At 35.9% G+C, this 72,089-nt stretch overlaps 1 protein-coding gene across 2 annotated transcripts; it reads right to left on the reverse strand.

Annotated features, from left to right (window-relative positions):
- Positions 1 to 14,506: 14,506 nt before the first annotated feature.
- On the reverse strand, positions 14,507 to 55,662 carry LOC131044738 (uncharacterized). 2 transcript variants are annotated; one of them, XM_057978139.2, is made up of 4 exons: positions 55,210 to 55,661; positions 17,367 to 17,495; positions 15,251 to 15,435; positions 14,507 to 15,122 (listed from the first exon to the last, which is right to left on the reverse strand). In XM_057978139.2, the coding sequence occupies exons 1-4, from the start codon at positions 55,498 to 55,500 to the stop codon at positions 14,732 to 14,734; spliced, it is 996 nt and encodes a 331-aa protein (XP_057834122.2). In that variant the 5' UTR covers positions 55,501 to 55,661; the 3' UTR covers positions 14,507 to 14,731. The 2 variants fall into 2 exon arrangements, with proteins under 2 accessions (XP_057834122.2, XP_057834123.2); XM_057978140.2 differs by having other exon boundaries at positions 14,627 to 15,122; positions 15,255 to 15,435; positions 55,210 to 55,662.
- Positions 55,663 to 72,089: the final 16,427 nt, after the last annotated feature.

Genomic DNA, 72,089 nt, shown 5'->3' on the forward strand with positions numbered 1-72,089 from the left:
ATAATTTGAGTAGACATTTGTTCCTTAGAACTTTTGCATATTAATTTCAAGACTAACTCACTAATTGTTTTAGGTGGTGGACCAAGACCATATGTTTAGTGTGCAAATTATAATATTACATATTAAAATTTCTCACAATACTAACAAATTTGAACATAATTTTAGCAACAAGTGGTTTGTTGCTAGTTACTTTTAACATGCTAAGGCGTACATTTCTCAAATGATCCTTAAATCTTATATTAACTATTGGAATTTCACCTTGAAAATTATCATATGACTATGTTTAGATTAAGTTTAATCAATATTAGAAATGAGGCTCATAGTTTATTGATTCCACTCTTAGTTTCAATACATCTCTAGTATTAGAGGACACCATTTTATTATCATGTTAAAATATCAATCGCACCTTGCTTCATTACTTAATATAATACTGGACATTGGGAGTCTACCATCAAATTCCCAACACATAATAATTAGACTAGATCATCAATGTTTGCTCTTTTTTTACTACTTTTTTAAAAGTGTTAATATTGACTCCTTAAACTTGACTTGTTGTAGATTTTTTTAAAATCTTGTCATAGTTTTATAGACTAAAGTAATTGTGATTTTCTATTGTTCTCGCTTACTACTTCGGTACAAGAAGACATACCACAACCTCAATAGAATTAAATATTATTTCTTTCATTTTTCATCCTTTTTATAAGAATGTCTAAAAAAATTAATATTTCTTACATTTTTAATATATTTATTAATTGCAATATATATATTTGTTCTTACTAGAAATGCCACCCTTCAAACCTTGTATGAAATTTCACTCAATTTTTTTTTGCATTCAAATGATCAAATTCGATTCATATGGTGTAAAAATAGCATTCATTTTTTTGGGTTTGAAAGCTCCACGCAAATATTTAATAAAAAGTGGTATGCAAACCAAGCCCAAACATCACACACCCGGTTCTAATGTACCTATTTCAACAAGGGCTTGTAACTTAAAATAACAAAGGTTTGTTTTTAAACAAAGGGTCATTGTTTATCAACCAACAAGGATGTAGGCCAATATCACATTTACTAGTATCTAAGTCATATTTTTATAAGAACTATTTCATGTTGGGTCTTTAATCCAAAGTGTTAGTTTTTAATGTAGTGCATTACAACAATTGTAAGAACTCTTAATTTAGGTGGTTTAGGTTCCTGAGGGAGTTGTAGTTGTAATAGGTGATTATCAGTTGAAAGGCCTTTAAAGTGTGATTGTAAACTCTAGCCATTAAAACCATTGGAGCCTACATAATAGATTGTTTTTCTAATTGTCATCCGGTCAATGTTTTTCCCTGCATAAATTATAATCCTTTCGACATTTAATTTCTAACAAGTCATATCAAAACAATGGAAATGGAAGGCGGGTGAATAGATTTGTAAGTTTACATCCAACCAGTGGGGTGAACTCACAAAGTTGGTTCCCACTTTTTGGTACGTCCTAATTTTTGCTGAAATCGTACATTTTTTAGAAAATATAATGATTTAACCTTTAAGAGGTCCCATTTTAAGTAATTAATTGAAGAGAGTTAAATCAAAAGCTCTTAGATCAAAATTTCTTGGATAGAACATCTCTACTTCTAAATCATACTTGCAATGAAGTCTCCTTTGCATCTATCAAATGTTGATAAAAAACCAATTTTACATTAACTTTTGGGAGGTCAAATTAATTCATTAAAAAGTTTTTTTTTTAAGTATTTAGTCCTTATTATAAGCTTTCCAAATAGTATAAATTTTAATATATTTAATTTCATTAATATATTTTTATTTTATTTCTTATGAATGTAGGTTTTTCACCGAACATGAACTTCTTTGATCAATGCATTGGGAAAAATAGTAAACTAATTCAAAAAAATTCTGAAAAATATCTATGCACTAGGTATTGATGTTTTCTTTCTAACAAAAAAAAAGAAAATTGAATTTTGATATATATAGAGCAAGTTATGTGTTCAAACGTACACCTATATCTAAATTATAATTAGTCGAACTTCAAAACTTAATAAAATGAAAAATATTCAACATATCACTATCAAACCAACTGCATGCCCTGGGTATTGATGTTACAAACCAAAATTCAAAAGAATTAAGTTTTTATCATTTATAGAAAAAAAATTATGCGTTTCGGGATACACATCACTCTTAAAAAATGTTGTTTGCTGTAAAAAAATTACTTTTTGAGGGAGATGGGAAAATCAATAAAATTTTATTCAAACAAATTTGAAAAAAATATATTTAGAATCTACAAACAAGATGTTAAAAATCACTAGTTTATATCATCTTCAAATTCTTAACGGTTTAAAAGTTATAGGTGTCAGAAAGTGAAGGTTTTTTTCAAAATATTCATATAAGTGTCAAAGTTGGTCAAAAAGTGGGAACCAGTATTGTGAGCTCACCCAGTGAGCAGAAACATTAATTCCTTGACCTCTTTTTTTTGTTTGTGTTGCTTGTCATTAAGTTATGTTTGTGTTTTATTTTTATTTTTCAAAAAAAATTATAACAATTTTGAATTATTTTGTAATTTATTGATATCAAGGACATGAATCAAAATTGTACAAATAATACACCTCTTTCAACAAGAGTCAAGGATTAAGGGGTATCCATTCCACCAAAGTTGCTCTAGCCCAATTTTGGTCTCATCCCTTAAAACATCGTAGACCTTGCACTCAACAAGACTTGATTCTTGGTGGGCTTAAAACTTCACCAATAGACCAAGGCCCAATAAACACTTTGTAAGTCTTTATTTTTATTTTGACATGTCTCAAAAGATAGCTTTAAAAGCAAGCCTATACTTTAATATCTCAACATGATGCATAGAAGAGTTCGTAGGAAGCTTCTCCACTAGAACTTTAAGTCAATTTTACAAGGTTAAAAGTTCAAATCTCATCAATATCACCTTTTGGTGTAGAAAGTCACATTAGTGTATGGGAGCTTTGGGTTGGGGCTCTTGAATAGAACTCCAAAGTATTAATCTAAAAACATTTTCATATGGGTATATGATTGAGCTTAGCTAACACCTTCATTGGTGCATAATCGATAACCAAAGTTGTCTTGTTTTACAATATAAAAAAAGGGTGGTTCTTAGTTTGAACATAGTGATTAATTCTTTGTATTCTATGGTTGCAACATCTCCCATACTCTAATGTACACCACTTGTTGATGTTGTTGATTCCCCTAAGAACATTTTTTATTCACGGGGTTGCAAGGATCAAGTTTTCTAAGTGATTATGAGGACCCACTCATCTTGAGTTTGTTGCTAGCTCCAATATCAAGTTATTGGTTTAGACCAATGATGTTGTGTTGCATAGACTTCCCACATCTTGGTTGATAGGGGAAAGTGTGTGCTTAATCAACCTTTGAGTGACGTACAAGATGACAAAGGAAGTTGCAATTTAACAATTGTTTGAAAACAAGAAAGATATAGTTGGGCATTAGGGATATCTCTCATACTACATATAGGATTTGTAGGAGATGATGGTCAATGTGGTTGTGCATTAAACATGTGTTCCATACTACATGCATAGATATAAAGATCAAAGGCTAATGTTGAGAGAGGTAAGATTGCATTAAAATGGTCATGTTATGTAGCATCAAGAGATTGCAAAGGAGCCAATAACACAAGACACAAGCACTGTTGACCCAAATTGATCAATCCCAAAGTACATTTTGTTTTATGGCAAGTTGCAACGATTTTATCAAATGACTAGTGTGTTGATTGCTCATGTTGATATCTTTCATTCCTTTGGACCAAGGTGATTTAGTGGATCTATGATCAAAAGTATTAGTTTCTAATATAATACAGGAAAATGATTGTTATTTACTTCGATACAGGCGATTAAGTGCATACATTCAAGGGTAACTAGAAGGATTTCATGGTTGGATTCTAAGCATCAACTATTGAAACCATTAAATTCTACATCATAGATTTTTTTTGTATGCAATTCAATCAATCTTCCTTCTACATAATATGTATTCCTTCCTAGGCTTGATTTTGAACATTTCACAACTTTTAACCTAACAAGAAATTTTTCATTTTGCAAAAGTTATGCCATTATCAAGTAGATTTTGTGTGTGGTTCCTAATGTTGCAATATAAAAAGGCAAAGGTCAATGTGTTCCTTTAGGTCTCAACCTTGAGCAACATCCTTGCTCTAGTATATGCTATATATGACCACATTTGTATAGACAAAGGGACTTTTCCTAACTTTATCTAGGTGAAGTTTTGATCTTTTAAAGTCTATTGACTTGTACATCTATGAATTTCTTTGTAACATAAAGGAATAGTATGTGACAAGCAACTTCAAAGTCTCCCTTATATAGGGATTAATAATAAAGGTTAAAGACATGACCTCAATTAGTAAAGTCAGTGATAGAAAAGGTACATGTTGAGTCACCCCTAAATTAGTGACCTTGTCAAACTTAACTTTGCTAGGATCTTGCATTGTGATCCAAGGCTACCAAGGGTGGGTGGCAATTCTGGTACTCCTTGGGTTTGTGTATTTTTCCTTAATCAAGTTGGGCATAGATTGCAATGACCATGTAGAGACATCAGACCTATGTAAGGTATAAAAGTGGGCCTCTGGGTTTCAAGTTCTTATTAAGGCCATGGAAAAAAGGTTGTTTCCAAGATTGGTTGCTCAACTCCATTTTGGAAAAAGGAAAAGAGTTGGTTACTAGGTTCAATTGATCCTCAAGGCCTCACATTCCAAATAATGCAACAACACAACTAGCTATCTTGTCAAACTAAGGGTTGAAGAAGTCAATCTCACTTCCAATCTCCTCTTGACTTAGAAGAGATTGATCACAAGGAAGGAAGAGTGTCTTATGTCATTGTTCAACTCTCACCTTTCATGACACATATTGTTTGATGGGACCTTTTTCGTTTTGGTCTACATTCACAATAATGCCACCACATCATTATGGTACGAGAATTGATGGTTGGCATGTCAAGCGTTAAAAGGTTTGACATCTAATTAATGTTCCTTTTAGCACTCCTTGCCTTCATAACTCTTTTTGTTACCAAGTTTTCATGTTATCTCATCACAATTTCTCTTGTTCTCTTTTGGCTTTCCATCCCCCTCTATCATGCTCGTGCTAGTGAATATTTTGGTAGTGCAATGACAAATTCTTCTAAGTGAATGGTTACCCTTTATGAGTTGCACTAGGTGTTTGATAGCTTTGACTCTCAATGTCTCAATTTCCATGATAGGATGTTTCCTTTTAAAGGGTGGAGTTCAAGAAAACGGGGGTGAATCTCTAACAAATTTTCTTTACTTGTTTTGACAATGAAGAAAGAAAAAAAATCTTTGAATTCTCATTTATCATCAAAGAACGAAAATATTGATGCTTCAAAAATGTGGTTCCACAAGGTCCAAACACCCTCCTAGTGTCTTAAATGCTTGTGGTTGAAGAGAAATTAGAAATCTTGAAGGTTATATCAATAGAAATGTTGAGTTTATTAACTGAGAACGTGGGAATAGGATCACTAAACATGCTTACTCTTGCACGCTCTCCCTTTTTAGGTAAAAAGAAACAACTTCTTATAGCTTTATTAAAGAGGATGACCCTTTGACACAATATATGAAGCTCAATGTCGACACAACATGAATTGCTACTCAAATTAGAGTTCTCTTATGATGCCTATGGAAGGCCCAACAACCACCCCTCAAGGCCTCAAGGTGAGTGTTATCTTAAAAAAAAATGAGTGGTTATGGTCAATCTTATTTATGATGTTATGATTTCACGACCTTAATTCAATTCTTACCCTAGTGTCTTTATTCTTTAGTTGGAAGTAGCAAGAGTTGTTTTTTCCAATTGATTTTTCTCTAGTCAATTATGTTGTAGCTTCCCTAGTAGTTATGCCATTTTTTTAATGAAAAATTTATAATAAAGTTTGTAATAGTGGGATTCAAACTCTATATCTTTCCATTTTAATCCATGAGGCGTGAAGGGCCACACAACACCCATTTGCATAACTAAAAAACACAACAATCATAAAAAATAATTTAGCAAATTTAGTTGGTCCAAAAGAACCTTAGATATTTATTAACAACTAAGGAAAGCTAATAAAAATAATGATGACTATGACAAAGCAACTAAATAAGCAAATCAAGAAGCATTCCCTAGGTACATATCTCAAATGTAAAACTCTCAATTTTGGGAACCATCTTGTGGTTGGCAAGGCAAGGGTAAAATGTTCCAACAATGATGATGAGAAAACAACTAAATAAACAAATCAATTAGCATTCCCTACAAGAATGTCCCAAACATAGAACTCTCACTTTTAGGAATAAAGACATTCTGTAGGTGGCAAGACAAGGGCAAAATGTCACTCATCCATCCCCCTTGACAACACCCATATAGGAGCCCATCCCCAAAATAGTTAAGCAAAGGATGCTCCTAGGGACATTCTCCTCTAAGGGAATGTCTAGGGGCATCTTGTCATCAACAAGGTCGCTAAAGGATGTGTAGATGTTCCTCAATCAACCCAAAGATGATAAGACATCTTTAAATCTTACCCAAATATAATAATTAAATAAAAATTAAACCTAAAACCTTAACCCCAAACCTAAAAAGGAGAGCCTCCCATATTAAAATAAATAAAAATCAAAAAAGAAAACTTACAAATATTCTAGCTCATGTTCTATTGCAATCGCCAAAAAGAAGAAGGAAGAGGAAGTCCCTTGCAAACTGTCAAAAGAAAAATGACATTTAACATATTAAAAAAAAGGTGCATGTGCCATGAAAGTCCATGTGGATTCAAATGCTATAATTTGGGCTTGGCAGCATTGTCCCTTGACCTCTCTAGGCGCTGCTGCCCCAAAACCTAGCTCGTTTTGAAAAACAAAAAATAAAGATTGTTTATGGTTGTGCCAAATTAAATTCCAAGAGATTGAATTCTATTTATACTTTTGGTTTGCCATGTCAATTGCAATCCCAGGTAATGCTACTATGGTTATAGTCACGTGATGTAAAAAGCATATATAATTATCTTAGTGAAGATGATTGAATTTGACATGTACATTGGCACTACAACTTCTTGTGGATCTCTTTGTCAAATTCTATTCTCTAGTGAATCCCTTACAATGGCAGCAACTTCTTGTGGATCTCTTTGTCAAATTCTATTCTCTAGTGAATCCTTGCCTACGAACATGATAATACCCCTAGCTAACATTATAAAATAACCCATTCAAAATGCATTTTGCATTGGTTATTTACCTTTATTCAGATGGTGAATGGGCACAAGTTTTATCGGCTTTGAAAACAACAATTGCAAAATCAATGCATTTGCTCAGATTGTTTACAGCATGGTTGACATTGAGACATTGCACAATGCGAAAGATGGTCCAACAAATTCTAACAGTGGAATCTTGGCCCACAGTACAATTTCCACTCAAGTTAAGGGTGAAGACACATTAAGATTCATTGCCTCTGATTCAAAATGTCATACAATAGTACAACTTTGTATGAATTTCATTTTCTTTTACTCATTGTTTACATAAATGATAAATTTCAGCTTCTTTTACTATTTTTTAAAATCAACTTCTCCAATATTCATTTTATATATTATTGTAATAGTTGTCCTCTCCTCTCCCCTCCCCATCGTCAAATTTTGCGAAAAGATTTGTCATCTGTTAGTGTTGGAAATAAGCCACACCCAGACCGACGATGGACTGGTCCAAGAGGGGCTAGTAGCTCAGTGGTAGAGCACTCCAGCAGCGTATGGAAGGTCCTAGGTTCGAGTCCTAGCTGGTCCATGTCTCAAAATGGTATCAGAGCCAGGTCCAAGCTAGGAGCCCCAAGCACACGAGAGGTGTGGCCTAAGGGGGGGTGTTGGTGTTGGAAATAAGCCACACTTGGACCGACGATGGACTGGTCTAAGAGGGGCCAGTAGCTCAATGGTAGAGCACTCCAGCAGCGTATGGAAGGTCCTAGGTTCGAGTCCTAGTTGGTCCATGTCTCAACACCATCTCTGAAACTAGTCCCCCTTGTCCTGGAGACTCCATGGAACACTAGAATCAATAAAAAGGTGGTATTGTATGTTATTTTTTTGGTATGCTCGATTAACCATGGGCAATAACTCTTATTGCCCTCCCAACCATAGACGATATATTCATCTCCCCCGAGCACTCTAATTTTTATTGATCTGCATATTTTGTTATATTATCCTTTGAATGAGATCACACATCTCATTATGTATATGTGAGAGGTGTCTATACACCAAGGGTCGCCACTCTTCCAAGTGGCACCAATCATTAAATTATTAGTATAATATAATAATTATTATATTATCATATAATATAATAATTATACATTATAATTATAATATAATTATATTATCACATAATAATATAATTATATTATCACATAATAATATGATTATATTATCTCATAATAATAATATAAATATAATCACAACCTTTGTGATATCAATGCTGGCTTGTGGATTCCGACCACAGCTACAATAAAATCAACACTCCCTCTTAGCTAGGGAGGAATCCTTCTCGATATTTATATTTAATGAAGCACTTCTTCATTAGGTCAGCCCAAACAAGGATTCGACTTTAGCTATAAACATTAACACTCCCTCTTAGCTAGGGAGGAATTGATAGGGAGGATAGTGTTGGGTGGTTGTTAAGCGGCTAGTATGTTTGCTTGGCAAAAGTTCCTTACTGTTTTCAAAGGTGTAAACCCCAAGGTCAAAGTGCAAATAGCTCAAAGGCAGTCTAACAACTCACCATGCTCCACTTCCCTATGTCAAACTCTCCTTGGTTACTCAAGGGCTTCAATCCCATAATCACTCTGGCTTGGTAAACTAACTCCTTATTCACCCTCTTGGCATTCATTCCTCTATCCCTGACCTGCTCCCTGACTGCACAAGGTCTCCTTTTATTGGTTTACACATTGATATCAAGTTTTGCTCCCAATGGTGTCTTTTGTCTTCTACGTTTTGAGATGTAGAAGTCCTCCACAAGTGCTAAAACTAAGTTTTTGGAGTCTACCACACAAAAAGTGTTAAATTCATGTGAGGACAACTTGTTTCAACTAGTATTGATGACTTTTGTGTTTTACATCCACCATTTGTGTACCCGATTTGACAAAAACTCAATTTTGAGGCCTAAAAAGGCTACAAGGAATTAGCCCTCCTTTTGGGGTTTTGTGCTCACCCTGCTCAAGCAATGGACTTCCAGACTAAAAGCATCACATATATGGATACCCTTTTGGGAGTTCTTGAAGATTTTCTGAGTTTTAGGGTTCCTTAAGCCTTCTCCATGACTGTCCCAAAAATGGGTGCAAAAAGAGGGTTTGCAAGGGTTTTAGTGGCAAATAATGACTAACAATTTGGAGACCTTCAAAATGGACCAAACAAACTTGGTACTACCATATTACTTGCTAAATAGGCCATGAAAAGACAGGTTTCACACCTTCCAAAGGTTAGGAAATAAAATTTACAAAAATTGCTCATAAGGCATATGCAACGTTGACAACTTTTCCCATAACTGCTGTCTACAAGCACATCTTTAGTATGAAAGCAATTACATTTCCAAACATGAGAACATGTCCATTATAAAAGACACATCAATATCACATTAGCCCTGCACAAAGACCATTAGGCAATTACAAACAAAGGTTTGTTCACTGTCAAGTCATTCATGACTGCACTTTTCTCTTTTCACTATTTTTTCCACTTTGGACCTGCACTTTACAATGTCAAAACTCTTATTTGAAGGTCTGTTTGTGCTTTCTTAGCACTGCTCTGCCTTCTTCATGCTTGATGTCCTTCATACCTGCCACTTGGAGAGGAGAATTTCATGTGCAATTTCAACAAACATGTAAAAATCAGTCATAGTTGATTGTGGCAGCAAATTTGCATTCCCAATCTTGCCTCAAAGATCATTGATTGATCTTGGCAACTCCAAACTCATAGATGACATAAAGAACACTCCTTGTGCTTGTTTGCAAGCAATTAGAAGGAGGTACAACAACCTTACAAGCTCCAATACATGATGGAGAGTAGGCTAATGAAAGAAAATAGACTCTAAAATAGTGAGTCACTGTCTTTTACAATATTTTCCAAGCTAAACATGAAAACATTCTCCTCTTGGCTTAGAAAGCCTCTTGCCTTGGCATGCAAACTTCTTCATCAAGGCAAGTCTATTCAACTTTTAAATGCACTTGCTATAGTAGAGCAAAGCATTAAATTCCTTCAAGACCCTAGCCAAATGGCACACTTGCCTAGGGCTTAATGGCCACAAAAACTCCTTACACCTGCATTCTTGAAAACAAAACAAGTGTTTACATAGTCTACAAGTTGACCAACTAGTTCTTGGGAAGCCATGAGCATTTTAGGACTCCAAGAAGCCAAGTTGGTCAAACATCCTTGCCAATTCCTAGACAAGGCAGTGAAACTGTCAAATCAAACTAATTTTGCCACAAACTCAAAACTTGATAAAATCGAATGCCACCAAAGGGAAAAGTTTAAGGAAACATATTAGAAACAGAAAATGCAAGAACAGTACGGCCAAGTACAGTTGGTGTACGGACTGCTGTTCACATGGAGCCAAAAACTAGAGAAAACCAAAAAAAACTAGTGTAAATTTGCAAAATTGCTTCTTCACTTCAAATGATCAACCCTTACAATAGTTAAAACAGGAGATTAAATACCTCTCCAAGTTGGTTAACCTCCTGTACGGACAGGTACATGTCCAAGGGCACTTAATTTTGACATTTTGATGCCTAAATGACAACTTTTGGTGCCTAGAAAATGCAAGCTTGACCACCAAAACTAACCATCACCTCAAAACACTTCTCATACCTAAAACCCAAACAAGAAACATGTCTAAAACCTTTTCAAAACAAAAACCACAAAAAAAACTCATTTTTCCATCATTTTGCTAGGCAACACCAAACTGGCAACTTTGAGCAAAAAGAAGAAAACAAGAAACCAAAACCCCATAATGAGTTCAAAACTCATCAAAACAACCTAGAACAACTTCAAAAACATCCTAAACAACTTTCCAACTTAAAACAACAAAAATCAAACTTGAGATGAAAATGAAGCTGAGAATGAAGCTAGGTGCTCCTGCACCAGGAATCCTTCTTGATATCTGAGTCACATAGTGACATCCACCATGGCTACTCCCAGAGGGTGGATCCATCATGGCTACACCCATGAGTGGAAATACAAATGAACACAACCACCATGGCTACTCCCATGAATGGTGAAAGAATAGATATCACCTCACCGTGACATCAACCATTATTGTGATGATTGACCACAATGGCTACATTCATATGTGGAAAGGAAAGATATCACCTCTTTGTGATATCAACCATCATGGCTTATCCATACATATCACCTCATGTGATATACACCATTATGGCTTATCCATAGATATCACCTCACATGATATCCACCATTATGGCTTATCGATAGATATCACCTCACGAGATATCAACCATTATTGTGAGATCGTCACCTCACAATGATGGTAAGATGCACAAGTGTTCATCATTGTGAGATTGTCACCTCACAATAATATTCACCATGGCTCATCCAAAGGGTAAACACACAAGTACAAGAAAATCATCACGGATTCTCTCACATGATGTTGTCATGGCGTCACACACATGACATCCACCATGGCTCATTCCAGAGGGTGGATCCACCATGGCTCATCCCAGAGGATGGAAATAAGGGTTTTCACCTCAAATCTCTCTCAAAGAGAAATGCATTAACAAGAGCTTATACTTTAAACTTCTCTCTCAAAGAGAAGAATGCATTAGTATATAAATAGATCAATGATGATGAGACTCAATCTTAGCTAGGGCTTCATTCTCCACCATACCAAGCTTATCTCGAAAGTACACAAACTTTATTTTGGAGAGAGGCTTGGTGACTACTCATCAGTACTAATGTATCTCAACTGAATAGCATTCCTTTCCACCATGTTTCTAACATAGTGATACTTGATCTCCACATGCTTTGTTCTGTCATGAAACACAAAATTGATAGAAAGCTTTACACAACTTTGATTATCACAATGGATAATTGTAGGCTCTAAGAATTGCCCAAACAATCCTGCAAGAAGCTTTTGAAGCCACACTGTTTTTCGTGTTCCCACACATGCTGCAATATACTCGACCTTTGTAGAGCTTAGCACCACTGAAGACTGTTTCCTGCTGCATCAAGAAGTCATGGCATAACTCAAACTAAAACAACAACCAGAGGTGTTCTTCCGATCAGTGGCATACCCTGCCCAATCGGAATCAGTATATTTGTTTGATTTCACACACGAACTGACTAAGTGCACTCACATCGGTGTAGACATAGACTTGTAAGCCAACATCCCAAATCTCTTCAAAAATGATGTGACTCCCTTTGAACCTGATATCAACCTTATGACCTCCTTGTCCAAGGTTGCTTCTGAAGCTGAAATGTCAAGCTCCCTCTGAATCTGAAATGTCAGGCTCCCTCTATCTGTTGATTCTTCCTCTTCGAAGAGACATCTCCAACCACCAACTCAATTTCATGGCAGCAACTTGTGATACTTCCTCACAGGATGTATCAAGCTCATCCACCCTTGAATGCAATCTCCATCCTCATCATTAATCAAACTCTTTGTATTTTGTTTATAATTAATATAAACACTTTCTTTGTTTTGACAAGTCATCGAATTAAAACAAATGGCAATCCTTTTGAGAGTCTTCTTATCAAAATGTGGCTTTACACAAGATAGCATCCTTTCATATTTAATTACACTTCCTTGTAATCAAACAAAATACTTCTGAATAAATCGGTTTCTTTCAAGGAATCACACTCTTCCATTTCTGATTTGAATTTTGATTAACATGAACTAATCAAAGTCTTTACATCCTTAATCTTTATCATTGTTCATGAAGTTGCACAAGTAGAATTCCACGATAATCTCCTAATTCAGTGTAGACTCCTTCACTCACTGGTATATTTGTTCTTTTGTACGTCTACCTTCCATAGAGTTCTGAAATAAACTCCAACGTCATATGAAGGAATTTGTATCATACAAGCGATGCCTTGATATAAATCACGTAAATAGCTACTCAAAGCTTGTCTCTATAATCGACTTTGTTGGTCTGCCATGCTTAGTCCATGACGTTGAAAATATATTCTAACTTTCCAATATATGAAGTCGGCAATATCTTCAAACTTATAATTGCTACTTTTAAACTTCTATATCATTGATTCCTTCATTATACAAGGTCGTTGTGATTCAAGCAAGTAATGGAAGACACAGAGAACAACTTATCCATCGAAACCTTACTCCTTCAATGGTTTTTGTCGTTGTTTGTAATATCTTCACCGCTGGCAAATATCTTTGAAAAATGGAGTTGATCATTTGTTTCTAGATCGATGTCACTATCACGTTGCCCAACATATGAACCAATTACGATCCTTAGTTTTATGCTATCTTTATGGATTAGAGATTGCCTTAGCCTTGTTTCACAGATCTATCCTTTTCATAGGGAGATACAAATTTAACTTTCTTCAACTGCTACATATTACAGACATATCAATAGTCGACAATTTTTAGCATATTAATTTTTTACCATATTTTCATCTCTAAAGTGCCTGTTTGTGTATGAACCAATAATATCTCATGGTAATCGCTCCTTAATACTCTTCTTCTCAACAACTTCAAATATTAAACTAATTTCACCTTGCTATTTTTCCTCTTTTGTCAGATGTTGCTACTGTATCAGGGTCTTTCCCAGGTTTTGTACCCGCTTTGATACCATGTTATTTTTCTGGTATGCTCGATTAACCATGGGCAATAACTCTTATTGCCCTCCCAACCATAGACAATATATTCGTCTCCCCCGAGCACTCTAATTTATATTGATCTGCATATTTTGTTATATTATCCTTTGAATGAGATCACACATCTCATTATGTATATGTGAGAGGTGTCTATACACCAAGGGTCGCCACTCTTCCAAGTGGCACCAATTATTACATTATTAATATAATATAATAATTATACAATATAATTATAATATAATTAATTATCATATAATAATAAAGTTATATTATCTCATAATATTAATATAAATATAATCACAACCTTTGTGATATCAATGTCGGCCTGTGGATTCCGACCACAGCTACAATAAAATCAACACTCCCTCTTAGCTAGGGAGGAATCCTTCTCGATATTTATATTTAATAAAGGACTTCTTCATTAGGTCAGCGCAAACAAGGATTCGACTTTAGCTATAAACATCAACACTGTAGATGAGGCTCTTTGGTGCTATGTTACACAGGTTGCAATCTGTAGTTCCAAAATTTGGAAGGCAGCAGTTAATTAACTATACTGCTCCATGGAGAATTGAGGGAATTTGATAAAATAACCACTATATTAATGACTATGAACCTATCACCTATAATGCAAACAGGAGCTGCGCTTATTGGTAGAGGACAAATCTTTGCAAAATGGAGAAATGTGATCTGGATACTCATAGTCTCATTTTCGTACACATTGCTTCTCTAAGAGGTAAGTATAACGGACAAAAGTAGCATTAGTTTAAGTAGCGAATGGAATCACTAGCAGATCTAATACTAAATCGTGAGTGTTCTTGTCAGTAACTGATAATCACATGATCATTGATCATTTGGAACACAAGAAACTACCCCATAACAAAAATTGTTGGAGTATACTTTGGATTTAATCACCTTTTGCATAAGATTCTTCTAATCTACCTCTAAACTTCCTTTTATCCTCATGAATATTATAAAAATCTGCTAGATATTCAAGGGCTTCTAAGTTACATTTACACACTTTCCACAAGGAATCAACTTCCCCATCAGAAACAGTGCCCCACTGCTTACAACTATCAAGGAAGTCCAGAAGTTTGGAATAGAATCCATCATAACTTATCAATATGAATGGAACAGGGTACTTTGACCCAATTCTTTCCAGTTGGAAAAGTGTCAGGATCTCAAAAATCTCATCTAAGCTACCTATACCCCCCGGTAAACCAATAATCGCTGTATGGTCTACAAGATTGTTTCTCATGGCTGCATCAACTAATCCATGCTTTCGTGCTGAAAAGAATCTGCGACACAAAATCAAGACACATCAGCTGATTAGAATATACCACTGGAATAGCAGAAGCATATCAAATAAACTAAGAAGGAGATTAAGAAAAAAATTCTTGGTTTGTTAGCATAAAGAGTGACAAGCCTGCATGTGAGATATGTCTCTGAAGGAAGATAAGGATGAAAGTTGGAGCTTGTCCACTCTCCAGCTTCTTGTGCAATTTTAAGTCCTCCAACTGGTTTCTCTGCCTTTAGTGCGCCCTTGGTAACTGCATCCATCAATCCCGGTCCAGCTCCTGTCCATGAAGTGCACCCTAAAAGATCTGCTGTCTGTCGAAATAGGCCATTTTATTTTAACTTCCATCTAGCTAGCTCATTTAAACATAGCAGTTAAACATGATTTTTCAAAGGACATTAGAAACGACATGCCCTTCATAACATGTTAGGGACAGCTCTTATTCTAAATACAGATAACAGTTACAGGTTATGATTTAATGCCAGAAGGAAGCACATTTTCAAACAAGTTTTTATAGAAAAAGTATTGCTTTGCCCATAAAGCGATAAGTCTGCAATCAGGCTACTTGTAAGCAGACAACTTTTACCTTTTTATTTTTAAAATTATGTCATCTTCATCGTTGTCTACAACTCTAGACACTCAAGGCTATTTGACATTAGCCTCACATCCATAGAGTGTCAAGTACGTGACAAAGAAGAACCCATCCTATATTTTTATCTGTCCCCAAAGGTTAGGCATCATATGCGTACAAAGCTTTGGATTTCCTATTGCCATGTCCTGATCAGTTGAGGATTTATCTCTCTGCATAATGCAGTAGTAGCACTTTTCAAAGGGATGACAAGTGACCAAACTTAAAGCTCCGTGCCATGAAAGAAAAAATGAAGTGCCACAATGTTTTAATTTCTCCATTGAGCATTACACCATTGTTGCTCAATAGTTCCATGCAGATATAAAACTATCTTATATAATAGAGATGATCGCTGGGAAACAAGATTGATATGTAAAATTTGAATGATGCAAAAAACTCACATGGATCGCAAATATTAATCACATGGCTATAGCACAACCTTCGTTCAAGAGTTAATAGAGTCTATTACTTAATGGAATAATGGGACTCGAAGTGATCCTAATTTGAATGGGAAAGGAAGGTTTGGGAATCCCCTCTTGAGAATTATGTGAAAATGAACTTTGATGGGACTTCTAGCAGTAATTCAGGTAGTGCTGGGGCAATTATTAATTGACTTAGGATAATTACTGGCTTCACATTGTTAAAAACAACACATTCTTTACTTTTAGCATCTTTTAAGTGTCCACCACATTCGTACCATGGGTACCTATAAATTGAAAAACCTACCTATATATTTATGATAGGTTAAAGATTTGGCTGAACTATATAAATATAATCTTTAATCTACTTATACTAGACAATATACATGCAATCCAGAGACATTAAATCTTTGTAAATGTATTAAACATGTATATATTTATGATTTTTGTATGTTTTTGTACAGAAATATAAAAAATGTGCCCACCCCCCAAAAAATGTTGCCATAGTATCGCACCTGAAACCCTGTACCCAAACCGGTAACTTAGATTTTAAACATTGAAGAAAGATCTGGATATCAATGAAGAGGTAAGGGGGGTTGATATCTAAAACAAACAGAAGAAGAGAGGAAAAATAGCATGTAGAGACTCGATAAAAAGAAACATACTCAAGAATAGAGTATATAACAGGAAATTATCAGGTCACATACATTTTATGTTAAAAATAGGTTGAAGACAATGAAAAATAAATTCTACATAATAATAGAAATTGGATGCAGTGAATAGTTAAAGAAGATGCTGAGAACAAAATGAGAAATGATCATGTTGGGATGGTTTCCAATGAGTAGAATGCAAATGAGAAGGAAAAACACATTTTCTGAATGTTTGAGCAGCTGACGTCAAGGTCAATGGGAGCTGCTTAGACTATCAGTGTGTTCGGCCTAACCTAGTGTGACAAAATCTGATAAATATGCTGAGAACAAATATTAGCCTTCTCAAATAACTATCCTCCTTACAAAGTTTTTTATATTTAGTGTTTTCATAAATTCTTAAGTTCATGCACACAAACCAATAGTCCATAAAGACATAAAGACCTAAAGTTAATGTTTGTTAATAGAGAGAAAATCACAAAGTTGAAAAACCATCAAGCAATTTTTGCACAATCTATAAACAATGAGGAAAATATTTTACTGTGTTATACCTCTCTTCCAAGCTCCATAGCCTGCAAAAAGTGGGGATGGTCTTCTTTTGTTCTTGAAGAACCGAGGTACACCACTCCTCTTCCAAGTCTATGAACAAGCTGATAGCATTTTTTTATCTCTTCATAAATCTGAAAATATTCAAAAAAAGCATAGCATACTGTTGTTACTATTTAGTATAATTAAATAAGCCAACCATAAGAAGACTAATAATTAACTCGAATGGTTAAGAGGATTAGTTTTGTATTTATTCTACATATTTATAAGTTGGTCGGTACGAAAGAACAAAAAATTTGTATTAACACTGAATTAATATAATGTCCAGAGTGAGGAAAGGATCCATGGGTTAAAATTAAATTGTGCTAATTTCTTGCATATCAACTTTTCAAACCACCAAAGTGCCTTACATAATTATTGGATTGATGTCTTAATCAGATTGTCGTATGATTACTGGATTAGTACCATAATTCATCCAATAAAAAGTCTTGCCACAGTGAGGTATTTAATTGAACTTAGATGAATAAAAGGGAGTAACATAAAAATCGGAACAAAGGCTTATCCAAATGGATTGCTCATAGTTTACAAACTAAGGAGATGATTGTTAGATGGGAATCAATGATCTATCGCTAAGACTTGCATTAACTTAACAAGGCATTATACATGGAAGATTATAGCAAAATTACATACAAACTGACATGATAAAACAGTTTGAACAAAGGCAGCCTTTAGAGGAGGCGACAGATATTCATATATCTCAAATCTCCAAACAGTAGAATCTTTTGTAATGTCCCCTACTTGGAAGCTGTCATGTTTTCAACAATTATCATACATTACTGAATGCATTATCAAGTTATTATGCTTTTTTTCATTTAATTCCATATTTTATAATTCATAGCCCTCTATATTATGATCTAACCTTGTTACTACCTAACCCTAAGGGAGGAAGGGGTAATTATGTTACCAGGGTGCTGAGAAACCAAACTACAACAGGCTCCCTCAAGGATTATGGATGCAGGCCCTTACCCCATCTCGGGACTACTCCCTCAAGGTTTATGGGACACTGATCCTTACCCCATCTCGGGACCACCTAATTGGTTGGAATTAGACTGCCTCTCCCTTAGCAGAAATCTAACCCATCCTCCATAGGCATTAGCAGAAGTAACAGAGATGAGATCAGAAATATGCGAGTTTCTTCTAATATTTAGTTACATGAGAATTCCTTAAAATTATGAGATCTATTACTGACACTACTAATGAATAACCAGATTTCTTTAGGAAAATATTTTATTTTATCTATGCACTTAACCTTATTCTGTGAATTATATTTATCTATTAATACAATAAATCAATATTGTAGACATCAAAGGGATTACCCAGCATACCAGGCTGTATGTCAAATGCTTTATTCAGCAATCAATATATTAACCAGAATATCAATCTCCTTATTCGATGCCCCTTGAATCCCCCCATTCCAATCTCCCTCAAATACTTATGTATTTAAAAAAGAGATGACCTTGTGGAAGGAGGCGTCTATCCAAGGAGATGTGTCCCATTATTTGCTAATAATCAATTTGCTTCTTGAGTAGCCACATAACTAAGCTGACTCCTTAATATGGGTTTTAATATTTGTTTCGATTTCTTTAGCAAATCATTTAAATCACACCCTTCCATGGTAATCGAATGTCTTAGCTTAATTGTGGATTGCTGTTTGTCCATTATTTTATTGTTTGTTAAAAGTTAAAACAACTGGATATAGTAGCTGCTTGTATCTTCTCTTAACAAGGACGGAATACCTAAAGTATTAACATCGCTGCCTTTGTCAATAATATCAGTCCTCCTTATTTGCTGACTTCAGTATTTACTTTTGCAACACTTAGTCGCTGCTTTTTTAACAGTTTCTAATATATTCTATAGTGGTGAATTATGGATAACTAATCATAATGCAATTGTAATGATTACTTCAACCAATAGTTAGTTTCCCTGTCACTTAACTCTTAACATACTAGGAACATTACTGCGAGTATGATGTCATCGATAGGTCTTCTGATTGTCTTCGTAATCCATTGGGGACAATATGGTTGATATAATGATTGTTCTTCCTTAACATGAGAGTCCTCCTTGCTTAATGTAACCATGACTATCAGCTGTGATATATATCTGTAATATATATGACAATTTTCTGATTTATATTGTCTTCTGTGTGGCGGGTCATGACATCTTTGGAGTAATTACAATGTTACAAAATGGCAAGGGACTAAGGACGGCCTCATTGAAAGTTTACACCACAAAACAAAGTGAGACTGCTAACATCTACTTATAGGATAAACTCTTTTGCCATTCTTCAAAATCTACTTGGACATAAGAGATAACCTAAATTAGAGAGGAAATGACATAAGGAGAGGGTGAACAAAAAAGGAAAACACAACAAAAAACTAACAAAAGGAAAGACATACCTACCAAAACCCAAAAATTAGACTCTTCTGTTGTTGTTGTTATTCACAATCAACTTCCAATCTATTGTGGGAGATCACTTCATAAATGCCATAGGCGGAGATTTAATAGTGAAGCATTTGAATAAAAAATTACTGTTCCAATTATGGTGATGGAAATTGCGTTGGAGGTGGTAGAAAGAGATCCTTCAATTTGTTCCATTCCACTTCATCTATCCATTCCACCTCTCATGGTTATGAATGAGATGAGTAGCTTTTTGAAAATGCCCTCATAATAGGTAAATGCTTCATCATAGCTTGCATGTTACCCCTTAGAAATGACATTGGAGTTGTAGTATGCCTTCTACACACTTTTAACAATTTCAATTTTCGCCAATTAATCCACAACTGTATGCCCCTCATCTAGCACTGAGAGGAAACCATTGCCAAAAATATCATTGATTCAATAGACTAAGTCCTTTGGAAGCCAATTCATAGTTTTTGATTCATCATCAATCTATGCATTTGAAAACAACTACTACTCTCCTATGATGAGAGACAATGACAAGACTATCTCAAGATGGAAATCCACCTTGCTTGACCTTGGCATCAGTACCCACTTTTAACCTATGGAAAAAAATGCTCTGCCTCCAAGAGTCTTCTAGCGAGTTTTCTTGGTCTAGCTATCTTCTAAGAAAAATTCCATACAAATCTCTAGATGGCTAGCAACTAGACTAAAGTTGGTTCCTAAATCATTGAGTTAAGGAAGATCTGTATTAAGTTTTAACTATAGCTGCTAGCCATCCTTTCTGAGTACTTATGCCTAGGATTTGAGACTAACCTATTGTTTGATCAATTTGCCTCACTTGGCAGTGAGTTCCTTTTCTCAAACAAGGCCTTCTTAAACACAAGGTGGTCATCGCAGTCCTTCAGTAGCTCTTTCTATAGTTGCTGGTTTTATTGCTCAGATGTTTGATACTTATCTATACCTTATTTAAATAATCATCTTGCCTCACTAAGTTGGCCTTTCAAAGGCCCAAAATCATCACAAACTAAACCATGTCATATTTGAAAGAAGTTAAAATTAGTTGCAAGTCCCCTAGTCCCAAATCCTTTTTCTTTCTCAACTTCGCTACATATCCTAGCAAGCTATAAGTCTTCAGCTTGGGGTCATAAGTAAGCTTGAAATCAAACTTCAGCTCCATCTTCTAGTCTTGAGATGCCCAAGATGTCCACAAATAATCTTAAATATCCTTGGGGATCTCATGGTGCTTCTCTCTAGATATCAATATAAGTGTCGATGTCTTTTTAATAGTCAAGAAACAATGGTTGAACTAGGAGAGATGAGAGGTTTAGTGGCTGGTGTCTCCTTTTCTTCTCCTTGAGTGGCCTTGAGGTTCATGCTACTAGAGAATAGATGGGTGGATGTGAATATGAGCAAATCATTTATTTCTACTTCTAGAAATGGGGTCAAGAAGAATATAAATAGGACTCCAAAACCTAAAAACTCCTTTCCAAAATAGCCAACATCACTAGGGCATTCACTAATGCATAAAACTTATTTTATGTATTATCGACCTAGCCAACGACTTAAAGGAATTAGGTTCTAGAAGGAAAACAAAAAGGTCTAGATAACTCTAAAGGAGTTTTAGAGTATTAGGACACCAAATGAGGACAATATAAGGAAATCTAGGGGGCAGGTGTTTGGCAAAAATGAAAGTACTAAAAAGAATGTGACAAAGGCAATAATAATTACCTACAATACACCTCTCAACAAGTAGCTATGCCAACCCACCCTAATCCCTATTTGGAGTTTTTAATGTGCTTAAAAGTCTTAACAAAATAAAATATTAGTAAGGTCATTTTCAGGGTTATAGTCTCATTTTCTTCTTCTCAAGAGGCCTTGAGCTTCTTGTTGCTAGGGGACTTAGAATGTGTTGGTACTCCAAGCTCATTGCCTACAATTCTAGAGAATTATCCAAGGTTGAATCCTTGGAATGCCAAGCCAAGCATCAAACAAAGTTCATGATCAAACCTTAGGTGGATTTGGGCCATTTGACAAGAGCAAATAATTCTTCTATGTTTTAGGCTTTGCTAGACTAGAGAGAATGTTCCATGAGACTAAAAGATAATAATGAGAAATCATGGAACAATGCCACACAAATGAGCTATACCCTATGCATGAGGATAACCATATAACTTGTCACTAATTACTCTTCATACTAATTGACTAGAATTGCAAGCTAGTATCTCAAAAATAGCAAATAAAACAATCCAAAAAAGAAAGGTTTGAATATAATGATGTTTTCTAAGAAAGAACTCCATAAATATGTCAAATATAGTCTCCTAGGAGCACTTGCACTTTGGTAAGAACACCTAAACTAAACCTAAAATTTTATGAAAGATGTTTTCAGTTCTATAAACTTGGTGGGATGCATACTTAAGATTAATGCCTAATACATTAGTGACAACATCAAAGATTAGCAGACAAAGAACTGCTATAAATTATATGTCAGATGTTGAATATGACTCAAATGAAGCAAGTGAACCAAAGATTGCCTATAGATCCCACTAAACGAAAACAAAGGACTAAAGAAACATCAAATAACAAGAAAATCCTTAGTGGTCCACAAACGATCTAGTGCATCCCTTATATTAGTTTGAATATAGTTTTACATTTAGTGGCCATGCATTTTTCCGAAAAAGGGTCCAGTCTTAACACCAAAGAATAATGCAGAATTAATAAGAGATAAGTAAATGTGACCCTAGAATCACAAAAATAATTGCTCTCAATAATGCTATGCTAACCATGGAGTGCTTCTTCCTACTAGGAAGTTTCACGATTATTAATCCTTTACAACTTTATAGACAACAAACAATTTACATAGACTGCAACCTAAACTATGCAACACTTGACACTTGAGAATATGCACTAGGAAACACTGATAACCAAAAGAGGCAAAAAGATCAGCTAAAAATCCCCCACTTAGAGAAAGGAACTCTAATTTATTGCAAAGGTGAAAAGGCTCACTAGTGTCCCTTCTTTACATTCCATGCATGAGAGCGCTTTCATCTATGGCCCACAACAAACATCTTCAATGTTGATTTGGCATATAGAGTGGCAATCAAGAAAGTTTTAACATCTTGCCCCATGCTCTTCATTGATGGTTGCAGTAGTTTGAAAATATGATAAAACTTATTAATTGATCATTCATAGTTATTGCAATTATCATGATGTTACTTGCATTCCTACAAAAATGGCCTAGATTGCTTCTTACCATGCTTGCATGCAATATCCCCTTACCTGTTTTTCAAATTTTTCAGTTTTCAAACACCACAAAGCACCCATTAGGGTTAGGAAGATAATTAAAACACTACTGAAAGGTAACCCTTCCACTTTCTGATCACCAAGAGCCCAGTGTGGGAAGGTGAGAGCATACGGTGATAAGGGGATCGTTAGCTTCAATAATCCACTGGAAATTACAATGCTGGGCGGCAAGTTGGCCCCTTCCGCTTGTCCAGCGGGTAATATAAATTTTAACAACAATTTGGCGGTGTAACCAGCCAATTACAAATCCAAAATGATTGAAGTAATCAAAAAATCGCTCAACCACTTATTTAGCAGGAGGATTGGAAATAACAATAACTATCTACTCAATCGCTTATTCAACGGGAGGACAGGAGTACAATGAAATAAGATAGGCAGCCAAGCCAGCGTCTTCCACTTATTTAGCGGGTATTATGAAGCACTCCAAAAATAAGATAGTTGTTAGTATTACTAATCAGCTTTACATTACATAGCATGAATTTTCAGATTAAGATATCACTGTCCGACGCTGCAAATGATGTGTTATGCACTCCAAAAGCTCCAATAGACTAACTACTCCCAAAACACACTTCACACTCCAAATTTCAGAATCTGATATGCAAGAACAGCAAGCTGGATAATGCAGATCAAAAACACTAAACCGCATGAATTCACTCCTAACTCAAAACCCAACCAAACAACTTCAAAACACATTCAAATGGACCCTAGACATGAGGTGACAGAGATAGAACAGAGAAATAGCAACAAACATTGCACAAACCAATGACACGCAACCCAAGGCACCTCCCAGCATGGTACGGCTAGGGCAGAAAGTTCGATTTGCAATACAAAAATCAAGAATCCAAATTAAGAGCTGAAAATTGACATGAAGAATCGCCTAGGGCATAAGGAAAGGTTGACGGAATACCCAGAACCATTGGAGATCCACACAGAGACTTATGAATAAAACACACCTACAGCCACACTGAAAACCAGCAACCTGCGACTCACACAAACCACGCCAAAAATTAGAAAACATCAAGCATACATTTCTCAATGAACTCTATCTATTCTCTTGAGTGAAGAATAGTCACATAGCCTCAACTAGAAGCTATCTTTCAAGTGAGAAGCTAAGAATTCAACTTGGAGGTAAGCATTCCTTGAAGCATTCAATCGAAATTCTGGCAGCACTTTGTTGCAATATTCATAGATACCCCAAAATGAGAGCCCAAGGCCTTTATTTATAGCCTCTCACCAAGCCAAATTCAAATTCAACTTCACTCCAAATGGCACCCAAATTCACATGACCTTTCATTTCACCTCCTTGGCATATGGCGCCCAACTCCTATCCACCCTTAGTCGCCATCCTTTTTGATAAATATAAGGCTTATAAAATAACTTTGATATAATTGCATTTTGGCATCCCATTAAGGAGGTTAAATATTTCACCCAAATAGACTTAGGATAAAAAATAATATTTCCCCTCTCCAAGTCGTCCAAGTCTAAATAAAATATGTGTAAGCCTTAATTAATAAAATATACCTTTTTTCAATTACTAACAACTACCAACATTGAGCTTAGGCCAAGGTACTGAACTACATTGCTAAAAATAGCCATCTCAGCTGGAACACAAGAACCTACCAAAAATAGTACTTACTATAAATAGCATACTGCTAAAAATAGTAAGTGTTTCCAAAGTGATTTTGACCACATTTTGAGAAGTCGTCACAACTTACTAAAAATGGTAAGTCTAGACTCTAGAAAAAGTCTTCAGATTGATTTGCATGTTATACTATCGCGAAGCTCTCAAAAAACCCAAGAAAACCTAGAGAAATAAGTTACCTTCGCCTCCACTTACTAAAAATAGTAAGTTTGCCAAACTTCACTGCTTGCTATGCATGTACCATCATTGCGAAGCTTTCCGAAAACCTAGAAGAAATCTAGAACCAAAACTGACAAACTCCAACATGCAAGCCATAAAAAATGTTGAACATCCTCCCAGAGGTAGGAAACCCTAATTGCTGCTTCCGACTAGCCTACAAGTCTCCGGGATATGCTAACGGTCAACTAAGTAGATTACTGCTGAGAAGGGGACATTACAATCTGCCCTCCCCAAGATTGCTTGTCCTCAAGCAACCACAAGTTAGGATGCTACAGAATCTCCTCATTCTCCCAAGTAGCATCCTCCACAGGCAAATTCTTCCACTTCACCAAATACTCTTTGATTGTTCTTCTCCTCAAAGAGCGTTCTCTGGAATCAACACCAACTTTCCTTCCTCATCCAAGGGAGGTAAATCTAAAGAGACCACAACATTGTGTCCAAGTGCCTTCTTGATGCGTGACACATGGAAAACATTGTGCACCTTGCTACTCGCTGGTAGCTCCAACTCGTAAGCCACTGCACCAACTCTCCCGATGACTCTAAACGGCCCATAGAAACGTGGCTTGAGTTTCTCTGCTCCACTCTTCTTGAGAGTAGACTGTCTGAAAGGTTGAAGTCTAAGATAGACCATGTCTCCAACCTCAAATGAACGCCCTACACTATGCTGATCAACATACAACTTATGTTGATTTTGTGCAATCTGGAGGTTATTCTTCAAAGCCTTCAAAATATCTTGACACTGTTGCACCATGTCCTTGGCTTAGGGGCTTTGCTATCACCAAACATCAAATCAGCAAAGCTAGGGGCGTCATATCCATAGAGTGCCATGAAAGGAGACATCCTAATGGATATGTGGTAGGAGGAATTGTAGCAGTACTCCCCTAAATGTAGCCATCTCACCCATGCTTTATGTTGCTCCGAGATATAATCACTGAGATAGCCTTCCAACCACTTGTTCACGATCTCCATTTGCCCATCAGTCTATGGGTGATAACTCATGCTTGGAGTAAGCACTGTACCACACAATCTGAAAACCTCTTGCCAAAAGGTGCTTAGGAACTTGTCCCTATCACTTCCAATGTTCTTTGGCAACCCATGTAGTCTAAACACCTCATGAAAGAACACATCAGCAACTTGAGCTGCTGTAAATGAGCTAGTGAGGCAAAAAAACGAGCAAACTTGGTCAATCTATCCACCACAACATAGATACAGTCTTTGCCATTAGCTCTCGGCAACCCCGTGATGAAGTCCATTGAAATACTTTCCCACTTTTGATTGGGAATAGGCAAGGGTTGCAACAAACCAGCTGGAAGAGTGTGCTCATTTTTGTTCATTTGACAAGTATGACACTCCTTAATATAGCTCAACACTTCATTTTTCAACCCCTTCCACAAGAACCTCTCATGAATCTGCCTATTGGTCTTGAAATAACCTGGATGACCAACAAGAGGAATGTCATGGAAAGTCTGCAAGATCTTCTCCTTGAGCTTAGATTCAGGCAACAAAAAGATTCTCCCCATCAACCACCTTGTACCTTTCATCATGAAAAGTACCCTCAATAATGCTGGTAAACTAATTTTTGGCATAATCAGCAAGCAACAAGTTCTTCCAATCAGCAGTAAGCTCACACAATGAGCTCAAATGGGACCTTCTTGAAAGTGCATCAGCTACAATATTGTTCTTGCCCTTGACATACTCAATGTCGAAATCGTAAGCCTGTAGCTTACTTACCCACTTCTGCTACCTTTCATTCAAATCCTTTTGGTGCATAACGTGTTTGAGACTGTTAAGATCTATCTTGACAACAAATTTGCTCCCCACCAAGTATTGCCTAAACTTGGCCAATGCGTGCATGATTGCAAGCATCTCCTTGTCATAGATAGAATAAGTTCTTTCAACTCTTAATTTTCTACTCTCAAACACAATTGGATGCTTCTCTTGCATCACAACAGCACCAATACCTTCCTAATGCATCACATTGTAGCTCAAAGGGCTTGTTGAAATTTGGTATAGCCAAAATAGGGCATGAGCTAATAATCTCCTTGAACTTGTCAAACACTACTTGTGCCTCTTCTGACCATACAAAAGCTCCTTCTTAATGAGATCCGTGAGGGGGGCAGCCATCTGAGAGTAGCCCTTCACAAACCTCCTGTAGAAGCCACAAAGACCCAAGAACTCCTTCGGATCTGTCAAGTTCTCAAGTGGAGGCCAATCAACTATCACCTTGATCTTCTCAGGATCAACCTTAACTCCTTCTACACTGATGATATGGCCGAGGTAAAGCAACTCCTTCATCCCAAATTCACACTTAAGACTCTTTGGCAAACAATGACTCAGATTCCAGAATGTTGAGTACTTCCTCCAAGTGCTTCAAATGCTCCTTTCTTGACTTACTAAAATGAGGATGTCATCAAAGAAGATAAGCACGAACTTCCTCAACTATTTCTGAAAGATCATGTTCATACAGGATTGGAAGGTAGCAAGAGCATTAGTCAACCCAAAGGGCATGACCAGAAACTCAAAATGCCGAAAGTGGCATCTAAAGGTTGTCTTCTCAATATCAGATTCCCTCATTCTAATTTGATGATAGCCGGACCTGAGATCAATCTTAGAAAAGCAAACAACACCATGTAGCTCATCAATGAGCTCATCAATCCTAGGAATAGGGTACCGATTCTTGATGGGTTTTTTATTGAGAGCTCGGTAATCCATGCACATGCGCATGGTCCCATCCTTCTTCTTCACTAGCACCACTGCTGAAGCAAAAGGGCTCTTACTTGGCCGGATGTATCCCATATCCAAGAGTTCCTTGATAGCTTTCTCCATCTCATCCTTTTGTTTCTTTGGATACCAATATGGAGTTTTGATGACCGGCTTAGCTCCTTCTTCTAGTTTGATGATATGCTTAGTCCCTCTATCAGGAAGTCTCCTAGGGGGTGGACTTTCAAAAATCTTACTCCTCTTAGTGATCAATTCTTGGATATCAGGAGGATGGTGTCTCTTTTCTTCTATTGGGTTGGATGGCATGATCATGTCAGATCAGCCTCTCCATCCTCTTCAATGACATAATTCGAGGGCCTCCATTAGACATCCCTCTTAACACCACTCTCTTCCCTTCGGACAAAAACTTCAACTCCATTGTTTGTAGATTGAGAGTGATCACACCAAGAGATCGCAGCCATTGTATGCCAAGCACTGCATCATCAGTTCCTCCAATGCTAACCACAAAGAAGTCATCCTTGACTTCATAATTTCCCAACTTCAAAGACATGTTAGAGACCATCTGGTTGCAAGAGATGGTAGAACCATCTGCCACCATTACTGTGAATCCTTCAAACTCATCAGTTACAAGGCCTCTCTTCGCAACAATCCTTTCATCTATGAAGTTATGAGTGGCTCTAGTGTCAATAAGAGCAAAAACTTGGTGCTCTCCAAGCACTCCCCAGACTCTAAATGATTCATTTTTATGAAGACTAAATAGTTGAGCCACTACACCCCTATCTTCATGGCCATCTTCAACCTCTTCTGGAACCTCTTAATACTCACTTTCCCCTGTTTCAGTCTGTTGTTCTGAATTTTCAGAATCTGATCCATCAACAAAATAGGCTTCCATACAATGCGCATTGCCCTTTCCATAACACTTGTGACCCGAGGCCCATGGTTCCTTGCAAGAGTAGCACGGATTCTTCCTCTGAAGCTCTCTTCACAGCTCATCATCAATCCTAGAAGGAAACTTCTTGGACTGATTTGGAAATTTATTCTTGTCCTTTCGAAAAGGGAAAGGCTTGGACTGAAATGACTTAGGAGCAGCCAACTCCATACTTCTTGCCTTCTTGATTGCTTCAGCCAAGGTGGGTGTGTCAAAGGCTTTAGCCCAACCTTTCAAGGGTTCTTCTAGTCCTTCAATAAATAGGACCACTAGCCTCTTCTCAGAAATACTGGTAACCATCACAGAAAGTCTTCGAAAATCAGTTATATAATTGTCCAAGGAACCTTGTTGTTTTAGCTGTGCAAGCTCATGGAATTTCACCTCAGGATCCTTAGTGTCAAATCTTTCAATGAGCTTGTTGGTGAGCTCAATATAGGTGTTAATTGAGCTATGGCCAAGGGTGACCAACCCATGATACCACCACTCGTGAGCAGCTCCATCCAAGTGCAAGGTAGCAAACTTGATAGCATCTTCCTCCGGCATTGATCTCAAAGACAAGTAACTGTCCAGTTTTTGAACCCAAGCTCTAGCGGAACACTTATCACTCCCATCAAAGTGGGCTAGAGTCATCTTTTCAAGGGCTTGTTGGTAGTCTCTTGGAGCATGAGGGCAGTTATCATATCTTCTAACTCTCTTCATCTTTTGATTCATGAACTAATCCAAGGTGAGGATATCCCGGATCTCAGTAGGGAGGGAAGCATATTCCATGTAATTATTCCTTATTTCATCAGCTATAGGAATCCCAACTTCAACTTGTGGTGCTTCCTTGGGTATGAAGATAGGTTGCAAAAGTCTAGAGACTAACCCTCCAAGAATTTCGTCATTAGGACCTCCTTGGTTACTCCCTTGATTGCTTCCATTTCCTCCAGGAGTGTTAGAAGTGCTAGCTTCATGGCCATTAGTCGGTTGGTTAGGAGTTCCAACAACATTCTGATTAAGCTTACCCAATAATTGTGACATCATATCCATCATGGCATTAAACTGTCTTTCTGCTCTGGCATCAGGAGCCTCATTCTTTTCTGTCGTTCGCTCTGCCATAGTGTCAACTGCTGATTCTCTGTTTCTGAATACCTCAGAAAAAGTCTCTTCAACCAGCACTGTTGGAATATGATACTATTGTCTCTTCTACTCACTGTTGTGGTAATGGACTTCTTTGTCACTCATGGAGAACTTTGATCAACTGAATGCATAGGCTGGCAAGAAAACCAGCTCTGATACCACTGCAATATCCCCTTACATTTTTTTCAAATTTTTCAGTTTTTAAACACCACAAAGCACCCATTAGGGTTAGAAAGATAATCAAAACACTGCTGAAAGATAACCCTTCCACTTTCTGATCACCAAGAGCCCAGTGTGGGAAGGTGAGAGCATACGGTGATAAGGGGATCGTTAGCTTCAATAATCCACTGGAAATTACAATGTTGGGCGGCAAGCTGGCCCCTTCCGCTTGTCTAGCGGGTAGTAGAAATTTTAACAACAATTTGGTAATGTAACCAGCCAATTACAAATCCAAAATAATTGAAGTAATCAAACAATCACTCAACCACTTATTCAGCGAGAGGACTGGAAATAACAATAACTATCTACTCAACCGCTTATTCGGCAGGAGGACAGGAGTACAATGAAATAAGATAAGCGGCCAAGCCAGCCTCTTCCACTTATTCAGTGGGTATTATGAAACAATCCAGAAATAAGATAGCTGTTAGTACTACTAATCAGCTTTACATTACATAGCATGAATTTTCAGATTAAGATATCACTGTCTGATGCTGCAAATGATGTGTTATGCACTCCAAAAGCTCCAATAGACTAACTACTCCCAAAACACACTTCACACTCCAAATTTCAGAATCTGATATGCAAGAACAGCAAGCTGGATAACGCAGACCAGCAACACTAAACCCCACGAATTCACTCCTAACTCACTCAAAACCCAACCAAACAACTTCAAAACACATTCAAATGGACCCTAGACATGAGGCGACTGAGATAGAACAGAGAAATAGCAACAAACATTGCACAAACCAATGACACGCAACCCAAGGCACCTCCCAGCATGGTACGGCTAGGGCAGAAAGTTCGATTTGCAATACAAAAATCAAGAATCCAAATTAAGAGCTGAAAATTGACATGAAGAATCGCCTAGGGCATAAGGAAAGGTTGACGGAATACCCAGAACCATTGGAGATCCACACAGAGACTTATGAATAAAACACACCTACAGCCACACTGAAAACCAGCAACCTACGACTCACACAATCCACACCAAAAATTAGAAAAAATCAAGCATACATTTCTCAATGAACTCCATCTATTCTCCCGAGTGAAGAATAGTCGCATGGCCTCAACTAGTCGCTATCTTTCAAGCGAGAAGCTAAGCATTCAACTAGGAAGTAAGCATTCCTCGAAGCATTCAATCGAAATTCCGACAGCACTTTGTTGCAATATTCATGGATACCCCAAAATGAGAGACCAAGGCCTTTATTTATAGCCTCTCACCATGCCAAATTCAAATTCAACTTCACTCCAAATGGCACCCAAATTCACATGACCTTTCATTTCACCTCCTTGGCATATGGCGCCCAACTCCTATCCACCCTTAGTCGCCATCCTTTTTGATAAATAAAAGGCTTATAAAATAACATTGATAAAATTGCATTTTGGCATCCCATTAAGGAGGTTAAATATTTCGCCCAAATAGACTTAGGATAAAAAATAATATTTCCCCTCTCCAAGTCGTCCAAGTCTAAATAAAATACATGTAAGCCTTAATCAATAAAATATACGCTTTTTCAATTACTGACAACTGCCAACATTGAGCTCAGGCCAAGGTACTGAACTACATTGCTAAAAATAGCCATCTGAGCTGGAACACAGGAACCTGCCAAAAATAGTACTTACCATAAATACTAAGTTACTGGTTCGGGTTCGGATTCAGGTATGGATTTGTGGATTCGGCAAAAAAAAAATTCTTGGGTACCGGTATGAGTACGGGTTTGTCCGTACATATATACATATATTAATTATAAATTTTTCTATATATACACATATTATATATATGTTCAATATATACAATCCATAAAAAAATAAAATATACAATGTGACTTTCCATACATATATCATAAATGATAAATGATAAATCCATAATTGCCAATGCCAATAAATATTCATATATTGCAAATGTTATCAGTAAACTAATAACTAATATATGTTTTTTGACCCGTGGGCCCCGTTTTTTGGAACCCATGGGCCTGGGTTCACCTGGGTCCTCCTGGGTTCACCCAAGTCCTCCTGGGTTCCACCCAGGTCCTTCCCAGGTGGTCGGACAGGGAACCCGACCACCTGGGAAGGACCCGGGTGGAACCCAAGTCGAACCCAAGCCGGAGCAGGACCGGGCACGAACCAGGACCCAGACCCAAGCCAAAAGGACAAGAACCAGTAACTTAGCATAAATAGCATACTTCTAAAAATAGTAAGTGTTTCCAAAGTAATTTTGACCACATTCTGAGCAGTCGTCGCAACTTACTAAAAATAGTAAGTCCAGAAAACATCTTCAAATTGATTTGCATGTTATACCATCGTGAAGCTCTCAAAAAACCCAAAAAAACCCAAAGAAATAAGCTGCCTTCGCCTCCACTTACTAAAAATAGTAAGTTTGCCAAACTTCGTTGCTTGCTATGCATACACCATCATTGTGAAGCTTTCTGAAAACCCGGAAGGAATCCAAAACCCAAACTGACAAACTCCAACATGCAAGCCATCGAAAATGCTAAAACATCCTCCCAGAGGTAGGAAACCCTAATTGTTGCTTCCAACTAGCCTACAGGTCTCCGAGATAGGCTAACGGTCAACTAAGCTGATTACTGCTAACAAGGGGGCATTACATTGCATTTACTCACTAGCATATCCCATGGCTTCTTCAATCCACCAACAAATGGCACAATCTCCTAACCCCAAAATACAACTCTCTAACATTTTCCTTTAACTCTTGCATCTACCCTTCAATGCTTCTAGAAGAAAAGAGAATGAGTAGTGATTGATGCAAAGGCCCCTAAAAACATATCTAGCAACAATTATTGCTCACAAACTAGAGTCGTAGGCAAAACTTGAACTAGGATGTTCTTAGAAAAAAGGCATAACATGCTTGAATTCTCAAATAAAGCAATGCCAGGATTACCAACAAGGAAGATGAATAGCTCTAAATGAGTCCATGTGGACATAGGCAAGCACTCCTAAAGCCGAAAAACTTTTTCTTATGTCGCAATGCCTCCCATGTGTTGTAATTTCAAGCAATCACTTGAAAAACAACAATGGCCATGAACATGTCTAAAAACCATGGGGGCCCACCTATTCAATCCTTATATCTTTAGAGATCCACACAAAACCTCCACATGGATGGCAAATTATATATATTGCTTTAAAATAAACATGTTGAGGCATCTCAAAACCATGACAAGACCCAACAAACCAATCCTCAATAATTTAGAGATCAATGGATGACTACACCCTAGAGACCATTAGACACAAGCTACCAAGAAATCAACTACACAAGGATCTCTAGCCAAACATGTCATCAATTACTAAAACCAACCGGATGAACACATCACTCATAAAAGACAACACAATCCTAGCAAATGCATACGAGTACATTGACAACCATCTGAATATCCAAATCTTGTAATGAGCACCCATGCTAGTCTCCAAATATGCAAAACGCAAAAAACCAATCCCAAGGTTCCACGTGATCAATGAAAAATAAACCCTACCTAAAGATCAATAGTGTATAAAAGATATCAAGGGCTTCGAATATGTACTTATGGACCCCAACTTTTATTTGCAAATATCCAAAAACCAATAATAACTCACCAAATGGAAAATGCCCACGTCATGTTGCTCACAAAATACTTTACCAACATGGTGGCCCCCGCTCAACATCATTTAGAAACCAATCCAAAGCCTCCACATGGATGTTTGATCACATAAGTACCGACAAATCTATGATGCTTAACACATCTTAAAGCTCAAAAAATATAGTGGTGAGCTTGGCCTACCATCTACAAATATGAAGAGATGAAGCAAAAATTGCCATACACCCACAAAAGGACACAGTTGGATATACATTAACTCACCAACTAGAAAGAATAACCATACGAACTGCCACATAATCTTGGTCCCTTTTCACTTGCAAGCACCACCCAATTAACAAATGGATTAAAAAAATATTCACATTAGAAATCTATTACAGCAACTAAACACTAAACGTTTATGAATTAGATGAGAGGCTAAATGAAACCAGAATCACAATGAATCGGGCTCAATACCATATCGGAACGACAAATTCACAATAAAGCCCCCAAACTTCAAAGCAACATCTAAACCCAAGCTTTTCACTAAACTAGATTTAAATATATATTGGGTTCGGAGGAGTTTTTTCCCTTCTACCAATATCATAAATGCATGCTCTCCTCTGATTGGCAAATGTAAAACTCAAATGAACCCTCTTAATACTAACCTTGGCCACTTTATCATTAAAATACTTGGAGACAAAAAGAATTTCAACTTGATTGGAGGCAAAATTGGATCCAAAATCAAAATTAAACTAGAGTTAAAACACCCTCACATTTGTGCATTCAATGAACCACCTCGACTTCAAAACAAAGGAAATACAAATACAAAATAAGATTTAGTTGAATTATAATACCATGTCAGGTACATTCTCCATTAGAGCACAAATACACCAAAAAGACATATACTTGGTGCAATACAAACTCAACCAAGATTATATAAAAATCAAACATAAAAACATTGTCAAGTCTAACTGTTTACCAAAGCAAACAAACTTCAAACCATGTAATCTTGATGCAAGATACAAATATATCCATTGGTATATCTATTCCATCATATGGAAGCCTTCGAATCCACGCAAACCCACAATAAATGTTGAAGGATGCAAGCCACCAAGAGGACACCACTTGACAAACGTTTATGGTACTTGGGAGCAAAACAAAGCATTAGATAAGGTAACACTTGGAAAACACTCAAAGTATTCCCAAAAAATACATCATTGAAACGAATCAACACAAAATTTAATTGTTCCACAACATTGTTGTCCTCATTTTTGTTTTAAAAAAGTGAAGGACCATTACATGATTTTTTTGTGAAACAATGAAAATTTTACTCTATGGCACGCTTCCCGAGGCATAATTTTGACTAATCCTTGGACTGGCTTAATCCTCAGTCCATCCTCGAACCACATTTCGAATTTCGTTGCATTCTGGATTCATTTGCTATGTCTTTCCTTCAATTTCTAGTTTTTTCTCCCTGACTGCAGGTGGAGAATTTTCCTTGAACTACAAGTTTTAATGATTTCCATTGTTTTGGTCTTTGTAGGGAAATTTTTAGCTTATTACATGTGCACTTTATTGAAAAATAAAAACTTGTAATTTTCTTTTTATTTCCCCTTTGTTGTTTTTGTTGTTTTTTGGCTTTTTTAGTTAAAATAGGGATTTTTAGGTTAAGTTACAAGTAAACTTGTAATTCTTTCCAAAACGCCTACTTTAATGGTTTTTACATGTAATAGGGATTTTAAACCCCTATTACAGGTGTGCAAGTGATTTAAAACTTGTTGTAGGGATTTTATTTCCCCTTTGCAAGTAATTTTAAACTTACATATCTCTCTCAAAAACCCGATTTTGCCTTGAAAATGAAAAAGTGACAATTTTAAACTTGCACTTTGTCTCCAAAAACCTAATTTTGCTTATAAAGTGCGTTTTTGACATTTTAAACTTGCTATTTGGTCAAAAAAACCCGATTTTGCCTAACATGTTGAAAAAGTGAAATTTTAAACTTGTTATATCCTCCAAAAAACCTGATTTTCATTGTTTTATGCATTTCAAACTTGCACTTTGTTCCAAAAAACCCGAATTGCAAGGAAAAACGTTTTTGAGGATTTTTAGCAAAATTTTGTGGAGAATTTGTTGGAGGAGGAAGGCGTTTAAGATTGCTTCCTATTTCCATGCATTTTCAAACACCTTTCACGCCACATGGAGGTTAAGATTGTTGGTTTTTAGCTTTATAACAGCAACCGCGTTTTTTGCCATTTGGAATGCCACGAATCAGCAATGTTATGAATCGTTTTGGCTTGGTATGCTAAGGCGTTGAGGTTAGAAAGAGTCTTGGCCACTTTCCATGCCATTTTCCATGCATTTGACACCACGTTTTTATGCAAGGACGTTTTTCAAAAACGTGGCAAGGGTTTGGGATTGCGGTTTTTTGTTTATTTATCGGATTGTCTTCTTCATTCCAAGATTGATTAATCATCTTGTTGAAGAGGCATTTTCAGATTAGAGCAAGGTAAGATTTCTTTTCTTCTTGTTTCTTTTTTCTTGTTTTCTTGTTTTCTTGTTTTTCTTTTCTAGTTATATATTTTGTAAATATGTTGGTTCTTCCCCAAAAATCGGTTTTGTGAGAGAGATTTTCCCCTTTGTAAAACAATTTTAGAATTGCATTGTTCTTCCCCATTTTCCCTCTTTACTTGTATTTGGGATTTTAAATCCCGATTACAAGTTGGACGAAAATCATTGTTCTTCCCTTACGGATAAAAGATTTAACCATCTTTTGTTTAAATTCCAAGTTTCAAAGATGAAAAAAACCCATTCTTTCAAAATCGGGTTTTTAGAACCGGATTACATGTTGAAAGTTCTTCCCATTTTCTTGAAGATGATCTTCCCAAAATCTTTTCATATTCATTTCCATCATCCGTACATACCATTTCATCCACTCATTTCACACCTTCATTCATTTTCCCCATTTAAAGTCTACCTGCGGTCAGCCATCCAGAACCCGAAATTGGTCCAAAATGCACTCAAAAAACACTTGAAAATGAGTTCTAAAGGTCCAATTACAAGTGCAAACTTGTAGTTACCCATTACACATATGAAGTTGCATGTTTGTTCCCCGCAATTGCAAGTTAATGCTCTTGTTTTCCCCACACATGTAATGCAACTTCCAAAACCCGAAATTCACTTGTGAGCCCATTTTTGCATCAATTTATCTCTTCCCTTGTCAGTCCGGTTTGCACACACGATCTACCAAATCAATGGATTAAGGCATGGGCCTTATTTTGCAAGAATATTTCAAGAATGAAGGATGATACAAAGAAGAGATACGACAACAATTCATGGTTGAGAGCATAGAATGCTTTCAAGACAAAGATGGTCATGACATGAAAAGAGGAAGGCAACCCTTTCCCTCCTGAAAAGATAGTACTACCCCAAGCAAGAAGACAAGGATGCAAGTTCCCGTTCCGGTTCAAGATGTCTTTACCAATCTAGAATACTTCAAGTTCTAGCATCCTGAAGCGACATGAAGATCATCACAGACAAAGGATGATGCAGTTAGAGTCGTGTCTTTAGACACATGGAATAGTTTTAGTTATGCATTTGTAATTTTGTTTTGACAAGTTACATGTAAAAAAATAACTTTGTAATTGCAAGTTAACTCTTTACTTGCACTTTTGTAATTACATGTAAAGCAACTACAAGTTGTGTTCAATTAGGACTATAGTTGGAATAAGTCTTAGTTAGTTATTGAATAAGTCTTGGTGGTTGAGAGAATCTCTCAAGTTAGTTAGGATCCTCCCACTTTTTTCTCAAGGCTCCTCTTCTATAAATACTTGAGGGGTCTATTGTAATATTTATCTTTTGGGAAAGCAAGCAAAAACTCTGTCAAATTTACAGCAAAGAAGTCTTTGAGCTTTCATGTGTGAATTTAAGAATTGAAAGGAATAGAAGAAAATTGCTCAAGCTTTGAGTCTTTGTGCTACATGAGTTTGCATTCTATATTATCTTTCTTGCAAGTGTTCCTTAAAGAGCTTAATCACATATGATTTGCAGTCTTTGTGCTGCAAGTAGTTGAGGTTAATATAGATTAAAATAAATATTTTGTTGAGAAAAGCTGCAAGTCTTTGTGCTTTCACTTGTTCTTAGGAGAATTTAGGAGTAGATTTTGTGAGAAATAGTTGTAAGCCTTTGAGCTTATACTACTTCCCATTCTTTTAAGTAGAAAAGAATAAGATATTTCAGTCTTTGAGCTGTTATAACTTGTCCTTTATAGCATTAGTATAGAAAAGGGTAGATAGGACTTCACATAATCAAGTCTTTGAGCTTGATATTGCTGTCTCGTCCCGAAGGAAGTGACGAAAGTCTTTGCGCTTTCAAGAAACTTCATTTCCTTTCTCTCATTTCATTTGAAAATGATTACTGCTGTTTATATTCAATCGCTATCCTTTTCTGTGAAGAGAAAGGGATATTGTCTTTCTTGAAAGAAGAAAGATTGTTGTCCCATCCTATTTTATTTTCAAAGTTGTAGTTAGATAGGGGGAGTCTTCCCTTAATTAGGAGAGTTTTACTCACACGCTGTGGTTGAAACCACAATTCTGTATATTTCCCCAAGTGTACAAAATTTTCAACCAACAAACATCGACAAACACGACCAATTTTTTAAAACCTTAAATTGGGTTCGAAAACATTACATAGATGGGAATGAGTGAACACTCAACCCAACTACAAATGGAAACCATTACTAAACCCAAGGAAACACAACCAAAGCTAATTTAATGGAAAAATAGATCACAACACCATGATTTAAAAAAGAATAAATAGGATATTTAATTAGTCTCACCTAAGCAGCAAATGATGGCATGTGTGCATCTTGTCTTGAGATACAAAAGTGTCATCACTACTTCTTGAATCCTTGATTGATGGTAATTATTTACTACCTCTATTTAAAGGCCAGCTCTATCTCAATTAGATTGAATTAACTCACCCCTTGTTTGAGAATGATTGAGAGTTAAACAGCTTTAATTGAGTTATATTCCTTCTATCATGCATGTTTTGCTTTAGTTAGATCTATCTATCATGGGTGTTTACCTTCAATTACCTTCCACCTATCATGCATTGCCTTTCTTTATATAGACATACGCTTATTGGTATTTGGAACAAATTTGAACTCTTATTGATTTGAATACAATTTATTCTATTATATTGATTTTTTATTTTTATGCTTTCCTTTCACTCATTTGTATTCTTGGGTGGCTTCACAACCAAATCTTACAAAAATGAAATGGATTCAATATGGATGGAACCCAAAAACAATACGAACACCATCAAACCAAAATAAAACACAAGGCAAAAAAACATCTCAACGAGGCATCTTTATCTTCAATGGCCTTCCATCTCTTGTTATCTTCTTCATCATTAGCATTTCCATCTCCTAGTGCTCTTAGGATGGATTTTCCTTTCATGGTCATAGAAGAAAATTTTTGAGAGGAAGTTGCCTTCCCTTTGTTAGAGACTATTTGATGGGCCTCAATGGTGTGGACTTTAGCATGGCAGTTCTCATGACGGCCTTTTGTTTGCACCAAGGTGGTGCTTATTCAAGCAAAGACCCATTGTGCCAACAATAAACCATCAAACATATGGTCCCTTCTAGGAATTGTCAGTACAAACAATCCTCCTCCTAATGTTCCTCCTAGAAAGTTAAGTAGCTGCAACAATTGGCGAGAAAAACCTTCAATTTGTAGTGAGTGACAAAGATGCTTGTGCTTGCTAGCCAAGAGCATTTTTCTTAGTAAGAGGTGTTGAGGGTTCCTCAAACCCAATCAACAAGTCACTACAAAATTGTGCCTCTTAACAAGCAGCTTCACCCTTGGAATTGTACTCAATAAAAATTATAATTATGATATTATCTCAATACTAAAGGATTGATCCTATTGTTGTGCTTTGCTTACTTTTCTTTTTTCTTCTTCCCTCTATTGTTTGCATGTAGCTCTAGGAGCTTAGTAGGTTTGAAATTGCCTGCCTATTTTCCACTTCTTGGTTTTTTACAAGTTGTGCATAGGATTGATGATTGCTCCATTTCACCTTAATGTGGTAATCCTATTGATGAATTCATCCAACTCCATGTGCCATGCAACACAATAAATACAAGCATTTTGGATCATAGTTCTTTTGATGTTTTCGCATCAAACTCATTAAAGTGATCCAAGACACCCCTAGTGTCAAGACTCTCCTTGTAGAAGAAAGTAACATTACCAAGAGAAATGGGTGTCTAGAAGACTACGGGGTTTTCTCTTTTGGATAAGTAATGTTCCATCAAGGCAAACTGCTTGGCAAACTCCAATGTGAATATCTAAGTTTTGTAAGAAGGCAAGAGGAAGAAACAATGCCATTTTAAACCCACATATGATGATAAAAAAATCTCTTTGCAGACATACCAGTCTCCAAGTTGTGGATCAATATCACCTACCTTGGTAGATTTGAGGCTCTTTGCTGCCTTTGGTTCAAGGGTACAGTTCTCCACAAGGGCCATGCTCTAATTTTCTCCCTATGGCTTTTTCGGAATACTTATTTATTATTTCCTTTAAGTTTTTAGTGTACAATTGCTGATCTGAATTCGATCATGAAAGGATAGCATGTTTAACTTAGCAACTATTCTCGTGGACTAGTCAAATCAACTAAGCATATAACTTGAAAACACTCTCAACCACTCCTAACATGATTAATTTCAGTAAGAATGAAGTAAGCAAGTACATATAGAGGTCTACAAATATTGCAACTGGTTCAAGTCAAACATATTTGAAATAGGTTCGTAAAAAACAGAGCATAAAATTAGGAACAATGTTCTCTATTATCAAACTCAGACACACTCAGAAAAACCAAAGGTTGGCAATTTTGGAAGATTTGCAGCAGCTTTTCAGTTTTCTCTAAATTATGTAGCAACTTTTTTCCCAAACAGGATAAAGAAGAAGAGGAATGGTTTTCCAGTCCTGTGACTTTTTACCTTCTAGGTCTACAAACATTGCAACAGGTTCGAGTCAAACACATTTGAAGTAGGTTCGTAATAAACAGAGCATAAAATTAGGAACAATATTCTCTATTATGGCACTCAGAAAAACAACAAGTTGGCAATTTTCAAAGATTTGCACTTGCAGCAGCTTTTCACTAAAATATGTAGCAACTTCTTCCCAAACAGGATGAAGGAGAAGAGGAATGGTTGCAAAGCGGTGTGTTTTCCAGTTCTGTGACTTTTGACCTTCTTGTTCAAGCCTCTTGTCATTGAAATTAATATATGAACACGCTTAATGGGTCATTGTAAGTCGTCCTTTCATGCAAAGAATGAGAGATTGTTGGTTAAAAAGTGCCCTAGGGGATTGGGTGCAGTAAGATTGTGTTCATTTGCTACATTTGCAAAACAAGTATAAGAATGTTGTTCAGATGTTGATACTTGATAGTGTCATTGAAGGCTTGTTCTGTTGTTGATAGTGTCATCGAAGGCCTCATGAAGGCAGTAACATGTGATATTGCAAAAAGATAACACCAAGAAAAGGAGAAGTCCATACTCTCCTTTAGTTTATCCCACAATGGATTTCCCTCAGTTAATCTCTTGTATTTGTGCTATGTTCTTGCAGTGTTTTCAGTTCATCTTTATTTCAACTAATGCATACATGTAATGTCCCCTTCTCGTTGATGACCTTCCAGTGGTCCATTAGCCTATTCCTGAGACCCGTAGGCTAGGTGGAATGAAGAATGAGGGTCCAACATTGATGAGGCGAGAACTTATAGTAAGTCAGGAGTTGGCCATTTTGGTGATACTGTCCCACTAAGCTCTCCATGCTCTATCACTAGGCACAAAGATCATGTTTTTCGGAGCAGTAGTTCATGACTTACTATTTTTAGTCAGTGGCAGTATGGCATATTTCTATTTCTGGTAGTGGACAGGGTCCTGATCCTGCAGCAATTCAGTGGTCTTCCTGGCTCAGCTTCATCCTGGTTTTGACAATAATCAGTATTGGAGTCATAAGTGACATAATTAAATATTATTTCTTTATCCTAAGGTTTAATATTTAATTATTTTGATTAGTTACTACTGATTTATTGACTTTGGAAATAATGCCTAATATCTCCTAAGTGCTAGGCGAAATTTATGTCTAAGAAGGGGACGTCAAATTATTAATGGAGATATTATTTTATTTCATCTCAAGTGTTTGCTAAGTGAAAATCGTGGTCCTTGCTTTTTGGCGTGAGGTTTGACTTGTGGAATGGCGCCATCCTTGGGGTCCACGTGAGATATAATGAAATGCAAATGGGGAAAGATGAATTTGAAGCATTTGCATTTGAATTTGGTGATGTGAGGTTATAAATAAGAGCCTTGGGCTCCCATTCTAGATATCTTGAAAATTTGCATTGTTATGCTGCTGGATTGGCGTCAGAACTTTGAGGCTTCGGAGTGCGTCTCCCTAGTGCTTCCCGGTTTCGTACTTGAAACATAGTACCTAGCTGTGTGTTGTAATCTACTATATTCTTAGTGTGTATCTTAGTCCTTTTTGGTGTTTGGAGCGATTTTGGAACTTGCTGGTTTGCCTGTGGCTGAAGTGCATTTTTTATCATACCTCTCTGCTGGAGTGATTGACCGTTATGGGTATTGGCTCATTCATCCTTCCTAGTACTGGTGATATACACTATAAGTTTGTGGCATCTTTAGTTGAGCTTTGAATTTATTAGACAAAATCGAAATTTCTTAGCTAGGCGTGGGGTTTTGAAGTGCATTGGGATGCATGCAAAATTAATAAGGGAGTTATGGTAGCTTGTCTTTGGTTGGTTGTCATCGTAGCTAGTCTAGTGTGGGTATGGGACTGATTTTGGGTGATTTGGATATGTATTGAGAGAGTTGTGAGCATTTTAGTGATTCCTTAGGCTGCTGGTTTTGCAATTCTAGCCTGCAGATTTGATGTTAGCAGAATTTCATGTTCTTATTTGGATATTCAGCATTACTCTCTTCTCATATCATCTTATTTTTGTAAGATTAAGTAGTGGTACTACTAACCAATTCTGATTTGTAATTCTCACCCCGCTGAAAAGTGGAAGAGGCTGGCTTGCCGCCTATTATCAAGTAAATTGTAATTTCAGTCCTCCCACTGCATAAGTGGTCGAGTGATGTCTGAGTGTAATGGTCCTCCTACTGCATAAGCGGTTGAGTTGAGATTGTTATGTAATTTCAGTCCTCCCGCTGAAATATTGCGGTTGAGTGATTCGTACCTTTGTGTGTCTCACTCGGCTGGTTCACCGCCAAGTTTCTTGCATTCCCGTTGGATAAGCGGAAGGGGCTGGCTTGCCGCCCAAGCATTGTATTGTTTCCAGTTAATTGAGCTAACGATCCCCTCAACACCGTATGCTCTCACCTTCCCACATGGGCCACTTGGTGATCAAAAAGTGAAAGGGTTGCTTATCCAGCATGTATCAATTTATGCTTTCTAACTTTAACGGGTTATCTGTTCGTTGATGACTATTGTTGGCCTAAAAAACAAAACAAAAAATAACTGGGATATTACAATACAATAGTTCATCTTAGTCACAACAATTAAACAACTATTTTCTAAAGCAAATATTCACAATTTCCTTAAGAAAATCATAAGAGAACAATCAATTCAAAAGATACAATTCATGTCTATAAATCAGAGACAGAATTTCTATACTAATTAACGATCAATTATACTTCATACTAACCAAATGGACAGAAGTACCTTGTTGTGTCTATGTATACAAAAGAAAGGTATTCCATTACACCTTGGTTGGCAAGATAAACAAAACTCTGATTCAAAAATATACATTCAGCTTGGCACCTAACTTATATTATTGTTGAGAACCTGATAGTTTAAACCAATAACAAATCCATATGCATCAATATATGAAACTTATAATAACTAGAGGCTGCATATGCACGAAAGTTTGAAACTGAAATGCCAACAATAGGATTTGTTTTATTACTGTATATTTATTGTCATCCATATAGATAATGCATTTTTTAGGCCATTAACAACCTTGCAACTGCCCTGCTATGAAAAAGACAAAATCTAAATCCACGAATGAAGGGAACAAACTTATATGGCAGGAAAAGAAACACTGATGGGACTTTTATGCAGCTATTTTAAATAATTGACTAATCAAAGATGACTTCATCAAGCCTCATCAGATTTTGTGCTAGTTGAACTAGGGTGATTTGTGTGGATTGGCAAGGTTGGGTTTACCCTGGAGTGTATTCATGAATTAAACGTACAAAATTTGAACAATGCATGTAAGATAAATGAGGAAAAAATCTTCTCGTGGGCTAGCCAAATCAGTCTTTGTCTTGCTCATGATCTGGAAAACAATCTTTTGACCTTTTAGGTTATAAAAAGGTTTGTCTTACAAGCAAAACATACTTTGTGTTTTTTACAAGTCCATTTCCATTGAATAAGAAACTCGGCAATAAAAAAATTCATCACAATTAGAATCTTCAGGATCACAGTAGAAAAAACAATAATGAAGCCATTATAGCCAACGTTAATACAATTTGAATTGGCCTTTCTACTAAAGTGAATGTCACACATTCCTAACAGAAGATGTGGGTTTGTACACTTCATTTAAAGAATTTTTAAGACAAAATGGAAAAACAATCAATTGGAAATGCTCGTAAAGGGAGGTATCATGACCAAATTGGTATCTTATTTGGAGGTGAACTAAAAAATACCAATAACTTTAACCTTTTAATAAAAAATTAAAAATGAAATACCACATATTCAGAAAAAATGGTGAAATAGTTTTGAATAAAAACAGTTGAAAAAATAAGCAATATGCATTATTCTTCCCAAACAAATATCTTAAAGTGTCTACAGCTTCCTCCTCACAAAATTTTCTATTTAGGGTCAAATATGATTGGAGAAAGGGTGGGTAACTGATTCCCTTTTGATGTAAGACAAAACGAATAAGCCCAAACAAACACTACTTAACTCAAACTCACACTAATAACCAAAACAATAAATCGCATTCCAACATAATGACAATTTCATAAAAATCTTGCACCAAATTCTTCATATTGGAAAACTATTACAATTATCATAATGAATGGAATGCACACTCAATGACAAAGATTAAACTCTATTTGCAAAACAACTTCTCTTTATTATGTTCACAAAGGCATTCAGAGTTCTACACTCTTCATTCCTCTTACTTCAGCACACCCTTCTCACTTCACATGGGTCACCGCCTTCTCTCTACTGCTGTGTAGCATACACCCCTCTGTCAATGTGCAGCCCCACCTCCCTGGGCCAGTCCTCACACAATGCAGCCTCACACACTCTTACCCTCTCTGTGCAGCTTTTCCTCCCCCAATTTTGTTCCACACACACCTCCTCTCCAATACTGTACAACCCCTTCTCTTTCAATGCCTTCAAACCTTCTATCCTCACATCTCCGTCATTGCAAACTCCCAGACATCGACATTTCAATTCCAAAACCTCAGACCTTTTCCACAACCCCTTTAGATGTGGTTTTTACTTTTTTTACTCAATGCATTATTAACAGGTATACACACACCTTTGAATACTGACAGTCACAATTATCATCTGACAAATGCATTTCAATACCTTGCTCTACATGTAGGAAGGATGTTAGCAACTGTTGTGGAATTTGGCATTACGCCTACCAAGTGTCTAAAGCCTTCTCTACAAATCCATTTTGCACACATATCACATTTTGTTGAGGCATCCTGTCGAGCAATTAAGGTGTGTTGTCTTTAATTCTACACTTTGCATACAAGTATACCTGGGCAAAAGACTTGTAGATCATCAATAGGTACCTCTTCAATTTATGAAAGTTGATGAGAGAGGCACCAATAAAACCAAAACAAAACCAAAGAAAAACTAAGAAAACAAAAACTAAAAATCTCTTTGGGTGATGCCAATCACCATAAGTCGTGGATGCTCCTGCATCAGACACCCATGGTAGAAAGAAAATGTTTCTTGAGTTGAACTCAAAAACATTTGTAGACCCTTTGGATGCATCTCTCTTCTTTGTCCACCAAAATCCTCCTGTTCATTTCTTTCTGCCCTTTCATCCATACTCCTACTTTATCACTCATAGCATTCAAAGTATCAAATTCGACTTCCCACCAACATAGTCTATTAGAACCAGAATAAACAATTGAATTCATACCTTCTCCTTCAACAAAACAAGTTCCTTCCTTTGTCTCCCTTGCTGGTGTACCTTTTCTCTCTCCTTCCACCTTGTCTCCGTCATGAAAATTCCCTGTGTTAATGCCTGCTGAAAGATGTATCATGGCTGTAATCTGATTTTCTTCACTCAAAACAGTGTTAGTACAACAATCAAGAGACTCAATCTCCTCATTTCCTAACAAGGAATCAAAATCACTGATTAGGGGGCTTTCATATATACTATTCTCAAACAAAGATTCATCAAAAACCCTTTCATTTACCTCCACATCATGTTCCTCAAATTCAGTTTTATCCAAGTTATCTTCTGCTGCAATCATTTTCTCTGTCTCTTCACTTTCATTGTCATCAAAGAAACTAGTAAAATGTGATATTACCTCACATTCTACTGTAACTTTAACCCACCTGAAATCAACTCTTCTCATTCTCTATCAACTACTTCAATATGCATCAACAAATCATCCTTCTCAACTTCTTCTTGATTAGTTTTAGCAAAACAAACATGTTCTTGTTTCATACCATCTATGTCATCTACTAAACAAACCCTTGCATCATTGCATACCTTTTCCATTACTCCTTGCAATGGCTTCAACTTATGTTTCACTCCATCCTTCATCAATGAGTATGTATTAGCATACCCATCGAGCACTGCTCTCCTAACGAATGCCAAGGCCTCCCTAATAAAACATGACAATCATTCATAGGCATACACATTATCTCATCATAATACTTTCCTATATTAAATTTTACCAAGCTTTGTTCGCTAACCAAAACTTTCTTGTCATCTTGTAGCCAAGCTATCCTATACTAATGCGGATGTTTTCTTCTCTCTAGCTGCAATTTACTCACCATCTCTTTAGAAACGAGATTGTTTGTGCTTCCACCATCTATGATAACATTACATACCTTGTCTTGACACTTGCATCTTGTTCTAAACATGTTTTTTCTTTGAACTGATTCACTCAACAAGACTATCTTGGTGAATAGCACTTCTCAATTTTCAACATCCTCTAATTGTGAAGATTCAGCTTCCTCATTGACATTTGCAACTTTTGCTTTGCCTTTAATTCTTCTTTTTATGTTTCCATTTTGTGGACATTTATATGATTTGTGTCCTTTTTCTGCACATTCAAAACAAGTTATCTTGTAGTTTCCTCTTCCAAACCCTCTACCCAATCTTCCTCTTCCTCTAGAATCTTGTTAACAAGGGCATGAATCATCATTCCTCTATTTTTTATTACTACTATGATCTTATTTTTCAGATTTTTCAGATTTGAATCTTCATTCTAATCTTCATATGATCTTCCTTCTATCTTTTCATCACAGCCTCTTCCTCTTTGTTTGTTTTCAAAACTTTTGTTCATTCTTTCTTCTATCTTCAAGGAAAACTAGTCTGCATCTTCCATTGTGTAAACTCTCACCAAAGCCATCTCTTGTTGTATACTTGGCTTCAATCCATTATTGTAACGGGCTACCTTCTCTTTGTTGGCCTCTAAATGACCAATTTGTATCAAAATTCTATGAAACTCTTTTGTACATTCTTTCACCGTTCTTCCTCTTTATCTGAGACTTTGCATCTTCTTTAATAAGTCTAATTCATTGTCTACTAGAATAAATTGCCTTTTCATTTTCTCAAGCATCCAATCCCATTTTGCAATTTTGTCTTTACCTCTTCTTCCTCTTTCTAGCTTCACCTCTTTCCACAAAATAGAGGCATGTCCTTTTAACCTTGTCTTTGCAAATCTCTCTTTATCGGGATCTTCAACTTCTTCAAACTTAGAATACTCCTCCATGTCATTGATCCAATCCACTAGCTCTTCGGGATTCAAATTCCCACTTAATGTAGGAACATCAATTTTTGGTCTCTTTCCTATTCTTGACAATACCCTCACCAAAAGATCATTCACAACTACTATTGCTGTTGCATCTTCTTCACCACTCATATCATTGTCCTTTTCTGTAGCTTCATCCTCTTCACTCTCAGATTCTCTCCTTTGAGCGAAACCTCTTCTAATTTCTTCTTGTAAAGCTTCAACTTGCCTTCTCAAGGCTCTGAAATCTTCACCACAAACAACAGCATTTGGAAGATTTACACCTCCACTTTTAACTCTACCTCTACCCCAACCACGTGGGGCTCCTCTTGCATACATTTTTCTCAATACCCACAAGCTCAATCCTGGTACAAACTGCCTCCTTCCAGCAATTATGCCAGCATGCTCAGAATCTTCTAGCTCTGATACCACTGATGTAAGATGAAACGAATAAGCCCAGACAAACACTACTCAACTCAAACTCACACTAATAGCCAAAATAATAAATTGCATTCCAACATAATAAGAATTTCATAAAGATCTCACACCAAATTCTTCATATCGGAAAAATATTACAATTATCATAATGAATGGAATACACACTCTGTCAATGTCGAAGATTATCATTAAACTCTATTTGCAAAACAACTTCTCTTTATTCCGTTCATAAAGTTGTTTAGAGTTCTACACTCTTCATTCCTCTTACTTCAACACAACCTTCTCACTTCACATGGGTTGCCACCTTCTCTCTATTGCTGCGTACCACACATCCCTCTGTCAATGTGCAACCCCACCTCCCTAGGCTGGTCCTCACATAATGCAGCCACACACACTCTTACCCTCTCTGCACAACTTTTCCTCCCCCAATTTTGTTCCATGCACACCTCTTCTCCCATATCGTGCAGCCCCTTCTCTTTCAATGTCTTCAAACCTTCAATCCTCACATCTTTGCTGTTACAAACTCCCAGCCACCAACTTTTCAATTCCAAAACCTCTAACCTTTTTCCACGACCCCATTAGAGACGGTTTTTACTTTTTTTTCACTCAATGCATTATTAACAAATATACAGACACCTTTGAATATTGACAATCACAATTTTCATCTAGCAAATGCATTTCGATACCTTTCTTTACATGTAGAAAGGATGTTGGCAATGGTTGTGGAATTTGGCATTATGCCTGCCAAGTGTCTAAAAGCCTTCTCTCCAAATCCATTTTGTGCATATATCACATTTCGTTGAGGCATTCTGTCAAAACAATTAAGGTGCGTTGTCTTTAATTCCACATTTTGCATACAAGTATACCCAGAAGACCCGTAGATCATCAATAAGTACCTCTTCAACTTGCAAAAGCTGACAAGAGAGAGGCGCCAACAAAACAAAAGCAAAATTGAAAAACAAAAACTATAAATTTCTTTGGGTGATGTCGATCACCATGAACCATGGATGCTCCTGCATCACCTTTAAACAAATAAAGTTCTAATAGAAATTGCCAAAAGTAATAAAGAATTATATTTACAAGACATCAAATAGTGTTTCTTCATCATATATTTCATTCCCACACATGATCATATGCAAGTATGGAAATAAAATGGAAAGCAAAAATGTTAATTGCTCAGATAAGAACCAGCTCACATTAACTTAGATGTGAAATTAGAAGATGGATGATAGCTAAGAGGAGTGGATAGATGGAAAATGTAGATACCATACTCAAGGAGTGGTAGAGATAGAATGGCATTACATCAAGGAATATGTAGCTTACAAAGATATTTAAATCAACTATATTGAAACACTAAATGTAATACCTTGAGTAATCTCTTTGAAGAAGGAAGGATAACAATGTTGTCCGTATTTTTGTATTCACAAAAATAGACAACCCCTTTAAATTTTTTGTTAAAAATGAAAAATTTATTCTAAGGCACACTTCCCGAGGCAAAATTTTGCTTCACCCTTGGACTGGCTTAATCCTCAGTCCATCCTCGATCCACGTTTCAAATTTCATGGCATTCTAAATTCGTTTGCTATGTTTTTTCTTCAATTTCGGGTTTTTTCTTCTTGACTATAGGTGGAAAATTTTCCTTTGATTGCAAGTTTTATTTTTCTCTTGTTTTAGTGTTGTAGGGAAATTTTAAAACAATTACAAGTGCACTTTATTTTAAACTTATCACTTGTAACTTACTTTTTATTTCCCCCTTGCTTTTTATATATTTTACGTTGTTGTAGGAACTTTTTGGACAAACTACAAGTAAATTTAAAATTATAAGTTTAAAAAAGAACTTGTAATTTCTTTCAAAAGTTCCTGCTTAAGTGATTTTGAGATGTAATAGGGATTTTATTTCCCTATTACATGTTTTAATGTTTTTGGTCACTTGTAAAGGGAATTTTATTTCCCTATGGCAAGTTCTTTTTTTAAGTTAAGTCATTAAAACTTGTAAAGGGGATTTTAATTCCCTATTACAAATTATTTTGACATGTCTTCTTGTTCTTTTCTCTCACAAACCCAATTTTGCCTTGTGAGTGGAAAAGTGAAGCAAAATTAAAACTTGTAAAAGGGTTTCTAAAACCCGACTTCATGTCTTTTGCTTGCATTTTAAACTTGTTCTTTCTTCCCAAGAACCCGACCTGGTATTTCTCCAAGGAGTTCGATTTTTTGAAGAATTTCAAACCAATTTTTGTGGGAGAATGCATTGAATGAAGGGGGCGTGGTGATTCTTATCCCTCTTTTGCTGGTTTATGGGCCACGTATTTCCCTTTTGGCAAGGCGCTTTTGCTAGTTTTGGAGCCATGTTTTTACCTCCTTAGGAGTCGTTTTTGCAACATCAATGGAGGTGTTTTGGTCTCTCTAACCTAAACGTTTTGCTTCCTTGCTTCAACACGTCCCTTTGCTAGGCGTTTGGACTCATTCTTCCTCCTTGGATGTCGTTTTTTATGCTTATGGTTGAAATCCAAGTTTGTTAAAAACGTGGCAAGGGTTTCAACGTTTTGGTTTTGCCTTCTATTTAAGGAGTTGATTGTTTCTTTCAAAGTTATTCCATCTCTTTGGAGGGCATTTTGATCAAGCAAGGTATATTTTGTTTTCAGTTTTGTCTTTATTTTATTTTTGTTGTTTTGAAATTCCTTGATTGATCATGGTAGATGTTTGTTTTGTTCTTGTTTCATTTCGGGTTTGAGAGAGATCTTCCCATTTATATCCAAGACTTGAATGCAATTGAAAATTGCATTGTCTTTCCCTTCACATTTTTCCCTCTTTACTTGCATTCGGGTTTTTAAAATTCGATTGCAGGTAAGATGAAAAAGTGAGTTTTTCCCCTTTGGCTGAAAAGACTTCATCATCTTTTGTCAAAAGTTCAAGTTTCAAAGTTGTAAAAAGCTTGTCTTTCCAATTTCAGGTTTTAAAAACCTGATTACAAGTGAAGGTTTTTCCCATTCCCTTGAGGTTAAAATGAAGATGATCATCCAAAATTCTTTCCATATTCATCCACATTCATTACCCTTGTTCACACATTCCATTCCCATTATCTTTTCCATGTCAAAATTCCATTTTTCTTATTACAAGTATACTTGCATTCGGGTTTTAAAAACCCGATTGCGAATATGTTCTACCCCACTTGCATACTTGTAATACACCTCTCAAGATCCGAAATTGACCAAAAGCCAAGTTTCAAGTGTTCCTACTTATTCACCATTTTCCTCTCATGAGGGATAGGGTTTTTCCCAACTGAAAAGAAGAAATATGTTTCATTCGGTTGATCTTGATGTTCCTTTGACACTTCTAGATCTCTGTCGTAGTACGCCAGGCTCTTGTTCAATGACTGATTTACCGTCATCTTGCTCTCAAAACAAGATGAAATATAAATATGATAAGTACCAAAATGAGATCTCTCCATCCCAAGTTTCCACTCCCATGGAGCACATCAAAGATACGGAAATAGGGCATGTTGACATGTCAGAGTTCGTTAAACGAGTGGAGGATCCCAAGGATAGCAATATGCAGCGCCTGTTGGACAGCCACATTCACCATGCTTCTTCCTTTCCAGTGGCTGCCCTAGAACCTGAGTTTGTTCTTTCTTGTGCCAATCATTTTGACAAAGAGACAAGAACTATCAGGAATGATGATGGGGAAGTGATTATCCGTCTTGACGCGGACACTATTGAGAAGGTTTTCAGAATACCGTCGGTACTTGTGTACATAGAGATCTCCAAAGATAGTGCAGTTGAGTACTATGCTTCAAGAGAAAAAGATTGCAAACGCCATATCAATAGATGGATCAATGAGCCACAGGCTGCTTTTACAAGGTGGGCAAAGTTGTACCGTCGTGATTTCAAGTGGGAAATCAGAGACAAAATCACTCTTCTCAGTAGGATGATGGGTTTGGAACATTCTAATGTTTTTGAACCATGGATGTATAAGTTCATCATGCTCATAAGGCAGTCTCAACACATCTCTTGGGGCGAGATCATCAGTGATACCCTTTGTGAACAACTTGCAGCAATTCCTTCCACTATGACGTTCTATATGAACTCATATTTAGTGTATATAGCAGCTTCACTCAGACACTTTCCTGGTCTTTCTACCAAGGGTGATCGCTCGCTTATACCCATTTGGGACTACTATGACCAACTGCCTTTGAGACCCAGCAGATTGCACTACAAGAGGGTCCAAGACGCCTTCTTTGGTCATTATATGTGCCTATTTGACAAGACATTGAAAAACAAAAGAGTGTCAAATGACGCATGGGAGAAGGTGAATGAATATGGCTGCTTATTCCTTCAATTCCCAACTTTCACTTACATGAGAGTTGGATGTTACAGCGGCCAGCCATCTATGCTTCCTAGATATCCAACTGATAAGATCATTCTCATGGAGTTGGGAAGACAGATCATGGCTGTTCATGCACATCAATCTATTAAGCATAAGGTTGGAATGGGAATTTCTACAAATAACCCATTAAAAACTGGCCATTATTCCCTCATTACATCCACCAAAGCCAAGGCCATGGAGATCGAAATTCAAGAAATAAAGTTCAACAGATTCAAGCCAAGAATAGATTTTGATTACCAAGGCATGAAGGAAAAGATCAAAAAGTCCTTCACGCATGTGCATCGGATAGAAGACATTTGGGTTGATCTCCATACACAAAAGGAGGTTCGTAAGATGGATTATTGCAAACTCACTCTTGAGCAGATTGTTGACCTGAACTTGGTGAACATTTCCGAAGGAATGATTGATGATGGAGTGATACTTGATCCTGAATATATTGAAAAAAGAGTTGATGAAGCACCACTTCCATCAATTCAATGGTCGCATAAGGAATGTACTTCCATTCTTAATAGATTTCAACCTATCTTAGCTAACACCAATACTTGGCTCAAGAGCAACGATATTAGACTCATCAAGATCAAGATTGGAAAGGAAGATGATTCTACAGGACCTATCGGACTCAAGTCTGAAATCAAAATAGACAACAAGGAAGGTGCATCATCTTCAAGCACGAGAATCAGTCCAAGGAATTGAAAGAGCTGCTCAAAAGGTGCAAGCGTTGGATTCTTGGGTAGATCAGCTTCCTGATTTATGTACCCAAGTGTTGAAAGATGTGTTCCAAATGATGGTTAAGTTGGAGACCATTAAAGAAAAATTGAATCAGGCTTTTGAGGTTTTCAAACAGAACCTGAAAAGAGTTGAAGGCAATTTGATGGTTTGACACAAGATGCCTCAAGAAAAGTTGAACGTTCTTCAAGAACATGACATTATTCCTTCTAGAGTCATGTATCTAGAATTTGAAGAATTTTGGAGAATAAAGTCCTTGTTCTCACGTCACTCATTGAAGATGTTGTTTCTCATTGCAAGAAAGTCTCTTGTAATATTATGGATCAGAATGGAGAATTGTTGCCAAAAGAAGAAGTTCTCTCAGATCTACAGATGAAGATTCACCATGAATGGAGGAATGAACAATTTTCAGCTATATCGATTCAAGCTTTGGTGAAATATCAAATCTTATTGCAGGAAATCCAGTCTTCTCTTGAGAAGAGCAACATTACAATCCTTCGTTGCAGCGATGTTATTGTGAAAACCATGATCATTGCAAAGAATACTCACGAACTAAATCCTAATGAACTGCAAATGATCATCCAGAAGTTTGAAGGGTTCATGGCCAAACATGTTGTAACATAAGTGTTTTTCAACACTTAGTTGTAGTCTCAAATTTGTAATTTCAGTATTGTAGTTTTCGTTTTAACAAGCTTACTTGTAAAAGCAATTTTGTAAATTGCAAGCTAAATCATTACTTGCATTTTTGTAATTACAAGTAGGCTAATTACAAGTCAATTTAGAATAGGACTTGTAATTTTGAATAAGTCTTAGTAGTTGAATAAGTCATGGTGGTTGAGAGAATTTCACAAGTTAGTTGAAATCCTTCCACCTTTTTCTCAAGACTCCTCTCCTATAAATACTTGAGAGGGTCTTTTGTAAAATCTATCTTTTTGGAAAGCAAGCAAGTAAACTCTGCTAAATTTACAACAAGAAAGACTTTGTGCTTTTTATGTATAAATCGAAGTTGAAAGAAATAGAAGAAGATTGCTCAAGGATTGAGACTTTGTGCTAAATATTTTGAGTTTGCGTTCAATATTATATTTCTTGCTAGTATTTCTATAAGAGCTTAATCGAATTTGATTTGTAGACTTTGTGTTACAAGTATTAGAGATTAATATCTGTTAGAGTAGATTTTCTATTGAGAAAAGTTGTAGGACTTTGTGTCCACTTATTCTTGAGAGAAATTAGAAGTAGATTTTGTAATAAGGAATAGCTATGAGACTTTGAGCTCACACTAGTTTTTGTTGTTTTATGTAGAGAAGAGCAAGATATTTCAGACTTTGTGTTGTCATACTTTGCTCTTGTTATCATTAATAAAAAAAAGGGTAGATAGGATTGCACATATTCAAGACTTTGAGTTTGATATTGTTGTCCCGTCCTGAAGGAAGTGATGAAAGTCTTTGTGCTTTCAGGAAACTTCATTTTCTTTCTCTCACTTTGTTTTATAAGTTGTTGCTACTGTTATTTTCAATTGCTATCACTTTTCTGTGAAGAGAAAAGGATATAGTTTTTCTTGAAAAAAGAAGAAAGACTGTTGTCTCATCCATTTTTAATTTAAGAATAGTTTATAGATAGGAGGAAACCACAATTTTGTACATCCCCCAGGTGTACAAAATTTTCAACCAACAGACAAGAGTAGCAGATTTTTTGATCAAGATATACAATAGAAGATCCAAGATGCAGAAGGAAAAGGAGTTTTAGTAGGTATAGTGTTGTAGGCTCTGCATGGTTTGCTTTGCTGGCTACCTGCCAGTCCCATAGGTTATTTGGCCTAGTGGACGTAAATAAAAAATATTCATTCATCAGTTTGAATGTGTTATGTATTATGTTTATAGGTTATTTGGCCTAGTGGACGTAAATAAAAAATATTCATTCTATCAGTTTGAATGTGTTATGTATTATGTTTCAAAATAGTTAAGTTATGTTTTAGGAAAATGCACAGCATATACACAAAGATCCACCCATTTTTGAAATCTTATAGAACACCCCAAAAAACTTCCAACCCCATTATATCAAACCTGTGTACTAATCCAGCTCTTTCCCCCCTTGAATGAGACAGAAATATTTTTACCTCATTTGCACTGCTTCTTTCTCGGAACTCTTGCGTGTAATATGTGGGATCAATTTTGCTGTTGTAAATCCTGCTCCTATTATTGTTGCGGCAAATGGGCAATACATGAACCGAAAGAGACAGAGAATGTCCATTGCCAACAGTTAAAATTGTTGAGCTCCCAGAGTAAGGTAATCTGTTGCTGATGATGCAATTTTTTTCAGCAGTTGCAGAGGCATATAGCCGGAAATCCTGTGGCCTTTTTGTGGCGAGTATATGAGTGGTCTGAGCCATTGTGTGTGCGAAAGACATGGGCGAGTAAGCACGTGACAGGTAGATCAAGAAAACTTCTTCGCGTTGCAAAGCTAACTCTCATGGAGTATATTAGAATCAAGGCGAAAAATGGAAATCTTGAATCCGAATTTAATGGAAAATGGAACATATACAAAGTTCAAGGACATAAAAGAGGCCACAAGGAGGACAGGTAGGGGAAAGGAGTCTCTAATAGCCTATGTTCTAATAACTGTTCATCCCATTACAACTAATTTTATTTCATTTGTATTTTTTTGTGGTGGGTTTTTTATATCAAACTCTGATTTGTTTTGTAATTTTATGTATTGTGCGAGCTATGGTTAAAGTATGAGGGGTCTTCATTCCAAGGGGTCTTCAATTCGTCAAAGTTGTTTAGGGCACGATCTCAACCTCATTCCTTATGATGTTGGGGTATTGCACTCAACAAGGCTTGATCCCTAGTGGGCTCATTAAAAACCATTCAACTTCACCAATAAACCAAGGGTCCATTGACATGCATCTAATTTTCCAATTACTATCTTCAAAAAAACTCAATATATGAAATTAGAAGTTGATTAAAATATCTTGCATGTATAATAGGTATTCATTTCTACACTTAGTAGTTAAAATTTGAATATTTAGAAGAGGCTTTTGTTAGGATAAGGTGACATTAACTCTGCAATCTTAAGCCTTTCACATGTCTTCATTTTCCTTGTAAAGTGTTCCCTACGACATGTGAGAAAAATATTTAATGTTTATGCCGACTATATGAAGTGAACCACCTACTTCTTGAAATCAATGGTTCAAATTTGAAGTTTTATTATTATTATTTTTATCAAATATCTATAATATTATTTTTTATTAGGATATTCTATCCTTTTTTATGTTTCTAAAAAAGAAAAAGGAAAAAAAAAAAAAAAAATTAAAAAGAATTAGCTTTATTCTTATTTTTCTTTTTTCTTTAAGGATTCATTAAGTTTAAAAATTATTTTACTCATTTATATCTTTTTATGAAATTATAAATAACAATTAAAAATTATTTAAATTAATTTATTTTATAATTATTTCTTATTAAATTTTAATTATTGTAAAATAATTATATAATATCTTTTAATATTTTTTTAATTAAATATTATGTTTTTATTAATAATTTATTATAGTTCTTCTAGTACTTCTTTTATGGATTAATTTTTATTAAGTTAAAATTTATTTTAATTATTTATGTCTTCTTATTGAGTTATAAATAATAATTAAAAGATATTAGAATTAATTTAATTTATATTTTTTTGTCTTAGTAAAATTTTATTTACTGTAGAATAGTTATATTTGAATTTTATTTAATTTTCATAACTAAATAAATTCAAAATCAACACCTATATTAAATATTTAGAGCGAGAGAGCAAGAGAGAGTAAATATTTAGAGCGAGAGAGCAAGAGAGAGCAACTAACTTTTGACTATTGGTTTCATGTGAATAATTTAAGGATACCGTGTGTCCTTGGGGAATTATGCTAAGGGTAGTATGCCACTTGATTATTATCTCCTTCTCTATCTCTCCTCCTTGTACATATCTCCTTACCTCTCCATATATCTCTCTATTTTTGCCTTTTATCCTTCCCACTCCATACAACTCTCTCTCTCTCTCTCTCTCTCTCTCTCTCTCTCTCTCTCTCTCTCTCTCTCTCTCTCTCTCTCTCTCTCTCTCTCTCTTACTCTCTCTTATATCTCTTTCTTATATATCCTCTCTCTCCCTCTCTCTCCCTCTCTCCCCCTCTCTATCTATCTATATGCATTTCTCCCTCTTTATATTTATCCTCATATCTCTTTCAATCACACACACATACCCAATTTCTCCCATCTTATCTTTATCTCTATATCTCTCTGACTCACACAAACACACTCGCTATCTCTATCTCTATCTTTGTCTCTATCTCTCTATCTCTAGATATTATTCACTATTATTCCTTCATCTCTCTTGCTCTCACTATAGCACTCTCTACCTCTCTATATATCTTCCCATATCCTTATCTATCTCTCTATCTCCCCCTCTCTCATTTTCACACTATTTCTATCTCTATTTCTCCTTCTCCCCCTTTCTCTCTCCTTCCATCTCTGTCTCTCTCTCTCACCCTTTATATTTTACAAGTTATATCTACTTTCTCTCCTTTCTTTCCCTATCTCCATCCCTTTTTATCCCTATATATCCCTCTCCCTCTCTATATCTTATCTTTCCTTCTCTCCTCATCACTCCCTCTTTTTATATTTCTCTACTTTTGCTCCATCTCTAATGTGTATACACATACTCCATGTTTCTCCCTCCCTATCTATCTCTATCTCTCTCCCTCTCTCTAAAGTCTAAACTTTTCTCTCTATTGTTTGTCTTTGTCACCTTCTTTCTCTCAATCTTTCCCCCTCTATAATGTATACTATTATCTTGACCTCTCTCTCTCTCTCTCTCTCTCTCTCCTTATAGATCTCGATATATCTTCCCCTTTGTCTCTCCTCTCCATCCCATATCTTTCTATATTTATCTCTCCCTCTACCTATCTCTATCTCTACCTATTTTTTCCCTCTTCCTCTCTCACTCTATCTTCATCTCTACCTCTATCTCCCTCTCTCCCTTTATATCTCTAGACATGTGTCCTCTCTCTCTCTCTCTCTCTCTCTCTCTCTCTCTCTCTCTCTCTCTCTCTATATATATATATATATATATATATATATTCTTCTCTATATCTATCTCTATCGCTTTCTACCACTATATATCTCCCTCTCTCTATATATTACTTCCTATCTCCATTTTTATCTATCTCTCCCTCTATTTCCCACTATTTTTTTCTCTTCAATTTCTACCTATTCCTCTCACCTCTCTCTTTCTCTCCTTATCTCTCTATATCTCTCTACTCCTCTTCATCTCCCTCTCCTCATTCTCCATCTCTATCTTCAACTTTATCTATGATTCCATCTTCTTCTTTATCTCTATCTCTTTACCCATCTCTCTTACTCTTCCCCCTATATATCCCTCTTTCTTTCCCTATCTCAACGTCTCTCTCACTCTCACCCTATTGAAAACATAACATGAGCTTGTTGGTTAGGAAACTTGAATATCTTCTTGATTCAAAGGTTTTATTTCATTTATGATTGGATCCTTATATGTGGATGCATAGTTGATTTTAAGCTACCACTTCTCCCTTGAGACCTTTGTTACAAAAATAACATCATGGCCTACCAATTGACCTCGTGTACTATACAAAATAATGCAAAAAATAGACCAAATTTTTCCCTAATCAACCTTCCCCACCTCTTCAGTATACCCATTGCACACTAAGGTGCAATTGCTAATTCTACTTTATGGTTGATTGTAATCGCATCTTCAAAAGGTGAACATGAAGAGATGATAAAGATAAATTAAAATGGAAAAAATATTCTCTTTCCCACATCCACTTTAAGACATGAAGGGTCATGTATTAGGTGCTCAAGTTTAGGAAGAGAAAAGGTATCCATTTGGGAATCTAAACAATCATAGGGAATTACAAAGCACTTAGAACGTCAACAATGTAAGTGGTTTTAGGTTTGACGCCTAAGGAAGAGTCACTTGGAGAGTTAAATTATTTTATTATATATCTTGGCTATTCATTCTCCAAGGCGTGGTTTTTTCACAAGTGGTTTTTGCCCCTTGTTCTGGGAAAACAAAAATTGGTTTTCCGCTCCCATTTGGCTATAAATTGGAGCCAAGGCACAGTTGTTTCATCACAAGTATTTTTGAGGTTTCCAAGTAGTTTTGGGTTTAGTTGGAGAAGTGAAGTGCAATATTGTTGCAGTCTCTCTTTTGAAGATTAATAATATACTTTCTCTCATTGTCTAGTGGAGTTATTTGTCGAAATGGTTTTTCTACATAAATCTAATGTCTATTTTGGTATAGTGATTTTGCATTTATATGTTGAATGGTGCAATCACATGTTTATCTAAAATTTATTTTCAAATTGGTAATCTTTTCAGATTTTTCATCATGTAAAAAAGTTAATATTGCAATATTTCTTCCACTTATTTCTCAACAACTTTTTTGGACATCATAGTGCATAATTATCAAGACATTTGTGCATAGATATTTGTCAAAACATGTATTAGAGACATATGTATTAAGATCAATTGTGTGTTTTCTTTTGTGGTTGTAATGCAGTCTTTTGGGCATCTATGAATAGGTATCAGATGTTACTTCTAAATGACCACTTGTGATCTTTGTGCACATAATGAATCCTCCTATGTTCATCATGACTACCCAGAAGTTGAAACAATATCTTTAAGCTCTTAAATCACATACAAAGAAACCCTAAAAAAGTCAAAATTTGTCATATTAGGAGCTTAGCATGCACAAAATTTGGGTGGGCGGCTACTAAATCCTTTCCCTGGCTCAAAAGAAACATTTGTTATTTGAATAGTTTAGGTAGCTAAATCAAATAAATAAATTTTTTTAAGTGTGAAGTTTTCATTGACATCGAGATCAAAATATATTAAGAGTAGCTTCTTATTCGTCTTAAAAGGAGATCATTGAGAAAATTGAAGAATTCATCATCAAATTAAATAAAAGAGAAGCAGTTCCTACAAATACAATGATAGGGTATGTTGTCCCTAGACTATTTATAGCCTTTTAAATGTTAATTTTTTTAATATATTCTTAATTCACAAAATATATTAGAATCAATGAGAAAATGTCTCAAAGACATCTTGCACTCCAAAAATCATTTTTAAGCATGCTTTTATCATTAGAGCCTTACTTTGTTGAGTTCGGGTATTGATGACTAACTTAAATATTGATGTTAGGAAGGAAAGATAGGAATTGAAATTCATTTATTTAAAAATTGATTTAAATGTATAGTTATAGGATTGTAATTATGGAATTCTTATATCTATATTAATTCTCTTTTTTTTTTTAATTTGTTTTGAGAGAATGGCTTAATACAATTTATATCAACAAATAGTGCAATTTTGTTTGAAGTTAGACTCATTCTCCAATCTGTCTTCGGACATGTAGTGTTGCGGTTAAAACACTTTGTTGGTGAAGCAGCCACCAAGGTTCAAATCTTTGTTGGGCCTTTGTGCTCGCAAGGCCTTGTGCCTTCGCTGGGTCGGTGTGCTCGCGGATTTGAACAAGTGAAGTGTGGGGATGAGGTCCCTCGTTTGTGGCCTCACTGGTTCATAGCTCCCGGTCAAAAGCGTTTACCCCTTAATAAATAAAAAAAGACTCATTCTCCAATCCTTCATTCATCCTCATTTACATGCATTCCATTTATTTGTTCATACATTATCCCTTTCCACATATTTTTTCATATAGATTATGTTTATTGCAATATCCCCCATCTCTAAACACTTATTGTAAGGCCTCAGACATATGTACCGTATGACTTGTTTATGTTTATTACATTCCCTTTATCTAGATAGTTTATGCTTGTTGGAGCTTGTATATATTTATTTTGATATTATACTTCTTAATTAATGTTTTGTTTTATCATTGATTTACTCTATCAATGATGGTTTGTATTGGCATTTGGTGTTCAACTATGTATTATGACATGCTCATGAATATATGTGTGTGGAATAGTATAATGGTCAACTTCACTATTTTCACTATATTTGATATATGTAATTAATTATGTTATCTAGTTCAACACTATGCTTATTATGATTCTCAATATCTACATTTATATTTTTCGGTCATGTGACTTTAGAATTAATTTTAGTTGATGCAATTATTGATGTTATCTCTTTCATGTTATATTATGTCAGTTGTTTTTATTTGTATTTTGACTATTTGATATGAAGCAAATGTGCCTAATGTTTTATTTAGTGTGAAATTATAGGATTTTCCCTAATGGTGGTCATTTGGAGATGATTAAGTTTACACAAATTGTTATATGTGTCTCCTTGTCTCACTAAATTCGATTTGTGAGATGAATCTTGCAATATCTATGAGACTAGGGTTTATATCAAAGTCAGCAATGGATCTACATGTGAATAATTTGTAATGTGTGTTTATTTCATCTTTTAGTTTTCATTTTGATTTATTTAGTTTTGTGTTTACTTTTATGGAGTGTTTACAACTTACTTTTATGCTAAATGTGAAAGTTAACTATTTAATAATCATCGTGGAATGGTTCTATACATTTAAGTATAATGATATTTTAAAATGCATTAGAAATTTAAAAGATATTTTATGCTTTATTCCTTAGTCAAATTGATTAAATTGATTGTGTTAATTCTTTTGAGAAAAAGAACTAATTTAATTGTAATTATTTAAAAATATAAAAATATTAAATTTTTTTCTTAATGTTGGCTCTGCTCTCAGAAATATCTTTTAAGTGAAAATATCTAATTTGAAAATGTTTATTGAAAACAACCACATTGTGAATTAATTGAGAGTAGGAACTAAAAGAAAGGCTAATAAGGAGTTTAAGATTTTTTTTGAGGGTTTAAATTAAAGAAAGGGCTTTTTTTTCTTACTGCTTGAAAAAAAATGTGTGTCCTTGTTTTAAAGATTTGTTTGCTTTGAAAATGGATTTGAAATAGCTTTTAATTGCTACACCTAACAAGAAAGAAGATGTTAACAACAATGTATGTTGTGAGTGTGGAGACAAAAAGATTTCATTAAAACCTTAAATGAGAAAGTTGCATTGCACATCAATGTATTCCTTTTTTAAAATTTTAAAATATTCTTATTTGTTGAGTTGTCTACAATGCCTACATTAGGTGAATAGAACATGGTATTTGATTATTAGATTTCATTCAAAATTTAAATCTTGAATTATTTAATTAGTCAATTTATTTTTTTATTTTTAAATATAAATTGTAGTTAGCAAAATTTTCTCAAATCCTAATATGATGCAATAAGTGTTGTCTTATGCACATTAAAAACATAACTGTATTTTTAGATTTAAGAAATCTAGATATTTTATTTTGAAGAAACTTTTTACAGTTTATTAATGGTGAAATATGAATAGCGTTGTGCTTGAAACATAACATTTAAGAAAATCATTTTTTTAGGATATTGTGTTTGTTTATATTTTGTGGGGCAACAAGTCTCGTGTTTGTTTTTTTTCTCAACCCTTTCAACACAAAGATCATGAACTTTACCCTCATTTTTTATGCCTTGACTTTTTGAGAAAAGGTTTACTTTTGCACCTAGGATTGAATACTAATGTTAAGAGTAGAGTGGAACTATGTCATGCTTGTAGAATTAGGTATATCTAAATACAAAGTATTGTATGAATAATATAAAAATAATATAAAATAAATTGGGGATTCAAATATTCAAAATGAGTTAAACTATTAAATACTTAAAAACGGTGCTTATGTTGAAGGTCCTAAGGGAATCATATAAGATGTTATACATATTTGTGCATGAATGCCCTACAAGAATCACACATGAAATCACTTTGAACATCATTGGCATCAAAGGCCCTTAGGGAATATACAAGACTAGTAATATGATTTATTTGTGTTTTAAGGCCCCTAGGGAATCAAGCAAGTTTATTATGACACTCTACTTCTAATACTTAGTAGTTCCCTTCCTATTTACATTGGTCCATTAGTATTCAATATTTCTTTGTGATTTTATTTCTTAAATATGATGTTGTACCAAATCATTCTTTAGATTCTTTGTGGTTGTTACCACATCATCTTGTGTGTAATTGGTTGGAACCCATGACCATTGTATTCCCTTGTGTATTATATTTTTGTGATGTATGTTCTTAGTATGTATTTGTTGGGAAATAAATCGGTTCAATACTAAAGGTTGTGAATATAAATTTCTCTATCCAATAAAATAATCAAAGGATGAGATACAAGGCTTGGATAAATACAAGATGAAAATCTAAAACTCATAAGCAAATCTAAAAATTAAGTTGCCTTAATTGTGGAAAACTAGGATTAGTTCCTTCTTCTTTATGATGCCAAAAATAGGCTATAAATCATGATTAATAAACCTATATTATGTGAACATATAACAAAAATAAATAATGATTAACATCAACATAAGATAGCAGCAATAAGGCATAAATTAGCAACACAATATCAACACAACATGAGATTTATGTGGAGAAACCCATGCGGGAAAAAACTCCACCAAGAAGAGAGGACAAGCTTGCGTTATCTAAAATAAAAGTTCTTGCAATACAATCATTTCCATTTTCATCTTTACCTCCATCACATCAACACCTATGCACATGTAAACAACCTCCTTATGCCTCTTGTATGTCATTTGTTCCTGCAGAGAAATCTACATTCAATTGTTAAAATCTACAATCTATACCCAAAGGCTAAATTTATAGAATGGAAATAGCTCCAAAACCACCAATAGATATTCCCAAAGGAGCCTCTTCATTACTCATGACAACAAGACTTGTAATGCCTCAATGGAACTCGAAGGACATCGATTTAGCTTCCAATACTTTCCCTCCAACTTAGGTGCCCATATTTGCAAGATAAACATTACATTAAATGCAATAAATGATCAAATACCAAAAGACACATGTTGCTTCTTCCATTCTCCCACTAGGAGAATCCCATAGATCACTCTTTTATCCACTTCCCAAGTCATCAAATATCTTACTATGGACATTCATAAGTGGGGAAAACATTATTAAATAATTGTGTTCACAATCCACTTTTATCATTGCTAGTGGAAGCCATCACCCCTTATGAATGCATTACAAATAATGGTGAGAAAAAAATATTATAATTTATTTTTCCAATACATCCTAAGTGTCTTAGAACACTCTACAAGGATGTTGGAACCATGTCATAGGATTTACAAGGTAGATGACACCTTACTCCTGACATTCTCCCACTTGACATCATATATTGTAAAGACATCCATAGGAATCATAAACAAGGGAAAACCATCCCTTAGCCATCCATGTACCATCTGAATCTTAACCATGCTCTCATGCTCTAAAAAAAAAACTAAAAAAGCAACTGTGATAACCATCATCATACAAAAAATTCTCAAACCTCCAACATGCCACATATGGAAGAAGAGGAACATGCCAAGGTGAACCATATCAACTATCATCGAAACTTGCACCAATCTCTACATGAACATAAGCATTAGATTCAAACAATATCAATCGCCGTAAATTGTAATTCATCCAATCTTATAACCATACCTTAAACCAATGTAAACCAACATAGACAAAACTTCATACCATCAACATATCAACTCTAAATCTACAATCGAGATTCTATATATTCGACCTCCTATCTCAAAGCAACATACTAGTGCACAAATGACCATAGATAAGGCTGTTGAGAATCATTAAATTTGAGTCAAGTTTTGAGGCCCATTTCAAAATTTTGCTATTTTATTTTCAGAAAGCAACCTAGTCTCATTCAGGTGGCCTAGTTAGAGAGAGGGTAAAATGGAGCCAGTTGATTTTCAAAGGGTAAGGCTTGGGAAATGTGTCCTATACCTTTCATTTAGCTAATGAAGTGTTGTGCAACTTTCAGAATTTATTTTGGATCAATTGATCAGGTACCCATTTCAAGGGGTGAGCTGAAAGTGCATGTTAGGTGCAAATGCAGATTTTATTGAGTAGCCTACTTTGAGATCCTATATCTTTTGCCTAGTTGATCGCCATGCCAAAATTCAAAGTGCACTGAATTCTATTCATAAAAGTGTGCCTCCATGCAAAATTTCAAGTCTTTATGAATCCATTTTCTCAATTTAGCAGGCTCAATCCGTTTGCAGTTTGTGTTGTTTGACAAGTCCCTGTTTCAGCTGCTAGTCGGAGCCTCGCTTTGCACATTTGTAAAAGATGCCCCGGTAAATTTCACGTTAGAATGTTTTTTCCGGGCTATTTTTGGTATAAAAGACAAGCTATGTTTCAAATTTCAAGCTCCTACCAATCCGTTTGATCAGTTTTCAAAAGGGTTTATTGAGCCACCTTATTCAGTGTTCCATACTTTCATTGCTATATCAGTTAAAGTGGCTATTTTTCGTGAGCGCACCATTTGCACCCAGTCAGCCTTTTGGTCGAACTGAGCATTCCAAGTTTTGATATGTACTTCAAGGTACCTATACCTCGGATTTGAGGATCTACGAAGATCGTTTAATATTTTTAAGAGGCATCATGAGTTCCTTGCGCATTGACTTCATCAGGTCCACAATGTCGACAAAGCCACTTGGTCATCTTTGACCATTAATATTTCTTCACTCGGGATTCATCTTGAGAAACCGCTTGGTAGAGTTCATGTTTGTATATCAGAGTACATGCTTGTCAGTTTGCAAGGTCCAGAAAGGTGTTTTGACCAGTTTGAAAATTACGTCTTTGCAATTAAATGCGAAATGTGGCGCAAGTGCCTGAAAGTTGCAAAACTCAGTTTAATGATCAGAAAATGGTGTTGATCAATTCTAGAGGTGTGTTAGAGGTTCCTGAGAAATTTCAAAGGTCAGTTGCATGAAAATGAATTTTTTTTTTTAGTCGGACCCACTTTGGGGCCCGACCTGGCTCATGCCTATGCATTAATTTTATGGCGAAATGGTCTTAAATTCATGGTAATGTATATCAATGTCAGCTCGACTGCAATTCGCTAGTAGGATGGTGAGAGGCGACTTCAGTTTACTTGTCGTCTATGGATTGATGGACGTATATCTTGCATGCTAGTTGTAAACTTCAAATAATTATCAAAGAGTATATGCAAATTATAATGCTAAGCCCAGGTTCTCCTTTGTGTGGTGTTTGGGTTGAAGAGCCATTAGAGACTTTCAAGCAATTACATTGGCAAGATCAATGCCAATCTCCCTTTGCCATGAGCATGATAAAGGAGGAGCTTGAGTAATTTTTTTTCTGCAATGTGTGGAGTGAAATATGGAGTTGAAAACATTGGAAACCTTCAAAGCAGATTCAATGTGTTATGCAAACCCAAACCCACAATCTATGCTAACGTCCTCCCTGTCGTGGTGTTGAAGGGAGGTTTGAAAATGTTTTAAAGCAAATTCAGTGGCTGGTGTAGAGCCCACACTCCAAAGTCTTCGCTAGCATCCTCTCATCCTGCGTGGAAATGGTGTTTGGAGAGATATTGAAACTCCAGCCAATTGAAATTGGCAAGTGTACTGCCAGGTCCTCCTCTCTGCTATGGCGTGGATCCTTGGGCAACATGATGGAGAAGGTGTTTTGAAACCTTTATGCAAGTGCAATCTGCAGGACAAAGACCCCCATTTGGCGTGGTGTGGAAAGTTAAAACTCCAAGCAAATAAAGGCAGTGTGGCAAGCTAAGGCATGACATTTCCAATCAAATGCATATGGCAGGTTTGAATGCCAAGCACCCTCTCCTACGCAGTGGTGAAGGGGCATTTAAAAAGTGTAGATGCATCTGCCAGGTTAAAATGCTAAGTCCTCCCCTACGCTATCAGGAAAGAGCTATGTGAATTAAAGAAAAAGCATTCCCCTAGCACGTTGAAGAAGGAGGTGTTGAAGGAGGCGTTGAAGAAGTTTTATGAAACTCCAATGGCAAATGCAAATAGCAGGTCTGGGGCCTCCCTCCTCCCATGCATGGTAGACCATGTTAAAAGGACCTCAACCAATTGCATTTTGGGTAGGCTCCCAGCCAAACCCTCCCTCCATGTGAAGTCTCCAAGGAAAATGGATAGACTCCAGGCCAAATCCCCTCCTCCTGTGTCGCGTTAAAGTTTGCAGATGAGGGTTTCAACAATTTCATGCAAATGCAAATGGCAGATGTAAATTGCCATTCCTTCCCCCTGCGTGGTTAAGCGAATGGAGTGGCAGTGTAGAAGACTGAGGAGGGGCATTTAATAATCTCTCAAGCAAACGTAATTCACAGCTATTACAACCATCATCACATGCGTTTTAGAAGAAAGGCAACCATGAAAACACTCAGGAAAAGTTCAGAAAGTGCATTTCTAGGAAAAACCATTTATCCTACATTTGCTAGGGAATGGAAGTTTTTGGTATTAAAATACAAACGCACACTCATTCATAGTGTCAAATCCTCAAGGGCTTTTCACACAAGGTGTCAGTTGGGCGCCCAGTGGATCCCACGCATGTGGGCGCGAATCTTGAGGCAGCTGAAGAGATAGCTGGCAACTAGGTGGACCCCTCGTGTGCACGGATCCCGAGGTAAGCGGGTTTTGCAAAGAAAGGGTGGATTAATGAGTGAGCAAGTTCATCAAGATCCGACGGTCGGTGTTTTTTCGCGAGGTGAAGATGCTTGAAGAATAACCATCGCGAAATAGCAAAAAAGCGAAGGATTAAAGATCGTGTAGGTTCGTCAAAGATCTACGGTTGGCGTTGTTTCACGAGTCGAAGATGCATGCCCGTTACCCTTTGCGAAATGGCGAAAGGTGACGTGGTAGGTCCAAGTGGTGGTCTAGTTGACAGGTCCCAGTGAGGTGGCGTATAGGTGGTGGTGACATGGCAGTCCAAGTGGTGAGTCAATGAGGTGGCACCCAGTGGAACCTCCTAGCGAATTGCAAGCTGCCACGTGGCAGGGCGTCAGGCCAAAAAATGGTGAAAAATCAAAGTTAATAATAAAGTCCTGACTATAGTGTAAAATCCAAAAATTTAAATGATGTTGCACATAAAAAGGATGAATTCGCCCATAAGTTAATTTTTGGCCAAATATGCAAGTATTATATATCATCGGAAAGCTCTCGGAATGTGGAATCTAGTCATGAAGTTTGTTTCAACAAATATGAAATATTTCGAGAGCAGTTTCCACAGGAAGGAGAAAGGAAAATATTCAGTTGGAGAAAGGGGACACTTGGCAATGTGTTATGCAGACCTAATCTTTTTCCCTCCTCTTTTTATTCTCATTTCTTCTCAATTGTAAGGGTTCCAGAATTTTGGAGAAAGTGCTCTAGATTTCATGGCTTCCAGTTCTGAATTTCTTGACCCAAATTTGTAAAATTCGATGGAGCTTTTCAGGGTATAGAGGTTACATTGCAGTATTGGAGATGTTTTTTCTAGTTGCAGGTCTTACTTGTGTCAGGCATGAGTTAATTTCACACAATGTTGTCTCTAGGCATGTATTTCATTGTCATAAATTGAATCCTCAAGGAGGATGGAATTTGTCAATTTCTAGGAGATTGTTGTGACTGTTTGTAGGTATCCTTCAAAGGAAGGTTTTAAATTATGTAATCAGTCATAAATAATGGAATATGTGTCCCATATCTGATAATTTTGTGAATGAATCAAGTAATGCATTGGTATAAGGTATTGATGCAGGAATATTGTTTAAGGAAAATAAATTTGTAGCTAGGATACACATTTATAGTTCTGTGTGTGACTCCATGCCCAATGAACAAGGCACCGGTCTTTGAAAGATTTGGGGATAGTTTCAGATTTATACATTTAAAGAAAATCTATTTCCCTTTGTGTTTAGGGGTTGTGTTCTTTTCATTCCAAGCTTTGTTTCATCTATGGTTTATACAGATTTAGCCAATCTTTAGTGTGTTTCTAATTGGGTGGGTTTGTGGAATGATCTATTTGCTTATTGTTTGATGCTACCATATGTTTGTAACTGTTGTATTTAATGCATCAAAAGGGTGTCCCCCCTAGGTCTAGCAGAACCTAAAGTGCAGGAGGATCAATTAGGGTCCTATGTTATGTTGTCCAAGTCTTGACGTGTTCCATAGATTGAAATTGGTCATTTCATAGAAAGATTGCAAGTGAGCTTGGGTTAACCAGATTTGGTGAACAACAAAGGCCAACTAACAAAGTTTGCATCATTGAAACAATCTTGTGGATAAAGATAGTCCACATCCGAGTCATCCCACTACAATTATATAGGCAATCATTCCACACAACCACATAACTCATAGATCCAAATCCAATTAAACGTGTAAAATCATCTTCACATTAGTAATCAACAAACCAATATAGAATAGAGGATAATTATACATATATCCAAAAACTCCCACCGCACAAGTAATGTCAAATCTAAAAACACTAGTAAAATTTGGCAAATAAATGACTACGTGACTAAAACTTTTAGTCGCGACAACTTAAAATGACCAAATTCTACTAATTTTTTGCAACGCAACTATAAATGACTAAATAAAGGACTAATTTGATCATCGGGTAAAAAACACAACTAAATAATTAGTCACACAAATAAAAATGACTAAATAAATGACTAATTATTTACCCATGGAAATTCTTGTCTTTAAGTTACATTTAACTATCTCATTTAAAAATAAACTTTAAGTAATCTCTCCCCACCAAGTTGTTGTTAAGTTTACTATGTTATGGGTACCTAGCATCATGGTCCCCCACCATGATGCTAATCCTAATTAATAACCTAAATTTTTATTATAAACTTCCAACCTCAACCCTAATTGGTTGTGCATTAGATCCATAGGATGAATTTAATCTCCATTGTTGGATCTTAGGGCTTCAATGGGAACCCTAAATTCTATTATGAGGGAAGGAAAATGGAATTCTAACCCTATTCTCTTATTTGAACATTTGCTCTTGGTTTCTAACCCTAGCCTCCTCAATGGAGGCCATTGTTACAGGATTCTCAAGGGTGTTTTGTCTTCTTCAAATAAGCCATAGAAATCAAGAGGATCCTCCCAATAGACTATTGCTTAATTCTTCTGAATATGGGTATTATCATTCTTTCAAAATTTTATCCCTCCCTTGATTTCCTATTGTAACCATGTGTTTAATAAATCTTTTACCCTTGATTTGTTTGCAGGTCTCTGAGTGTGGGTTAACAAGGAATGGTGGTCGTACATATTGCAAGGTTTCAATTTTTTCTCCCCCAAGCAATGTTTTGCAAAATCATATTTATTATTATTATTTTAATATAAAATAATTTATTTATTTTGATAGGAGGTTAACCCCCCGCATTGGCCCCTGCCATGGGACCTGTGGTGCCATGGAGGTCGTAGCACCCACGATGTGGATGTTGCAGCCCACATGGGTCGCAACCTCCACATTGTGCCTTGCAACCCCATGGAGACTGCACCCACGGCTGGGTTCCTCAAAAAAATTTAAAAATAATTATTTATATATATACACGTTGTTCAAGAGATACAATTTTTTTTTAATAAAGGAACAACAGAGGTAAAATGAGATGATAATTGTAAATAAATAAATAAATATATAATAGCAAATTCAAGTACCCAGATTTAATGAAGAAACCTATAAGCATTTACATCATACACATCGACAGTTACACTTTTTTTACTGAGGAATATTTGAGAGAGAACTATGCAGAATTAAAGGTCCATTTACTTACTATAGGCTTATCCAAATTATTGTTCTAGAAGTTTACATTTAGATTCAGAAAATGAATTAACAAAAGGAAATAGATTTGATATATCAAAAGAAAATTAGTTAATATAAATGACTAAATATGGTACCAATGGATGAAAACCAGTGAATAAAAATTACTAAATATTCGACCAATTGATGGAAATTAATTATTACAATACTAAATAAATGACTACCATGACTAAACAAATGACTAGTTAACAACAATCAATGACTAAATTAAGGACTAAATATACTACCAAATTGATCAACAAAACAAACAATAAATGATCTAAAAATGGTTTAGTCATAAATTTGGTCGTGTTATAAATGACCGACAATAAACTATTAATGGTCACGTGACCAAGATTAGTCATTTATATGTAATTTTTAGTAGTTTTTTTAATCATTTATTGTTGTTTTTCTATTCGTAAAAGATCAAATCATATCAAGTCAATCTATAGTACTTCACATAGATGATGCAACTAACTTGTCTATTACATAGTGTCAAGGAAACATACATTGATTTGCAAATCATATAACCAAAAAATGTTGCAATACCTCTGTCACCATCAGTCTCCACGTCTCTCCCAATTTCTTCACACTCAACCATGTGAATACAGACATCTAGGAAGAAGTAAAAGACTAGAGAGAGAACCCACAAATCAAACCATATGTGTGTTCCACGCTAACATGTACCGAGTTGTGTAATGTAATATCTCCTTCACCATTCTTATACTAAAGTGATATTAACATCTAACACTGAATTTAATGAAACATGGAAACAATAGATGTAAACATCTCATACCAAAGTTAGATCAAACAAACCATCCATTCCCACAACAAAGAGAATATGCCCAAAATCACAAACCATTTTTTTTACCTCTTCAAATAGGTCCTCAAAACTATATCCATAGCTTAATACCAACAATGAGGAGAACAACAAAAATCCGTAAAACCATGCATCTTCTTCTTAAAACTCAAAAAAATTATATTCAAGACTAGTTCTCATTAGAAGACAAGATACAAAATAAAGAATGCATGCGATAACCATGTGGGAAATAGCACTCCAATCGTTCATCTATCGAATAGACCAAGAGTGGGAAACCAAATTGTCATGTGATCACAACACCAAGCAATAAAAGTATACAAAAAATGACAATCTTCTCTTCAAGTCCATAATGGATTCACATCCATAACCAAGTATAGACTTGATTTTTTTGCTAAAATCCTTGCCAAAGAGTAACCATCTCATCACATGATCCCAAAGAATATGAGATCTCATAACCTCAACCATGTCTCCCTAGTCTCCATGAGTATACACCAATCAATTCGTGTTAACT

Source organism: Cryptomeria japonica, chromosome 3 (genome assembly GCF_030272615.1).
Source record: "Cryptomeria japonica chromosome 3, Sugi_1.0, whole genome shotgun sequence".
In the NCBI taxonomy this organism is placed as follows: domain Eukaryota; kingdom Viridiplantae; phylum Streptophyta; class Pinopsida; order Cupressales; family Cupressaceae; genus Cryptomeria; species Cryptomeria japonica.

Coding starts and splice junctions, on each gene's coding strand:
- LOC131044738 (XM_057978139.2), bottom strand. CDS start 55,500: ATGTCTTTCGCACACACAATGGCTCAGACCACTCATATACTCGCCACA. Junction 17,496..55,209: donor AAAGAAGCAGTGCAAATGAG/GTAAAAATATTT, acceptor GAATATTTTCAG/ATTTATGAAGAGATAAAAAA. Junction 15,436..17,366: donor CTATGGAGCTTGGAAGAGAG/GTATAACACAGT, acceptor CTATTTCGACAG/ACAGCAGATCTTTTAGGGTG.